Source organism: Tursiops truncatus, chromosome 11 (assembly GCF_011762595.2).
Source record: "Tursiops truncatus isolate mTurTru1 chromosome 11, mTurTru1.mat.Y, whole genome shotgun sequence".
NCBI classification, from domain to species: Eukaryota; Metazoa; Chordata; class Mammalia; order Artiodactyla; family Delphinidae; genus Tursiops; species Tursiops truncatus.
Genome location: NC_047044.1, coordinates 101,322,355 through 101,390,764, shown reverse-complemented (window position 1 = coordinate 101,390,764; position 68,410 = coordinate 101,322,355). Strand labels below are relative to the sequence as shown.

The window sequence follows — 68,410 nt, the reverse complement described above, 5'->3', positions numbered from 1 at the left end:
TTGTTCAGCTGCCTGTTTCAGAAGCCTGACCGCAGTGGCTTGAATGCTTTCGAAGCGTCAGGACGTTGGAGCAGGCGCCTCAAGCCCCCCGCTCGCCCACCGTGCTGGTGTGCGGCCCGCCCGCCTGCAGCATGGCCCCAGCCTCCACGGGGAGAGGAGGAGAGGGCGAAGACAGAGCAGGTGGGGCTGGACTCCCTTAAAGAGCTTTCCCGGAAGGCGCACCTCGCTGGGGACTCCAGTCCTGTCCAGCTGACCAGAGGCGGGGCCCAGAGGCGGGGCCCGGGCACACCATCGTGCCAACAGAATCAGGGCTTGTCCGTGAGGAAGGCGAGTAGAGGGGACGGCAGGCAGGCGGGCAGCAGTTCAGCCCCTGGGACCGCGCTCTGCACTCGCTCTCCGTCTGAGTGCCCAGAGAACGTGTCTGTTGGGCCACTGAGCCACTGGGTCTGGAGGCCTGTGATGCACGTGCTGGCCTTTCCCAGAGCACCTTACACAGGCATCACTGGTCCAAGGTTTGTCAGAGCCTCTCAGAGCCCCTCGCGGAGACACGGTTCTCACCACCCCGGTTTATAAATGAGGGCACGAGGCAGGCCAGCGATCCCTTCCTTTCAGAAACACTGACTGAGGACCCACTTGCTGCCAGGCCCCATGCCAGGCACCACAGCAGCGACCAGCCATTGGCAACCACACCTGCCTTCGTGGGGTTCGCCTGGTAGTGACCACGCGTCTGAGGTCAGTTAGGAAATGGAGGGGCTGGGCTGACAGCTGGGCCTCCTACTCGGCCATGTCCTCCCGGGACCCTGCCCGCCCTCAGCCAGCCCACTGCCCTTCCCGTGAGTCCTGGAGCAGCTGCTGTTGTGGGTACAGCCCTGCGAGCTTGCCCTGGGCCCAGGAGGCTCACAGGGGTGACTGGGGAGGAGTTGGGAAGTCAGCCGGTGTGGCCACGTGCCGAGGAGTCTCGCCGGAGCCCGGGTGGAAGGGACGGGGCGACAGCGTCTGTGTGCCTGCCCCTGGCTCTGCCCCGTGGCTGGCAGCCGCTCTCTGGGGCCCTTTCTCTCCCTTTCTTACTCCTGGTTTCCTGAAGGTGGCAGGAGCCCCTCCAGACAGGGTGCAGGAGCGCAGGCGACTGCAGCAGCATCACGCAGGTGCAGGGCCAAGGGCAGCCCTGGGCACTTGGCTCCGGACGGGTCTCGTTGCTCAGGGGCTTTGTCTGGACCCTGGAACCAAAACCCACAAGCAACCGCTTCACTGCTCAGTCCGACTGGGTGAAAATGTTATCTTTTTGTGTTTTGAAGCGGCCAAGCGATTACAGACAAGACGCTGTGAATCGCTCTGAACGGGAAGTAAGTGCGTGTTCATAGTAAAGTGATCAGCCTAGAGCAGGACTGGACCGTCAGCTGCCCACTTGGGTCCCCAGTCCCGAACCCCGGCACTTTCTCAGTGTCCCCATGGTGGCGGCAGCTTCTGGCCTCCTGAGGACACCTCTGGGCTGAGGCAGGTGGCGAGCCAGCAGGTAGTCAGGGCTCCCAGCAGAGCTATGGTTGCTGTAGCAACCGGATGCTGCCTTGAGGGCGGAGTTTTAAAATATCTTGGCTATAATAGTTCTTTCCCCCCAATCTCTCTGTCACTTCCCCCGTGCCGCGTGGTGTGGCGAGGCTGGGTCGCCCGGGGACGCCTGCCTGCTCTCTGCCTGGGGCTCCTGGCAGCTTCTTGGGGGGCTGGATGTGGGAGGAGTGTCTCTGGGTGTGAACTGCTGCAAAGCTGTCAGGCTTTTGCTTCCAGCCTTCTCCAGCTCTTGGATCCAAAAACCTTCTGTCATTTTCTCTTTTTGGAGAGGCAGAGAAGAGGGGTCTAGCTTGAAACTCCCACCGCCCCCCCAAAAGAAACCTCCTCTCCCTCCTCCCACCCTGGGCCATACCCCTACCAGCACAGCCGCAGCATCCTGGGACCACTCTCTGCAGGGGGAGGGGTGTCCCCTCTTGTCTGCTGTTTCCTTTGGTGTTTCTAACTTCCTCTTTTGGCTTCATTTATTCACTCAACAAATGCCTGTAGCGCACCTACTAAGCCCCTGAAATAAACGAAAAACTGCCTTGTCACGGGGATGTTCATCCCTGTCTTCATCTTGGACTTGGTCCTATCAGATTTCAAACTTTTTTCTAAAGTTACAGTAATTAAGACAGTGTTCTCTTGGCAGAGGGAGGGATACAAACCAATGGGACAAAACAGCCCTCAGAAACACATATATGAAAGTACGGCTTAACAAACCAAATGTGTATTTCTCGCTCATTTCATAGGCCGCCGTGGGCTGTGTGCTGTTCTTGGCCTTTCCCTCCAGGTGGTGACTCGGGCATTCAGCCTCCTTCCATTTGTGATGCTGTCATCTTCAAAGAGGGAGGGAGGGTGGATGAACGTGGAGGGACTTGGGTGAGACGTGGTCTTGGTGGTCAGCACTTCTGTTCATGTCCACTGACCACGCACGTGGTTCCAGTGCCACTCCCAAGAGGACAGGGAATGTGAGGAAAAGGAAATGGGATCAGTCGGCGTCTAGCCTGTCTCTGTTGCCCTATTACTGTTTACTAGGATAAAGAAAATTGGATTTGCTTAGTTTTGTTTAAATTCATGAATATATGTTGCAATTTGTTTCTGTATATTTATTGAGTTGATCATAAATGTTTTTCTCCTTTAAACTGTTCATTTGGTAAATGAGATTCATAAATTTTCTTTTCATCTTTAACTCTGCCTTTCATTCCTGTGATAAAACCTAATTGGTTATGTTATATGTCGCTGTCTACCATTAGCTAGAATTTCGTTTATGCTCATAAATGAGACTGGCCTGTACAGTTTAACTTTTTTCTACTGCCTTTGTCTGGTTTTGATATCAATTTTGTATTAGCCTCATAAAATAAATGGTGACGGGGCTTCCCTGGTGGCACAGTGGTTGAGAATCTGCCTGCCAATGCAGGGGACACGGGTTCGAGCCCTGGTCTGGGAGGATCCCACATGCCGCGGAGCAACTAGGCCCGTGAGCCACAACTACTGAGCCTGCGCGTCTGGAGCCTGTGCTCCGCAACAAGAGAGGCCGCGACTGTGAGAGGCCCGCGCACCGCGATGAAGAGTGGCCCTCGCTCTCTGCAACTAGAGAAAGCCCTCGCACAGAAACTAAGACCCAACACAGCCAAAAATAATAAATAAATAAATAAAAATTAAAAAAAAATAAAAAATGGTGACACATTTCATCTTTTCCTATTTTTGGAACAGTTTGTTTAAAATGGGATTTTCAGTGCCTTGAATATTGGTAGAACACACAAAACCATCTGAACCTGGTAAATTTTGGAGGGGAGACTTAATTACTGATTCAATTTCTCTAATAATTAAATGTATATTCAGACTTTTCTACTTAGTTTAGGAAAGTCATGTTTTTCTAGGGAATTTTCCATTTTTCTCTAAGTTTTCAAATACAGTGGTGTAATATTGTTCATAATATTCTCATCATTAAAAATCTGTTTCTGTAGTTAGACATCTTTTTCATTCCTATTATTGCTTTTATTTATGTTTTCTCCCTTTTTTTCTTAATAAATCATGTCAGATCTTTGTGTATTTAAACATCAGGGTTTGTTTTTTTGTTTTTTTTTTTTTGCGGTACGCGGGCCTCTCACTGCTGTGGCCTCTCCCGTTGCGGAGCACAGGCTCTGGACACGCAGGCTCAGCGGCTATGGCTCACGGGCCAAGCCGCTCCGCGGCATGTGGGATCTTCCTGGACTGGGGCATGAACCCGTGTCCCCTGCATCGGCAGGCAGACTCTCAACCACTGTGCCACCAGGGAAGCCCTAAACATCAGTTTTTATTATTTCTGTTTTTTTAAAAAAAATTTATTTATTTTACTTATATTTATTTTTGGCTGCGTTGGGTCTTTGCTGCTGCACGCGGGCTTGTCATTGCGGTGGCTTCTCTAGGTGTGCGGGCTTCAGTAGTTGTGGCGTGCTGGCTCAGCAGTTGTGGCTCACGGGCTCAGTTGCTCCACGGCATGTGGGATCTTCCCGGACCAGGGCTCGAACCCGTGTCCCCCGCACTGGCAGGCAGATTCCCAACCACTGTGCCACGAGGGAAGCCCTTATTTCTGTTTTTATCTTTAACATTTCCTTCTTTATGTTTTCATTGAATTTACTTGTTCTTTCTTCAGTTTATTAATTTGAATGCTTAGCTTATTAATTTGTAGTCTTTCTGCATTTGTAACAAACATTTTAAGGCTATACATTTTCCTCTAAGTTTTGCTTTGGCTGTATCTCGTTCATTTTGTCAAGTAATATTTTCATGATCATTTAATTCTAAGTATTTTCTAATTTTTGTGTGAGTTATTTGGAAGAATGTTTAAAATTTTCCAACGGTTTGGGGAGTGATTGGTGATATTTCTGTTGCTGTGTTCTAATCTAATTGCTTTGAGGTCAAAGAATATAGTCTGTACATGATCAGGTTTTATAAATGTTGCACATACATTTGTGAACTGTGTGTGTATCTAATTTTTTGTAGAGTTCTACATTCAGCCATTAGATCAACCTTGTGTTTAAACTTGTATATGTATTTACCAATGTTTTATCTGTTTGATCTGTTAATTACTGAGAGGTGTGTTTACATCCCCCACTATAATTAGGTATTTGCCAATTTCTCATTATAATATTATCCATTTTGCTTTATATATATTTTAAGCTATGTTATTATGTACACACAAGTTCAGAATTTTGCTGTCTTTCTGGAACTTGGTTCTTTTATAGCAGCAAATACTTATATAGTACAACATGCCAGCATTTTCTAAGTGCTCTCAATATATTAATTTACTTACCCCTCATAAAAACTCTACGAAGTAGGTGCTATTATCGTCCCCATTTTACAGATGAGAAAATTGAGGACAGAGAAATTAAGTAACTTGACCAAGGTCACCCAGCTTCTGAGTGGTGGAGTCAGGATTTGAACTCAGAGAGTCTGGCTCTAGCGTGTGTGCCCTTAACTACTATGCTATACTGTCTTCTTTATCACTATATGGTGAAATTCTTTATTTCTAATAATTTTCTTGGGTATAAAGTTTATTTTTTTCTTTTCTTTTCTTTTTTGGCCATGCTGTGTGGCATGCAGGATCTTAGTTCCCCGAATAGAAATTGAAACCGTGCCCCCTGCATTGGGAGCACGGAGTCTTAACCACTGGACCACCAGGGAAGTCCCAAAGTTTATTTTTTTCCTAAAGTTAATATAGCCATGCCAGTTTTTTTAGTTAACAGTTGCCTGGTTTATTTATATAAATGCATTAAAAATATATATGTCTACATATTTTCTTCAACATTCACTTTCAATCTGTCTTTTTGTTTTAGAGATATTTCTTATATAAAAGCATATAGCTGGGCATTAAAAAAATCGAATCCAATAATCTCTGTTATTTAATAGGACATTTATTGTGATTACTGATATATTTTGCTTTATTTTTTACCATCCATTGCATTCTGGCTCCTGTTATTTCCAATGTGAAGCCTGCTGTCAATCTAACCGTTGTGTTGTGATTTACTGCCTGGTCTCTCTTAAGATCTCTTCCTTTAGATGCTCTCCAGTTTCACATCTGAGCACATGGGAGCATATTTATTTTTATTGATCCTGTTTAGGATTCATTGAGATTCTTAAATCTATGGGTTGGAGAAGTTTTTCCACCAGCTTTGGAAAATTCTCAGCCAAAACTTCTTTCTTATCTTTCCCCCACTCTTTCAAGCTTCTCCTTCTGGAACTTCTATTAGGCATATTTTGAATCTTCCCAATCCACCCACCTTGTCTTTTGATTTCTTTTTATATGTCACAACCTCTAGCTCTCTCTACTGCATTCTAGAAAATGTCATCAGATATGTTATGACATTTACTAAGTCTCTTTAGTTGCCTCTAATCTGCTGCTTAATCCATCTATTATTTAGTTATTTATGTATTTATGGCTGCGTTGGGTCTTTTTTGCTTTGCGCGGGTATTTTTCTGGTTGTGTTGAGCGGGGGCTACTCTTTGTTGCGGTGCGCGGGCTTCTCATTGTGGTGGCTTCTCTTGTTGCAGAGCACGGGCTCTGGATGCGTGGGCTTCAGTAGTTGCAGCACGTGGGCTCAACAGTTGTGGCTTGTGGGCTCTAGAGCGCAGGCTCAGTAGTTGTGGCACACGGGCTTAGTTGCTCCGCGGCATGTGGGATCTTTCTGGACCAGGGCTCGAACCTGTGTCCCCTGCATTGGTAGGCAGATTCTTAACCACTGCACCACCAGGGAAGATGCTTAACCACTGCACCACCAGGGAAGAAGTCCCCATCTATTATTTTTTTTCAATGACTATATATTTGAAATCTGAAGTTCTTTTTAAAAAAATTGGTAGGCAGATTCTTAACCACTGCACCACCAGGGAAGTCCCCATCTATTAATTTTTTTCAATGACTATATATTTGAAATCTGAAGTTCTTTTTAAAAAAATCTTCATTTTTTTTGTATTAAGAGATTTTTTTTCTAATATAACATTTAATTCCATTAATGATTTTTAAACTGTTTTTTAAACATTTTCTTAGCGGTTGCTCTAGGGCTAATAATATACATCTTAGCTTATGATTTATACCAATTTAGTTTCAGTGAGATATAGAAACTATGTTTCTATATATTTCTGTTGCCCTCTTCCCTTTTTAGTACTATTATTGTTGCACATATTAGATCTATATATGTTACAGAACCCAATAATACAGTCTTACAATGATTACTTTTTTTTTTTTTTTTTTTTTTGTGGTACGCGGGCCTCTCCCGTTGCGGGACGCGCAGGCTCAGCGGCCATGGCTCACGGGCCTAGTCGCTCCGCGGCATGTGGGATCTTCCCGGACCGAGGCACGAACCCGTGTCCCCTGCATCGGCAGGCGGACTCTCAACCACTGCGCCACCAGGGAAGCCCTACAATGATTACTTTTATACAATTTTATGTCTTAAAGAAGCTGAGGTCTACTCTCCTTCTATGGGAGAGAAAGTACATATTTATAAAGTTTGTCATACTAAACTTATTTACCCTTTCTGGTTCACTTCATCTTGAGGATTCAAGTTACCATCTGAGGCCAGATCCTTGCTTTATTACAGTTTCGCTCCCACCCACCTCCTTTGTGCTCTCATGGGCAAATATATTACATTTTTATATATTAAAGTTCCAACAATACAGTTATAATTATATGGTTTTATGCGATTGCTTTTTTTTTTAAAGACAATTTTAAAAATAGCAGTTTTATGTCCACAGCAAAATTGAGAGGAAGGTACAGAGATTTCCCACATACCACCCACTCCCGGCCCATATGCATAGCTCCCCCCAACCCTGCTATCAGCATCCCCCACCAGATGGTACATTTGTTACAATCAAGGAATCTGCATTAACACATCATCATTACCTGAGGTCCATGGTTTACGTTAGGTTCACTCTTAGTGTTGTACCTTGTATGGGTTTGGACAAATTGTACTGATATATATCCATTACAGTGTCATACAGGGTGTTCTCACTGCCCTCAAAGTCCTCTGGGCTTCACCTATTCATCCCTCCCTCCCTCCTGGCTCCTGGCAACCACTGATCTTCTTACTGTCTCCATAGTTCTGCCTTTTCCAGAATGTCATATAGTTGGGATCATACAGTGTGTAACCTTTCTCAGATTGGCTTCTCTCGTTTAGTAATAGGCATTTAAGTTTCCCCATGTCTTTTCACGGCTTGAGAGCTTTCTTTTTAGCGCTCAATAGTATTCCATTGTGTGAACGTTCCCGGTTTATTTATCATGTCACCTGCTGAGCCAGGCACCTTGGTTGCTTCCAAGTTTGGCAATTATGAATAAAGCTGCTATAAATACCCAAGTGCAGGTTTTTGTGTGGACATAAGTTTTCAGCCCCTTTGGGTAAATACCAAGGAGCATGACTGCTGGAAAGCAATATGTTTAGTTTTGTTAAAACTCCAAACTGGCTTCCAAAGTGGCTGTACCATTCTGCATTCCCACTGACAACGAATGAGAGTTCCTGTTCTGCATCCTCACCAGCGTTTGGTGTTGTCAGGGCTCTGGAGTTTGGCCATGCTCATAGGTGTGCCGTGGTATCTCACTGTTGTTTTAATTTTCATTTCCCTGCTGACCAGTGATGTTGAGCATCTTTTCATGTGCTTATTTGCCATCTGTATATCTTCTTCGGTGAGGTGTCTGTTAAGGTTCTTCGGCCCATTTTGAATATTGGGTTGTTTGTTTTCTTACTGTTGAGTTTTAAGAATCCTGTGTACATTTTGGATAACAGCCCTTTATCAGATGTGTCTTCTGCACACATTTTCTCGCAGTCTGTGCTTTGTCTTCTTATTCTTTTGACAGTGTCTTTTGCAGAACAGACATTTTAAATTTTAATAAAGTCTAGTTTACCAATTCTTTCTTTTATAGATCATGTCTTTTTGGTGTTGTATGTAAAAAGTCATCGCCAAACCCCAAGATCTAGGTTATTTCTCTTGTTATCTTTTGGGACTTTTATATTTACTTTTGCATTTTACATTTAGGTATGGAATCCTTTTTGAGTTAATTCTTGTGAAGGGTGTAACGTCTGTGTCTAGATTCACTTTTTTGCTTGTTATTGTCCAGTTGTTCCAGCACCATTTGATGAAAAGACGGTATTGCTTTTTAACTAAGTTAGAAGAAAGGAGAAGAAATACATATTTACATTATTTCCTATAATTACCTATATAATGACCTTTACTGGCAATCTTCGTTTTTGTGTGTGTGTGTGTGTGTGGATTAGTGCTTCCAGCCTGAAGAACTTCCTTCTATATAGTATTTTTTATAAGGCAGGTGTGCCAGCAACATTTCTCATTTCTTGTTTATCAAGAAATGTATTAATTTCACCTTCAGTTTTGAAAGATAGTTTTGCTGGCCGTAAGAATTTTTCCACCTTTGCTTTCAGGACTTCTAATATGTCATCCCTCTGGCTTCTGGGCTCCACTCTTTCTGATGAGAAGTTTACTGTCACTCTTCTTGGAATTCCCTTGTTTGTGATGTGGTTTTTCTCTTGCTCTGTTCAAGATTTTCTCTTTGTCTTTATCTTTTTTTTAAGATTTATTATTTATTTATTTATATTTGCCTGCAACACGTGGGATCTTAGTTCCCTGACCGGGGATCGAACCCGCGTCCCCTGCATTGTAAGGCAGATTCTTTACCACTGGACCACCAGGGAAGTCCCTGTCTTTATCTTTTAACATTTTGATTGTGATGTGTCTGGCTGTGGGTCTGGGCACTTATCCTGCTCAGAGTTTTTGAGTTTCTTGGATGTATAGATTAATGGTTTTCATCAAATTTGGGAAGCTTTCAGACAGTTTTTCCCTGAATATCTTTCTTCTGCTCCCTTTTTTCTCTCCTGTCCTTCAGATGCTCCCACGTATGTATGTTGATGAAGTCAGTTGTATCCCATCTCTCTCTGAGGTTCTGTTCCTTTTTTTCTTAATTCTTTTTTCTTTGTTCTTCCGAGTGTTTAATTTCTATCAATGTGTCTTTAAGTTGGCTGATTCTTCTGCCCGCTCAAATGTACAGTTGAGTCCCTCATTAGTTTTATATTTTAGCTAATGTACTTTTCAACTCCAAAATTTCCATTTGGTTCTTTCTTTTTATTATTATAATTTCTATCTCTTTATAGACATTCTCTATTTGATAAGACATTGTCATCATACTTTCCTTTAATTCTTTAAACGTGGTTTCCTTTAGTTCTCTGAATATATTATAATAGCTGCTTTGGAGTCCTTGTCTGGTAAATCCAATATCTGGGCCCCTCGAAAGCAGCTTCTATTGTTTGTATTTCTTTCCGTGTATGGGTCACACTTCCTATTTCTTTACATCTCATAATTTTTTGTTGAAAACTGGACATTTAAGATAATATATTGTAGCAACTCTGGAAACTGTGATCCCTTACCTCCCCCATCCCCCCGCCAGGATGTTTTGTTATTGATACTTGATTTTTTGTTATTTAGTGATATGGGTAGATGAATTCAGCGAGGTCTGTTTCTCCCGTAGTGTGAAGCCTCTGACGTGTACGCAAATCTCCCTGCCCCCTGGGATGGCCACAGTGTTAGCTGGGTTCTCATTGACTGTCTTTTCCCCAATCTCTCCCTTTTTTTTTTTTGTCATGATCACTCTTTTTCTTTCTTTCTTTCTTTTTTTTAACATCTTTATTGGGGTATAATTGCTTTACAATGGTGTGTTAGTTTCTGCTTTATAACAAAGTGAATCAGTTATACATATACATATGTTCCCATATCTCTTCCCTCTTGCGTCTCCCTCCCTCCCACCCTCCCTATCCCACCCCTCCAGGCGGTCACAAAGCACCAAGCTGATCTCCCTGTGCTATGCGGCTGCTTCCCACTAGCTATCTACCTCCCCAATCTCTTTGTTAACCTTCCGCAGCTTTGCCTCTATTGGTATCACACTGAACCGTTAAGCTCCACTAATTGCTACCTGATTGCTCTGTTATTTTTGACAATGTCCTGGGACATAAACTGCTCCACATCTGATCTGATAAAGTTGGGCCCCTTTGCAGGGGTAGTTCTTAAGACCAGTCTTTGAGGCTTGCTCCGACCCCAGCCGGGTTCTTTTCAGCTGTCTCTCTGTTAAACTCCTGGCTGGTTTGTTTCACTTGTTCCATCAGGGAATGACCAGCCTCCTTTAAGTGACTCACCACCAAGGTCTTCCTTCTTTTCAATAGTGCCCTTAGGCTCGAACTTCCCTGCACTCTGTTCCAAGTGAGCCAGTCCCCTTAGCCTGAGCTACCGAACCCTCTGTTTCTACACCCAAGGCAAAACTCCATGCCAACACTCTGGACCTGGGTACAGCAACCTGCTTCTCTTAGAGTGATACATCTTTTCCATGAGTTGGAAGGGGATGGGAGGAGGGGGTAGTAGCCCCTTGTCTTCTCAGTTTGCCTCTCCCTGCACAGAACCTCTACCCTACAGGTGAGCTGGGACAGGAGATTGGGTTAAGGTAAGCAAGGCCTGCCACCCCTAGATTAGAGCTTCCAGTCTACAGGTGGGGACTGGGTGGAGGTGGGGAGCCACAGGCCTCTCAGCTGTGCTTTTGTGGAACAGTTTCTGCACATGAAGCCGTGGGGCAGAGAGAGGGGAGATGAGAAGTGCAGTGACCAGCCCCTCCGGAGAGGAACTATTGTCCTACACTCGCAGATGGGGAGGAGGGGCCCCTTCTTGGCCACGCTCACCTGGAGGTGAGTTTCTGCCACACTGAGCTGGGGGAGGGGACGGGACAGGTTGTGGCTTCAATGCCACAGACTCTCACTGTTCTTAAAGAGATTTAGCAGATTTCTTGAATAAACGTTTTTCCATTTGCTGTGTGCCCTAAGACAATTTTCAGAAAATTTAAATGGGGGAATTCGCTGGTGGTCCAGTGGTTAGGACTCCACACTTCCAATGCCGGGGGCCCGGGCTCCATCCCTGGTCGGGGAACTAAGATCCTGCATGCAGCGTGGCACAGCCAAATTAAAAAAAAAAGAAATTTTAAATGTTTTTTTTAAATTTATTTTTTATTGAAGTATAGCTGAAGTACAACGTTGTGTAAATGGTTGTTTTTTATAATTTCCGCCAGTTCTGATTATTTCACTGCGGAGAAAATTCACAGAGATCCACACGCTGTGATTCTTGGATGCACTTCTCCCCGCCTTATTCCTTCTTTTTTCTCCACTATTCTTTTTCACAGTATTTTATTCTTTTTTATGTTCTTAATCATTTTAAACCTATTGGTATTATAGCCACCATCATCTGAAGTTCCTGGGGGTCTAATCTTGCTATATGTTTCATACACTGGCTTTCATTCATGATGGGTTATTTCCTTGTGTGTTTTGCAATTTGGTATTGTGAACTGACTTTTACTGGTGCTTTATCCGTGGGAATCCTCTAAGGCTTGGTTTGACGGTATGTACCCCCAGAACTGTTTTGTATTTGCTTTTGCTAGGTATCCATGGTTATTACCAGCCTACAACCAATATTTATGTTACTTTCTCAGCTTGAGATTGTGCAAATCTCAAATCTATGGGTGGTATAGTCCAATGGTTATGAATTTCCAGGAGAGATTTTTTTTTTTGCGGTACGCGGGCTTCTCACTGCTGTGGCCTCTCCCGTTGCGGAGCACAGGCTCCAGACGCGCAGGCCCAGCGGCCATGGCTCACGGGCCCAGCCGCTCCGCAGCATGTGGGATCTTCCCGGACCAGGGCACGAAGCCGTGTCCCCTGAATCAGCAGGCGGACTCTCCACCACTGCGCCACCAGGGAAGCCCCCCAGGAGAGATTTTTATGCCACTTCAAGCCTAGGTCAATGCTTATTCATTTGCCTGTGGCCTTCCCGTTTGGGTGGGAGATCTAGTTTTCTGTTCGTCCTTTCGCTGAGTCCTTGATTTATGCAGGAAGCTCAGCTCTGTGCTCTTGCCTCATTTGGCTTGAACGCCAGGTGTCCACGTGCCCACCAGTGCTGCCCAAGAGGACATGCCACAGTGATGCAATTGCTCTGTATCTGCTGTTCCGGGTAGTAGCCACCAGTCACATGGGGCTTCTGAGAACTGGAAATGTGGCGAGTGAGACTGAGGAACTGAATTTGAAATTTTAACTTATTTCAAATGATATTTATTTATTTATATTATTATTATTATTATTAATTCATTTATTTACCTTTGGCGTCGCCATGCAGCTGCAGGATCTTAGTTCCTTGACCAGGGACTGAACCCGGGCCCCTGCAGTGGAAGCGTGGAGTTCTAACCACTGGATGGCCAGGGAAGTCCCAGCTGATATTTCTTTAAATACATTCAGATTTAGGTAGCTGCTTGTGGCTGGTCCCCGCTGTATCAGACCAACCACACATCTGAAGCATCAGGTACTTCACTCGCCATTCCAGTTTCCTCTTCATGGACGGCCCCCGGGGTTCATCTCACTCTCTTAACTACTCACTTAGACTGTTCAGTTTTACCTGGTGTTTTCGGTAAGCTGGGAGGTCTTATGCATTTTGTTCACAATATGGCCAGAATGGAACACAGTCTCTGCTTCCATTTTCTCTCCCCTCCAGCCCATCGGTTCTGCTGCAAAGTAATTTTTCTATGACGCAAATCTGTCCATGTGACACGTCTGCTTTCAAGAGGTCCCTGTTCTCCTGGAATATAGCCCAAGCTCAGCCTGGCCCCCGAGGTCCTCTGTGACCTGGCCCTGCTTATCCCCTCCGTTTACCCATCATGCCCTTCTCCTTGGACTTCATACTGAAGCCGAGCATCCGGAACTCCTCAGCGTTGCCTGGCGACGTCACGCTGTGCGTCCTCCGTCTGTCCTGCTCCTCCCTGAAATGCCCACCAGTCCCGAGTCCGCGTCCCAGCTGCTAACCAGCCTCTGCTCTCCTTTCCCAACAGTGCTCATGTCCTTTGCTCCTCTAGACCCCATATAGAATTTGGCCGTAACCCTCACAATACTTGACTGTGTTTTCTTGTTTATGTGTCTGTCCCCTGCCCAGCCTGGACTCCTAGGAAAGGACTTGCTGTTTTTAGCCTCTGGAGCCCTGGCTCCAGTGACACTTGCAGGCACTGATGCCGGACCTTCTCCTTTGCCCACGAGGGTAGCGCCTCGCTGTGGGCCGTCCATGGGGTGGCCCAAGCCACAGCCTGGCTCCGGGCCTTAGGGGCGCTCTGCAGTGGGCAGCTGGAGTGCTATTGTCACAGACTCTCCAAGGAGTTCTGAGGCTTCAGTTCCTAGTGAGCCGAAGCTCGCAGCCCCGTTCTGCTCCAGCCACAGCCCCCCGCCCGCTTCCCCTCCACTTCCGGCAGTCGGCACCGTGACTGTGAGATTGGGCACCAGAGGGCCTGCTGGGCCTTTCCACGGGGGGCCCCGGTGAGGCCCCACATGCTCGTCGACAGCGCCCTTCGGCCCTGCCCTTCATTCTCGCTGTGGAGGGAAGAGGGCAGGCTGACAAACAGACGGTGGGTCCGTGAGGACTGGGCCTTGGTTCAGTGCTGGGAGGGCTGGCCCTGCCCGCTGCGCTTCCCCGGGCTGCTGAGATGACGGGGGCATCTCTCCTCCCTCCCGGCCCATCTGCTGCTGCCCCAGGAGGATGAGGGTGTCAGGTCTCCAAACGAGCCTTACCCAGTGACAGGTAAGGTTTAACAGGTGCTCAGGGAAATGACGTTTGGATTGAAACTGCTTAGTTTTTCCCTGACTCCCAGGATGCCATCCTAGGCTTGTGAGAAGGAGCGTGGTAGGTGGGTGAGAGTACTGGGCTGGGAGCCAGAGGCCTGCCCGTGAGGAGCTGTGTGGCTGGGAGCAGGGCGCCCTCCTTCTGTCTCTGTCCCCAGGTATCGCACGTAAGATGTAAGCACAGACCTCGGGGGCTTAGGAGCTGCTCGGTGACTGTGTTTTCCCTTTTCCAGATCCTTGAGGGATGTTTGTACTTACTTTATATACGAGAAAGTCTTAACTTCCTTCTTCTCATCCTAGCCACATCTTTGTCAAGCCCATCACGGGCTGAAGCGAAGGGTCTCTGTGATTGTGTGCGTGCGTGTGTACACAGATTTAGACATAACCCAGGGCAAAGCCGAGGTCCCTCTGGTACCCAGACCACCAGCACACTCTGTCGTGTGCCCTGATTTCTTCCCCTTATTATCTGTGGTCTTTTTATTCAGAGCCTCAGACCTGAAAGAAATCGGGTTAAAGAGTCTCATACAGAAGTTACTCTGAGCAACTGAAGCCCATTTCCCAGAAATGCAAGGATAACTTCAAACGGCTGGTACAGCCCAAGTTCCCAGGGAGGAAACCCGTCCTCAGGAGGTACCCTGGGCGAGGGCTGGCCTGATGGGCAAGGGCAGGAGGGAGCTGGGCGGGTGGCCAGGGCAGCAGGTCTGGGGTGGGGTGGGGACAGATTCGCCAGCGTCCCCTCGGCAGCCCAGTTCTCAGCCTGCATCAGCTGCTCCCGCTTCTCCTACTGCTTCGTTGACGTGAGCAGGAGTTGTGGGCCAGCTTTCAGGTTAGCGGCTGGCTGGTGTCCTCCCTGGGGGAGAGCTGGGAGCCAGGCTGTAATCTGTCCCATTAGCAGTTGGCAGCTCCCAGCCCGCTTTTTCACCTGCCGGCTCCGTGCTGACATCGCCGGACCCGCTGTGACGCTCCTGGATGCGGGCCACGTGCGCTGTTCGCTCCCCCTTGCCCCGTGTGGGTGGCCTTGGCGCCAGCGGGCAGGGCTGAACCTCTCACACCGTGAAGCCTGTGACCCGCTCCAAGAACCGCTGCTCCCGGCGAGAGCCGCTCTGCTCCCTGGCGCGTTGCGAAGCACAGAGCTGTCGGGGAGCTGAGCCCGGCTCCAGCCCAGAAAACAGTCATGAGTAGCCTGTGCTGTGAGTAAATGTTCCCGGGGCTTGAGACACGAGCTAAATGGAATTGCGATGGTCACACCAGCTACCTTTAACACACTCCGGGACAGGCATTGGGCCAAACCCTTCGAACTCGTGCCCTCTCTTAATACAACAGCCTGGGAAGGTAGATGTTGGTCCCTTTTTACAGTTGGATAATCCTAGGGTCAGAGAGGCGAAATAACCGGTGCAAGATCACGCAGGCCACATGGCAGAGCTGAGACCACAGCCCGGAGCTCAGCTGCCCCCCACACCTGCTGGGCTGCACGACGACTGGACACGGAGCCGGCGCGTGCCCGGGGTGGGCTGCGGGTGCTAAGCCCACATCTGCCGTGGATTGTTCGTACAGAGCTCTGCACTTGTGGCTGCAGGGCTGCTGTGCTCCCGTCCACGGCCCGTCTGTAGCACATTCACCATCGCAGCTTCGGGCCTATTTTCCACGGAGGCGCCTCTAGGTGCTTAACTTCCTCTGCCAGCTGCCTCTGCCTACTGTTTCCCATTCCCGCTTTAAGACCGTCAGAGAATACTGAAAACCTTGGCTGGGGCCACACGCGCCGCACCGTCCTTTTACTGCTCCTTTCTTCCCCAGCATTTATATTAGAGAGCTGCTCCTCTCACTGGAAATTGCTCCCTCCCCCCGGGCCGGTCACTGAGCCGAGAGCAGGGCACATGCATATGTAGAAACAGATGTTTGGGGCTCCCGGTCCTGGTCTCTGTAATCAGTGCGGCCTGGTTCCTCCTTCGGTTTTCAAGGGCCTTAGGGAGATGCAGGACGGCCCAGCGGAAAGGGCACCGGACGAAGTAGAGGCTGAAGCTGCCCTGGTGCCTGCAGAGGTCCCAGCCTGGCGCTCAAAGGCATGGTCTACACTGAGACCAAGGCCACCCGGTCCCTAACGCCCCATGGGTTCAGCTGGTGGGACCTCGCCGACCACCTCCCATCCGGCCGCCGGGATCCCATCGCTTCCCCCGGATTCCAACGCTGCGTCCTCCCCGCCCCAACTCCGTGCCCCGGCACCCCTCCCCTTCCTCCCGCCGACACGGCGGCCGGGCTTTCCCGCCTCCCGGCCCCGAATCCAATCCCGGTTTCCCCGCCCCGCCCCCAGCTCTCGGCTGGGCCGCCCCGCGCGCCGTCACCGCCGCCGTCACCGCGCGTCGGCAGCAGCCCGCGCGCGCCCGGCCACGGGGCTCGGCTCCGGTGCGCGGCTCCGGCCGGGTAGGCGGGAGGGAGCCGAGGACAATGCGCCCCGCGCCCGGCGCCCCCCGCGCGGCCCCGCCCCCCGCCCGGCTGCAGCCCCGGTTCCCGCGCGGCCGGAGCGGCTCGGGCAGCAGCAGCGGCGGCAGCGGCGGCGACACCGGCAGCAGCAGCAGCAGCAGCAGCGCGGGCGCCGAGCGGGAGGACGACGACGAGAGCGCCAGCATCAGCAGGCCGCTGGTGCCCGCCGGGCCCCCGGGGAGCGCCGCCGCCTCCTGCGCCTCCACGCCCACCTCCCCGCGTAGCATGACCGCCGCCGACCTGGGCGCGGGCGCCGTCGCCGGGGCCGTCGGGGGCGCGGGCGGCGCCAGCCCCGGCCCCTCCTGCCGTTTGTGTTGCTGCTGCTGCGGTCGCCGGGCTCGGCCGGGCCGCGGCGGTGGGCGCCGCGGCTGCGCCCCCGGCCCGGGCTGTCGCTGGGGCTACCAGGCGCTGTCCGTGGCGCTGCTGCTGGCGCAGGGCGGCCTGCTGGACGTGTACCTCATCGCTGTCACCGACCTGTACTGGTGCTCCTGGGTCGCCACCGACCTGGTGGTCGCGGCGGGCTGGGCCATCTTCTTCGCCAAGAACAGCCGGGGCCGTCGGGGCGCCGCGCACACCCACCACCCGCACCACCCGCACGCCGCGCCCCTGCACCTGCCCGCCGCCCCCGCCGCCGCTGCCGGGGCTGCGGGAGCCAAGGCGCGCGGCGGCCGCGGGGGCGCGGGCGGCCTGGGGCCGGCGGGGGCGGCCGGCGCGGCCGGCGAGTTCGCCTTCGCCTACTTGGCCTGGCTCATCTACTCCATCGCCTTCACGCCCAAGGTGGTGCTCATCCTGGGCACGTCCATCCTGGACCTCATCGAGCTGCGCGCGCCCTTCGGCACCACGGGCTTCCGCCTCACCCTGGCGCTGTCGGCGCCGCTGCTCTACTGCCTGGTGCGGGCCATCGGCGAAGCGGGCGCCACCCCCGGCTCCGCGGGCCCCCTGCTCCTGCAGCCCCAGCGGCACCGCGCCGCCGGCTGCTTCCTGGGCACGTGCCTGGACCTGCTGGACAGCTCCGCCCTGGTGGAGCTGATGCTGGACGGCCGCGCGCCGCTGCCCGCGCACCTGCGCTACCTGCTTCTCGCCGCCTACTTCCTCGCGCTCGCCTCGCCGGTGCTCTGGCTCCACGAGCTCCACGCCGCTGCCGCCTCGCCCCGGGGCCGGGCCTCGCGGCCGGGAGGCTGCAGCCGCCTGCTGCGCCTGCTGGGCGGCTGCCTCGTGGACGTACCCTTGCTGGCGCTGCGCTGCCTGCTGGCCGTGAGCTACCAGCAACCGCTCTCCGTCTTCATGCTCAAGAACCTCTTCTTCCTCGGCTGCCGCGGCCTGGAGGCCCTGGAGGGCTGCTGGGACAGGGAGACCCCGGCGTCCCCGAGTCGGGCTCGGGCAGGCTACGGCGCTCCGCCCTCCGCCCCGTTGGTGCCGGGAGCCCCCCAGCTGGGCCACTGCATCTCGGAGGACGAGGGGGGCGCCCACGGCTACGTCAACACCCTGGCTGTGGCGTCCCAAAACTGAGGGGTCTGGGGGCTTGCTCTGGAGTTGGGAGACCCCGCTCCCTGTCCTGCGACCTTCCCTCACCCAGACTGGATCAGCCTCTGTTTGGGGGAGGTAACTGTAAACAGGGCTGAGAGCCAGCGCGCCCCTCTGAACCCCTTGGGTCAAGACTGCTTGGAAGGAGCCAGCCGCTGAAGAGAGGGAGGAGGGTCCCCGGCTCTCTTCTCCTCTCGACGCCCTTCCCCAATCCTTCTCTCCAGGGGCGGGGCACCTCTGCTTCTCGCTTCTCCCACCTCCTCTGATTCCTCTCCCTTGCAGGGCAGAATGGAGGAAAGGGGGGCCCAGGGCCTTCGGCCACCCACCTTGCTTGGACGTGCCAGCTTCTTTTAGGCTGTGGTTAGTGGTCCTTGACCCACACCTTGAAATGACCCAGAATCCCATGCTCCCCTGATGTGTCCATTGCATTTCTTCCAGATGGTAGATGCAAAGTCTGTGTGTGTGTGTGTGTGTGTGTGTGTGTGTGTGCGTGCGCGTGCGCGCACATGCGTGCGCATTCACGCGTGTGTTGTTTCCTTGTGTCCAACCTGTGCCCCTCATAATCAGTAGGAGATCTGGGGAGGCCCGGTGCTCCCCACCACACACTCCTCATTCCTACCTGAATCTGTGGCCATGAATTCCCAGACAGAGTTGGGCTCCTGGGGGCTGCCCAGTGGCCCTCCTCCGAGGGAGACGCTCGCCCAGGATCTTCCTCGATGCCACTCCTTTCCTCTCAGCTGGGGGAGGGGGGGTCCATACTCCAAGGACCAAACTACACCTTTTCTTGGGTGTTACTACCTCCGCTTTCCACTTGTGTCGCATCACACACTGATGCTGCTTGCAAAAACTAAGGACAAATACTCAGATGTTGCATTCGACGTGGCCACTGGATCCAGCTGGGGTTCGGTGCCAGTGTCATTACAGGGTCTGCGGAGGGTCAGCCATTGGCCGCCCTCCCTCTCTCCCTCCAAATGTGTCCGTAGCTCCTGTCCTCCCTGCAGCTGGTCGCTGGCTGGGTCATCTTGGCTCAGAACGGCTTTGGTGGGGTTTCTGGATAGAAAACCATGTGAGCTGGGCCTCCCATGGGCCCACAGCAGTAGGAAATCCACCTCCCCACCTGTCCTTCCTTTAGGAAGCATGGTATACATGAGAAAGGGCGGTGGTGACCGTTGTCCTCTGCTCTGGTCACGGGAGCCTCTAGGGAAAAGCAGGCTGCGTGGAGTAGGGTGGCTACGCCCCACCCGGCCCAGCCTCCCTCCCTAGTGACAGGTCACGTCCAGGGGCTGCCCACGTACAGGCTCGATGTGGGACCTCTCTCGGCATCTTTGAGGCAGGATGAGTATCTTGGGGGGAGGTCAGAGTGCAGGAAGAGTTGAGAGCCAGGCCAGGGGTACCTACTCCCCTCCACCCTGCGGGAGGAGGGTGCTGGGGGAGGTTGTAGGAATCTGTTTCCCTCCCTCCCTGTGCCTGGGGAGCTCTGTGTGGTGTAATAAACTCTGGCCAGAGGGTCAGAGGTCATGGGTTGTGGCTTTGACTGTCACCCACTAGCTTCAGTGACACGTGACTTCCGCTTTCTGGGCCTCCGTTTGGCACTTGGGGCTCCTCTCTCTCAATTTCTTGGGGGCTGTTGACAGAAGACAGACACACAGACGGGGCTGATGGCCTGAGCCTCCCTGCTCTCACGGGTGAGGGGGCGGGGAGGGAGGAACATGTTTGCACTCGATGTCCCTGCTCCCAGCCCCTTGCCCACCAGGTCCAGGATCAGCTGGTTGGATTTTGCAACTAATTGTTCTTTTCCTGCCTTCTCTCCTCCCCAGGACCCCCCTTCTTGCCCTTTGAATTCCATGTGGTCAAAGTTCTGGGGCCCAGATTCTGGGGGGCCCAGGAACTGCTCCCTCTGTTCCCACACCCTCTCTCCAGCTTTGCTGTTTCTCTGCTACCTAATCTCAGCGACTGAGAAGGACTTTGTGTCCGAGCCATGGCCCCAGGCCGGCCCCCTGCCCCACCCCCTTCTCCTGTTTGGACGGCCGTCTCCTGCTGAGTGACCGCTGCTGCTGCGACACCTCCAGGGTGTTGGGTATTCTGGTGGGAGGCTGTGGTGGGTTCCGGTGGGCTGCGCTTCCCGGCACCCGGCTGGTCTGGCAGAGGCCAGGCCTGTTCCGGTCCGGCTGCCAGGCGCACTCACCGCGGGACAGGCGTCCTCCTCCCGCCACTTGCTGCCAGCACTTGTGCTCAGGGCGTCAGCCCCTTCCTTCTGGTGTGTTTTTCTTGAGTCCTTTTACTTACTTCCCTTGCCTCATTCACAAAAAGAAATGCCCCGAAAGTTTCATTTTTCTTGTTTTCTGGGAACACCTGTAGCGCGGGGTCCAACCAGAGATGCTGTGGTGTGTCTAGCATCCCCGGGCCCGCGCCCGCGCCCACCGTGCCGGTCACGGAGAAGAAGCTGGGCACGGGTCCCGGGCTGCCCGCCTCTAACGTTGGGCAGGTCAGGCCGTCCTCCCCTGAGCCTCGGACTCCTTATCTTTTTGGAAAGGGCTTGGGCCAGACCTTCTCTAAGGACGGCTCCGAGCCCATGAGTTTTCGTGGAAGAGAGCGAGCTGGCAGTCAGAGCCTGGAGGACGGAAGTGGTACCTCGCTGGCATTTATCACGTTCTTTTCTCCTTCTCTTTTTAAAAATAAAACCAGCTTCTGTTCTGAAAATAAAAAACTTGAGACTTGTGACAAGCTTCCTGTGTAGTTTCTTTTCAGATCTTTCCTGTCCTGGTTTCCTTACTAAACTCTTAAATGTCACCGTGGCATCTGTCATCATCTTGCGGGTCTGTGTTAACGTTATGGGTGCACCTTGGCTACTTCCTTCCAGGCGGTTGGCGGGCTCTTGACCCGGCCGGCCTGGTGTGGCCCAGCCAGGCTTCCTCAGCACAGCCAAGTCCCCTGGGCTCTCAGCCCGAGGGTGATTCCTCAGCTCCTGGGCTCTCACTCCTTCTTTCTGAGAATAACTCGTTAGTGGGAGAAGGGCTGAGAAATGACTTTAAATGCTCTGCCCTTCTCTCCCCAGCCAGAAGCACAAATGCCATCACAAAGGAGAACAGGCCGTGCTTGTTTTGTTCTCAACACAGCGGAGTCTGGGGCGTCTAGGAGAACATGGGGTCTGCATAAAAATAAGACTACAGTCGGACTTCCCTGGTGGCGCAGTGGTTAAGAATCCGCCTGCCAGTGCAGGGGACATGGGTTCGAGCCCTGGTCCGGGAAGATCCCGCATGCCATGAGGCAACTGAGCTCGCGTGCCACAACTACTGAGCCTGCGCTCTAGAGCCCGTGCTCCGCAACAAGAGAAGCCCCCGCTCACCGCAACAACGAAGGCCCAACGCAGCCAAAAATAAATTAAAAAAAAAAGACTACGGTCGTTGTTCTTTAGCACAGAAACACCTGGTGCTATTTGGGGCTATTCAGGTGAGGCCAAGGGCCCGCCTCTCTTGCCCGGCCTGCCCCCCGCAGCTGGGCGCTAGCACCACCTGGCCTCCAGGGCCTTCCCTCACTTGTAAGACAGCAGCGACGTCCCCTCCCTCACAGGCTGCGGTAATGGGGCGATATGTGCAAAAACGGTCCTTTCCGTCAAGACATTCACAATCATAACGGGGACAAAACTTACATATACAATAGTTTCAGAACAGCAAAGACCGTGTCTTCATTTCTCCCTAAATGCGGATGGACGGTAAGGTGACCACCTTGACTACGTTTCTCGTGGCTGAGCTGCCCCTCACCTGCTCAAGAGGGGAGGTCGTGTCGGGTGAGTCTGGCCCTGCAGCCGGCCTGGGGTCGGGGGACTCGGGGGCCTGCGCTCCGCTGGCCGGCCCCTCCGGGTCCTCGCAGCCCCTCTGGGGGGGCCTCCCCTCCACCCCCGAGCCCAGAAGGACAGAGCCACTTGCTGGAGGCTGCACTGAGGTCAGGAAGGGAATCCGGGTCTGAACCGCGTCCGTCGGCCGCGGGCAGCCTTCGGATGTGGCCTCCCTTCCGTTGTGCGGCTCTGGCTAAAAAGCAGGGGCTGGACCCACACCCTTTGAGTCCCGCAGGCCCCCAGTCAGGCCGCAGGCAGACGCTCTTCTCAGGAAGGGAAGGAGCCAGGACACTGCGTCACACTTAGGCGTGAACAACCGAAGGTGACTCCCCCCAGGAAAGGGTGCCTGGGTGTGGGGGCATTGGACTAGGCTTCTCCCTTCCTTCCCCGTTCCTCTGACACTTGGGCCCTCACCGGGCAGGTCTTCGCAGGAGGCCCCTCCGTCGTTTACCTGGGAGGGGAGACTGCCCCCCGCGGAGTGCAAAGGCTGTAGGATGGAAACCGCCATCGTCCTGTGAGCATCATACTCCCCCTTCTTTCCGATTCAAAGGTAAGCAGGCAATCAGTAAAACCCATCACAGCTGGCGTTCAGAGGCCCGGCTCAACCTGCCGAGTGGATGTTTAAGGGATGAACAGAACCCCCTCCGAAACCTGAGGACCTTCCTGAGCAGAAAAGAGAAGCTGGTTCAGAAGCAACGAATCCTGCAAGGTCCACAGCCCCACGCAATCACTCCTCGTCTTCCTACAGGAAAAGCCGTGGACATCCACGAGGGTCACGTGGCCGGGGGTCCTCCTGCCTCCTCGAGTCCCTTCTGTCACTCTGTCCAAGAGAGGAGTCCAGGGGTAGTGGTCACAGACCGCAGGACGTGGGCTCTCGGAGGACCTCTCTGGGTGAGGCAGGATTTTATTAGCCGAGGTGCAGAGCAGCACGAGAAGAGAGGCCTGGCCTTATTCACACTTGATGCTCTTGGTGTTGGCAAATGGCTGACACCACATTCAGGCTGACGGAATCTCCAGCACTTGCGGCCAGCAGAGACCAGTGTGAGACTGGGGGCTCTGGGGGAGGGGGAGGGAGAGTGGGCAGAACAAGGCTGAGCACCTGGGGAACTTCACAGCTCCGTTCACACCCGCCACGTCCACACAGGCACACCACGGAAGGGAAATTAGTGCTTGCCTAGCGACGGGAGGTTGGGGGTTGGGGTGATGATTAGGGGCTGGGTTTCTCTGGGGGCATAAGAAAAACGTTCCAAAACTGATTATGCGGAAGGTTGCTGAGCTCTGAGCCCCTAAAGCCTTGAACTGTACAGGGTCCACGGTGAGTTGTATGAGCTGTGAATCCTATCTCAGTAAAGCTGTTAGGAAAAAAGGCAGGAGTCCTGCTGACAAAGGGAACATAGTGGACAATGCCAACTGGGGACATCTGGCCTCAAAGGCCAGCGAAACAAGAATCTGAGGTCTGTGGGGAAGGCGATCCACATGGAGAGCGTGCTCCCGGGACCAGGACCACATGGGCTGGCCATCCTGCCACACGGCAGAGCCCCGGCTCCGGCTGTGGAATCCACACTCTGTATGTTGAACACGCACTGACTGGAAGCAGGGGGAATGTCTCAGAAAGCCTGTGGGAGTCTGGACCCAATGACACCCACCTGCATCATCAGAGGGATGGTGCCTCAGAGGCTGGCGGATGGGAAGGCTCAGCTCCTCTGTCCCCGTCCTTGTCCGCTCGGGCTGCTGTAACGGAACACTGCGGACTGCACAGCTCATCAACGACAGAAACACCCCTCACGGTGCTGGAGACTGGAAGTCCAAGGTCAAGGTGCCGGCAGATTCCTGCTTCACAGACGGCCATCTCGCTGTGTCCTCGCACGGCAGGTCAAGGGGGCCCTGTGGGGTCTCCCAGAAGGGCACTCGTCCATCCACGAGGCCCCACCCACGCCCTCACCTCCTCCCAGAGGTCCTCCCCAACACCATCACACAGGGGATTAGGTGTCAACCTCAGGATCTGGGGGGACACTGACGACAGTCTATAGCACTCCCGCACCTGGTCCTCTGCTACCAGCGGGCTGGCTGTGAGCTAAGCACCGTCCGGGGCCTGGGCCTCGAAGGCCTGCTGCTACCAGCCACAACCTCACCACGAGAAAGGCCTCTGCCACAAGGAACTTGTTGACCTATAGCAACGTGTGACTCGACCGCCAGGAATTCTGAGTTAACAAATTTATTCATTCCTTCATTGATAAGCTCTTTCACACACGCGCGTGCACACACCCTGGTATCTGATTTCCCACCGAACTTCAGAATCCTCTCCTCCGTGCAGGAGCCTGGAGCTCCAGTTCAGGACTCAGGTACAGGCAAAGAGAACCCTGAATCCCAGGGTGGGGACCCCAGCGTGCACAGGGCTGGGGGCTCCCTGTGCTTCCCGAGCTCGGGCGCTGCAGCCCGGGGGCCCAGCCTGCGGCCCCGAAAGAATCCTCGGCCGTAGGTCTCCCGCTGACCGAGGCCACGCTGGGCTCACGCCACGCTGATGCCGTCAGGCGCCATGACCCACTTCTATCTGGTCTCTTTCCGAAAATGACTGGGTGTGTTTGGCCCTCAGCCTCCTGACGGCAGCAGCTCATCCTGGTGAAGGAGCCCCAGCTGCACCCAGCCTGGCCCCGAGGCCTCCCCAGGCTGCGCCCACTGCCCCGCCTTCCGTGGCAGGCTCTGTCACGGCCCTGCCCCGCTCGCCTGCAGCCCTCAGCCCAGGAAACGAGCTGCTCCTTCGGCTCAGACACGTCCTCCTCCAGAAGCTGCCCCCTGGGCCAGGCACCCCTTCTGCGGACTTCACGGCCCCGGGCGAGCTTCTGGCAGCCTCTGCATCTCGCGCCCCACCCCGTGTGCTACCCCGTCCCACTCACTGGAAGGGCAGCTCCCTGATGGTCAGGGCAATGCGGGGCACAAAATAAAGGCTGAAGGAACGAATGACGGACACCCAAGGACACCGCCATTAGCTCCTGGGAACAGGCTGTGGGTTCTCGCGGGGACGGTCACGGGAAGAAAGGTTAAGGGGACAGAGCCAAGATGTTTACTTTTTTTTTTTTTTTTTTGCGGTACGTGGGCCTCTCACTGCTGTGGCCTCTCCCGTTGCGGAGCACAGGCTCCGGATGCACAGGCTCAGCGGCCATGGCTCAGGGGCCCAGCTGCTCCGCAGCATGTGGGGATCCTCCCGGACCGGGGCACGAACCCGTGTCCCCTGCATCGGCAGGCGGACTCTCAACCTCTGCGCCACCAGGGAAGCCCCAAGATGTTTACGTTTTAAAGGTACACATCTCACACATGAGCATACACACGTCCACACGTGCACACCTACGGACACACGTGCTCACCACCCTGGGCAGGGGAGGCCCCACGCGGCGGCCCCTTGGGCTCCAGGCCAGGGTTCTTGTGAAGCTCCTGGAGGAAGAGCAGGAGCTGGAGGCTCCGCAGGCTCTCCAGGCCCTCAGGACACAGCGGCTGCCCGCCCGGCCCCCCGCCCCCGTCCCCGTCGGCGTCGTCCGGGAGCTGCGGGGAGCTCCTGGAGATGTAGCCCTGGTCGGACTGCACAGACCGCCGCTGCTCCCCCCCAGGGGGCGTGCGCACATCCTGGCAGCGCGGGCTCTGCTGCAGGGACGGCAGCATGGAGCCGTCTGGCCGCCCCGTGGGGCTGCTGCGGATGGGCGGGTCCTCGGGGTGCATGGGGAGGAAGAGGATGCTGTTCCGCCCCGGGCCCCAGCCGCCCAGAAGCGGGCAGGCCTCGTCTCCCCCAGCCAGGGCCAGCCGGCTGGCGGCACCGCTCCAGACGGCCCGAAGGATGGGCTCCACCGCCTGTGCCGGAGGGGCCCCGTCCACCGGGACCACCGTGGTCTGGAGCGTCTGGGCCGCCGGCTGCTCCTGGGGCCAAGGCTGGGGCTCCAGCCGCGAAGGGCCCCCTCCTTCCCCCGCAAGGAGCAGCTCCACCAGCAGGCTGCCCTGGGAGGCGGGTTCCAGCACCAGCGGCTCCTGCCGGACGATCCCTCCTCCCGGCGGCGGCTCCTCGAAGGCCTCCTCGTCCAGGGACGGGAGGTCCTGGTCGTCTGCTGGGCAGAGGTTCTCGAGCTTGAACCAGTCGGGGCGCTGGGCCTGCCAGCGGCGGAAGCGCTGCACGGCCTCGCGGAGCTGCTGGCCGCTGGGGCTCTGCAGGTAGTTCTGGGCCGTGAGCGCCCCGACGCGGTGCATGCGGCCCGGCCCGAACATCTCCAGGTCCTGGATGCGGAAGTAGACCTCCTCAAACTTGTCCATGAGCGCGTAGCAGGAGGTGATGTTGAAGAGCTCGGGGATGTCAGCCTCGCAGCTGATGTCGCTGAAGTAGCAGACGATGTAGGTGCCGAAGCAGGCCGGCCTCTTGAAGTCCGGCAGGATCATGTTCATGGCCGCCGTGAACAGGTCCCCCGCGGGCTTCCCGCGGTCACAGCGAAGCTGGACGGCAGCGTCCTCCCAGCCGAGGATGGCCTGCCACTTGGCCCGGGTGCCTCGGGAGCACAGGACGATGATCTTGGAGTTGCCCTCCACCACCTCCTGCTTCCGGCGGCCCACCCAGGTCATGACCCCCGCCTCCGAGATGGCCTGCTCCTCCAGCAGGTCGAGGGCCACTTCGGTGCCGCACACGGTGAGCAGGAACTGGGCGAACTTCAGGACCACGTCCACGTAGAGGGGGTGGTCAGCCGAGTAGACGATCCAGACCTTCCTGGGCTTCAGGGGTGGGGGGCTCAGGCTGGTGGCAGCGGGCAGGACGTCTGAGGGGAACAAGGAAGCCAGGCCGAGGGTTCAGGCATGTCGGCGCTGACCACACACCCAGGCCGGGGACAGCCCTGCCTGGCTGGCCGGGAGACTCCCGAGCCCCCAGAATGCAGCTGAGACCTCAGAATAAGCCCAAGGCGGCCGCCTGGACGTGCTGGCTGCCTGCGAAACAGCCTGTGCCCTCGGGGAGGAGTCTCTCCCTTTTTTATCTGGCCTTTAGCCTCCATGTTAATTAAAATTGCTTTTTTTCTTACAAGACACAAAGGCCCGTTTACACACAGCTGCTTTCGGGAGGACCTCTTTTCACAAAACACGGTGCCCAGCCTCGCTGTTGGAGGTCCCCTCTGTTCGGAGCTAGAGTGGGTCCCCGGCAGGTGTCATCTCCTGAGGGACAGGAGCTGACTGGGTGGCCCCTCCAGGCCGCTGTGAACAGACTCACCCCAAACCCAGGCCGCCCAAGCCGGGAGGCGCCCACCTGTGCATCTGCTGCCGTTTTCACATTTTCCGTGACGGGACCCTGAGAGGAAAAGAAATGCCAGAAGTAATACTCCAGAAGTGTCCTTGCAGGAAGCACAATCTTACAAGATGGCTCAGAACGGCTCTTTTGGAAGAGAAACAGGGACCAGCTCACAGGGGCACCTGCTGGGAGCTCTGCCCCACTCCCGACCAAGGGAGGGGTCGAGGTAGCATTCTTAGACGCTCTGGGCCTCTGCAGGGAGACCGTCCCTCCCATGACCGCTGTGTGACCTGCGGGAGGTATCAATGCCTCTGAAACTCAGTTTCTTCCTCTGTGAAATGGGTGTGTGTGTGAAGTGGCCGGCACACCCCACCAGCTGGGTCACACGGTGCTGGGTCTGCAGCACTGACCTGGCTGGGACCCCCAGAATGGTGCCTGGGAGGTTACACCCCAACAGTGGCCATCCCCAAGCAGAGCTCGCCTTCAGGGAAAGCCCCTTCCCCAGACGTGTCCTTTCAGGAGGCAAAGTCTTCTGAGATGCCTCCAGCAGTAGTGCCACTGGGCCCCTTACATTTTCTCCTGGTATTTTTTCTCTTCTTTGGCCGCGCCTCGTGGCTTGTGGGATCTTAGTCACCCAACCAGAGAGTGAAGCCAGGCCCTTGGCAATGAGAACGAAGAGGCCTAACCACTGAACTGCCAGGGAAGTCCCTCCTGCTGGTGCTCTGGGGTGAGGAGGTAAACCAGCGTGCTGAAGTGACCACTCGTCCTGGAGGCAGCGAAGGGCCCGTGGAGCAGGGCTGACTCACCAGAGCCATGCGGCCAAGGCGGACGTTCGGAACCTTGATTTCAAGCCCCACCCTTTGGGCCTCTGCCTAGAACTCTGAGGTCCTCCCTCGCCCCGAGGAGTGGCCGCTTCGGGAAAAGGTCAGACGTGTAGCACGAGAAGCAGGCGGCCTCCCGACGCCTGCAGAGACCTGGACGCGGGACCCTCCCAGGGAAGGACCCTCTCGACAGGTCTCGCGCCCTGCTGGTCATCTTCCCCAGCGTGAGCTGTGGTCACGGGGAAACGGCCTCCCAGATCGGGGTCGTGGAGGGGCAGGGAGAGGCTAAGTCCCCACCCCAAAGACCCATGTTTCCTCCTGCTTAGAACGTGGCGAGAGAGGGCCGCAGCCGGAGGGAACCGATGCTTATTAACAGGCTGAAGGGCGGGGATGCGTGGGGCTGTGAGCACAGTCCCCCAGCTGGTGCAGGGACGAGGGGCACGGGAAGAGAGGCAGGGCAGAGGGCAAGCCCCAGGTGGGCCCACAGCCCCTGGCCTTACCCGGTAACCGCCAGGCCAGGCAGACGGTCAGCAGGATGACGGAACCCACGAACAGGATGGAGAGGCCGGGGATGCACCTGGACACCCACAGGGGCATGTGGTCTGTGGCAGGAGAACAGCGTGATGGCGTGGCAGGGAGGCCTGTGACACCAGCCCCGGGGGCCCGCCCGCTGCCCTCCCTGAGCTGCCCTCTCTGCTGTGCCAGCCCTGGGGTCCTCAACCAGCCGCCCACCCTGGGGGGTCCTCCCTGACACCAAGATGGGCCATGGTCCCACCACCCAGGGCCGCCTCCTGGTACAGCCTTTCTGCCTGGCTCCACTCCAGGACACAGGGACCTCTGTGTCCCCTGAGGCGGCAGAGACTGGGAGGAGTCGGCCTTACCTTCAATGGCGTCTGCAATAAGAACCAAGGACAGACTCTCAGTTACTAGCAGCAGTCACACACCCAGCACCCGCGTGCCGTGCCGGGGCCTGCTGACGGCCTGGCCCGACGCCCAGCCCTTTGTACAGGTTAGTAAACTTAGCGACACCACCTACAGGGGACACCTGAGCTGGTGGCCTACTGGGAGACGCCTGCCTCCACCTGGAGGCCGGGTTCCGTCCAGGCCAGTGCAATGCCTGCTGCTTTTTTTTTTTTTTCTTTTTTGCGGTACGCGGGCCTCTCACTGCTGTGGCCTCTCCCGTTGTGGAGCACAGGCTCCGGACGCGCAGGCTCAGCGGCCATGGCTCACGGGCCCAGCCGCTCTGCGGCACGTGGGATCTTCCCGGACCGGGGCACGAACCCGCGTCCCCTGCATCGGCAGGCGGACTCCCAACCACTGCGCCACCAGGGAAGCCCCTCCGCTGCTTTTTGATTGGCGTCTGCTTCAGGAGGCTTCTGAACGGGAAGTGGGCAGCGCGCTGGGGGCTCAGATCAGAACCGGGGCTCTGCCACTTCCTCGGTGTGTGACCTTGGACAAGGTGCCTGACATCTCTGTGCCTCAGTTTCCTCACCTATGAGCCTGGGGGAGGGAGTCTCCACTTCATGGTATATATTACATAATACACAGTACTTAGTACACAGCACTCAGTATAAGGTACACAGTACACACTTAGTACAAAGTACATAGTACCCAGAACCCAGTACAGAGCACTTAGCACACAGTAAAATATACTTAGCGCCATAGTCCACAGTACCGCCACTGTGGCGCACAGTACCCAGTACTTAGTACACAGTACGCAGCACACAGCACCACAGTGCACAGCACCTAGTATACAGTACTTAGCAGGTAGTACTATGACTCACAGTTTGTGAGAATTAGAAATGGACACGTTAGAGCACCCTGTTCACTACACGGTCCTTGACTGTAACTAGGACAATAAGAATCCCCATTTTTCAAATCACGGAAGTTTTGAAAGGTTAAGTGCTTTGCCACACAGCTAACGAAAGGCAGTCAGGAGTCCAACCTGGAGTCTCTCTAAGGCCCCACAGCGCAGGCCTGGACGACGTCAGGGCTCGGTCGGCCGGCTGACCTTCGCCCGCCCTCCCCCGGGTGCGCCCCGGCCGCCGTGCGTCTCACCTGGGGTGTGTGGGACCCCTGGGCAGGGCACGGCCACCGAGTGTCGGAGGCAGTCGTTGAGGCAGCTGCTGAAGAAGGGCTGGATCTGCAAGGACAGAGCGCAGGGAGGAGAGGCAGGGGGACGTGGCCCACCTCGGAACCCGCCGGCCCCTCCAGGACGTCCCCGCAGCTGCTGGGCAGGAGGGGGCAAAGGGCCCTGCCCAGGTGAGGCCAGGGGCCGGGCAGGAAATCCCAGGCGGTAGCGGTGCTGGGTCGCTGGGGAGCACGAGCCCCGGGCCGCCCACCCCGTCCCCACCCGTCCCCACCTGCACGTGGTGACGGCAGCACCAGCTGAAGTCTGGCAGGGTGAGTGTGACGTTGCAGCGCTGCCGGGTGGCCTCCTGTGCAGGCTGCAGGGCAGAGGGGCAGTGAGGCCCTGGCCTCTGCTGGGATGCGCCCCCAGGAGGCCCCAGGGAGAGAGGCTGCAGGGCAGAGGGGCAGTGAGGCCCTGGCCTCTGCTGGCATGCGCCCCCAGGAGGCCCCAGGGAGAGAGGCTGCAGGGCAGAGGGGCAGTGAGGCCCTGGCCTCTGCTGGGATGCGCCCCCAGGAGGCCCCAGGGAGAGAGGCTGCAGGGCAGAGGGGCAGTGAGGCCCTGGCCTCTGCTGGGATGCGCCCCCAGGAGGCCCCAGGGAGAGAGGCTGCAGGGCAGAGGGGCAGTGAGGCCCTGGCCTCTGCTGGGATGCGCCCCCAGGAGGCCCCAGGGAGAGAGGCTGCAGGGCAGAGGGGCAGTGAGGCCCTGGCCTCTGCTGGGATGCGCCCCCAGGAGGCCCCAGGGAGAGAGGCTGCAGGGCAGAGGGGCAGTGAGGCCCTGGCCTCTGCTGGGATGCGCCCCCAGGAGGCCCCAGGGAGAGAGGCTGGCAGGTCCCGCTCCAGGAGGAGCGGCCCCTCCCCAGGGCCGTGGCTGTGCGGACTCAGGACTGCATCCAGCACCCAGCTGCCCCGCTTGGCTTTGGCCGCTGGGGATCTTGGGGACGGACACACCTGTCCTGCACTGGCCCTGCCCTGGCTTCATCTTATTTCCTCACCTTTACTCCCCTTTGCCTTCACTTCCACATTTTAAAGTCTTCAAATCCTTTTTGCAATAATGGAATTAACAAGGCTAACAAAAAGAGGACCAGGAAAACGTGGGGGAGGGGAGGACAGAGGGCCGGGCGTGCAGGGCAGAGACAGCCATGTCCCGTCAGCTGTCGGAGCAACTACACACCAGCCACACTCCAGTCACACGTGGGAAGGGAGGACGGCAGCCCAGGTCACGCCCTCCAGCACAGCCTGAGCGCCTGGGCCTTGAGGCTTGGAGAGGCGGCTCTGAGCCAAGCTGGGGGGGTTAGGAGAGCGGCAGAGAGAGCAGTTACCACGTCCAGATCCACGACGCGCCGGAAGCAGCTGCGGTTCTCCGCGGGCAGAAAGCTGTCCAGCAGGATCTGGTATTTGGTGGACTCGTTCCACGGCGTGAAGCTCAGCTGCAGCTGGTGGGCCTCGAGGATCTCCACAGTGATGTTGGGGTCCCACAGGCTGCCTGTCCCCCAGGGGCACAGACGCGGCCGGGAGTGAGGGGCGAGCACGCGTGCAGGTGTGCGTGTGTGCGAGTGCACCCTAGTAAAGCCCCCCACAGGGCTGCCCGCCACTTACCTGAACTCACGCAGGGCGTGGTCATCTTCATCCTGGGGTCCTCGCAGTCTGTGGACCGGGAAAAAGTGCAACCGTCACGCGCCTCCCCTGGAAAGCTGGCTCCTGCGGGGCCTCTGACACCAGAGCTAACAGCCTTCTGCCTCTGGGGAGCCTGCTCAAAGCTGGCCCTTCAGAGAAGCCCCAGGACAGACACTGCCATGGGCCAGAGGCCCCACAGGCCTGGGACCGAGGGGTCCTGGTCCACTCCTGCTTCCTCTCCCCCGGGGCTCCCTCTCCTGAGCCGCCTCTGCCCTTGAGGAGAGAAGGACTGTGTCCCGCTCAGCGAACGGCAGCATTTCCCCAACTTTCCCATGTCCTCACAGTAGTCTTGGGTTCAGCCCCTCTGGGGTGGGCCTGGGAAGCTGCATTTCTGACAAGTTCCCAGGTGATTCCATGGTGCTGCGGACGCAGGGAGCCCGTGGGGACCACTCCTCTGGAGATGTCTTCTTGATCCCTCCATTTCTTTGACTGCAACGTTTGTACTTTGGTTTCAGAAGGCACGAGAGAGGCATGAATCACCGCAAGTGACAGGGGCTGAGCCAGTCCGCTTTAGGGACAGGGGAGGGGGCGGGGGGGTCACTCATTTGACAAATACTGGCTGAGCCCCCGATACGTGCCAGGCCCTGTGTTAGGCCCTGGAGATACGGTGGTGAGTGAGACAAAGTCCCTGCCCTCCAAGGATGACATTCCAGTGGGAGAGACCGTAAAAGCAAATAGCGTAATATCACGTCACGAATATGTCAAGATGATGGAATGTCGGGGAGCAGGGAGTGACACGAGGGGCAAGAAAGCCGGGTGGACAGATCGTGTGTGCACGCGTCTGTGTGCACGTGTGTGCACATTTGCACATACAGGAGTATGCATGTGTGCACGTGTGTGAGCAGGGGGTGCTCTGGAGATGAAGAAGGCTTCAACAAGCACTTCCCGATCACCTCCCACATGCAGGGCCACTTGTGGGCGTCTGGAGGCGCACAGGCGGGTGTGGGGTCCAGGCCCTGTTCTCAAGGGGCCGGCGTCTAGGTGTGCTTGGCTCTTAACAATGAGAAAAGCAGGCAGTGGCAGAGATGCTGGGGAGGACAGAGATGCACCCCAGAGGTGCACACACGTCAAATGATGCTTTGGAAGATGAGCCTGCCAGGCGTCCCAGGAGGAAGGAGTAGTGGCAAGAGGGGAAGGCATGGGATAAATGCAGGTGGGACGTGGGGGAAGAATGAGGAACTGAGAGCTGGGGCGGGGCTGGGAGCAGGGCCACAGCTCTCCTGGGACTGGCTTGTGCTCCTGACACGTTCTGGGCAGGAAACGTGCATCTTCAGCCCCGCGGAGGGACTCCGGGTCCCGTGAAGCTCCTGGGGTCGTGGGCCAACACCCACTGTTTGTGTCGCAAGAACGGGCTCCGCCTTCAGGGAGTGGAGGCTGTGGCCACTCAGCAAAGAACCTGGCCCTGCACCTGTTTGTCCCGTGGGTCCCACAGGCTGACTGCAAAGTGAGGGGTGAAGGCAAGGCTGGGGGGGGCGCTCTTACCGGGCACCAGGAAGTTTCTGGACTGGTGGTTTGGGTCCCCGTCAGGGATGGGCTTAGGCAGGTGGTGGACGGTCACCTCGTACTCCTGGCCGGGTTCCACCACGAAGTGGCTGAAGGCAAAACGCCACTAGGAGATGGGAGAAGGGGAGGGCAAACAGGTCACGGCTCTCACCAACCTGGGCCCAAAGTGCACCCCATCCACCCCCAAAGGATCAGTCAAAAGAGGGAGAAAACAACCACTACAGCAAGCTCCCAAGTCGGAGGCATCTGTTTCTCTGTTTTTCGTTTCTTCTGGTCTTTCTTGCCTATTATTATTATTATTTTATTAATTAATTCATTTTATTTTTGGCTGCATTGGGTCTTCGTTGCTGCGCACGGCCTTTCTCTAGTTGTGGCGAGCGGGGGCTACTCTCCGTTGCGGTGCGCGGGCTTCTCATTGCCGTGGCTTCTCTTGTTGCGGAGCACGGGCTCTAGGCACGTGGGCTTCAGTAGTTGTGGCACATGGGCTCAGTAGTTGTGTCTCGTGGGCTCTAGAGCGCGGGCTCAGTAGTTGTGGTACACGGGCTTAGTTGCTCCGCGGCATGTGGGATCTTCCCGGACCAGGGCTCGAACCTGTGTCCCCTGCACTAGCAGGCGGATTCTTAACCACTACGCCACCAGGGAAGTCCCTTTCTTGCCTATTTTAAAAAACCTAGATCTGGCCTCATCAGGAGACAGCGGGAGCCAAAAGCAAGAGAATTTGGGGAAAGACGAAAGAGCCCCCTCCCTCATCGGCCCTCTCCAACTCCAGAGCACACAAGGGGCAGCTAAAAACTACTTGTTAAGTGACTCTGCCTCCTTAAATGGGAAAGCCAGGGGTCTCTTGAGAACGTCCTGGAGCACAGAAGTGCAGCGAGAGGGCTACGAGGTCCCCCCCGCCCCCCTGCCCAGGCCTGACAGCATCTTCGTTGCGCAAACCTTTTCTGGATGGTGTAGGTGACACACGCTGACTCCAACTTCCCTGGTGGAGTCCGTGGGGGTCCCTGGTCCTCACCACCCTCCAGCAGTAGTTTGGGGGTCCCCACTAAACACGGGACAGGGGATCTGTCTTGCTGCTTGTGTTTGCGGGAGCGCTGCCAGCGGCCACTTTCCAGACGTAAAGCAGCGTGTTCAGATGAGCCTGGGTCAGGACCGCCGGGATCGCTTGTCACCACCAACCACTGCTGTGTGGACACCCGCAGCCTCTGACTCAGGAGGTCTGGGTGGGGCCCTAGAACCCGCATTTCTAACAGCTCCAGGTGATGCTGCTGGTCTTGGGACCACGCGCTGAGCATCAGTGCTCTAACCAAACTCACAGAGAATCCACTTCCGGCTCTGGGCAGCAAAAGGGGCAGCAGCTGCAGCAGAAACCACGGCAGCTCCGGTCTGGGCAGAGCCTCTCCTCCCGGAGGCCCCGGGCTGACCCAGGTACAGGGCAGGCTGGCATGCGTGGGTCACAGAGCCGCAACAGCGAGCGGCGACATAAGGTAGGAAGGAAGAGCGGCGTGTGTGCGCATGTGCGCGCGTGCATGTGCTGTTCCCCAATGGTCACCACCATCCCCGCCCCCGCCCCCCGCCCCGGCTGGAGTCTTACCCGCTTGTGATGATGCTTCAGTGTGGACAGAAACTCAAACTTGACACACAGACGTTCGTTGGTGTTCAGCTGCAAGACAGACAATTCCGCTCCCTCCAGGTAGAGGATGCTGGCTGGAGGGCAGAGGGAGGGGAGGGGCCGCAGCTGCAGATCAAGGATGACTAACCGCCGGGGTGGTGGGGAGCACGTCCCGTCTGGGACGCTTGCCCGTCTTACCCGCCCTCTGCTTCCTGCTCCTTCCAAGCTCCCTTTGGGCTGTATTAGCCACTGTCTCGTGGACAGCTACCCCGCTGGACACGGACAGCGACACTTTACCCAGGGCTCGAAGCGAACGCTCTGCAAATTCATGGCTAGGGCATTGGCGACACGCTGTGGGTGTCAAAGGGGTGTCCCCGAACTTGAAGAGGACGCAGCAGCCAGCGGGGCTGGAGCCTCAGGAAGGGAACTCCCCCAGGCCGTCCACAGGTCTGGGCGCCCTGGTCACCCACCCCTGAGAGGTTGGGGCACTGCTGTCAGGAAGGCCAGCCCCGCAGTCAGACAATTCACGACCTGACGCCTTTTCCGGGGTGACGAAAATTTTAGGCTGAAGAAAGGCCTTCCTTGAAGGATCGTGGGTTAACATCCAAACACTGAAAAGGACTCACTGCCTGAAACGACGGGTCCTCTCACTAAACTGGCCCCTCGCGTCTGAGCACAGGGCTGGGAGCCCAGTTCTGAGTCTGGGGGGAGGGCCGGGCGGTCCAATCTGTGGGCTCACCGGAGGTGGGCAGCACGTCCAGACGCCCACTCACCGTCTGTCTGAAGCGTCCACTCGACATGAGCCACGGGGAGCAGGTGTCCTTGCTGCGTGTGGACAAAGCGCAGCTGGGTCTGCACGTCTTTGGGGGGCGAGGGGGTCAGGCTTCGAGGGTGGATCCAGGTGTCGTCCAGGCAGGTACCTGGGGGCCAGGAAAGGCAGAAATCAGAGGCTGGCAGGCTCTGCAAGAAACCAAAGACGCAGACCAAAGAAGACACCTCTCGGGGGTCCAGGGAGCCAGGCCTTCACGGTCAGGCCGTGCCCGAGACCGCGGCTGTGCTCTCAGCTGCCCAGCCCTGCTTGCTCTCCCGATGCCTGTCTGGGGTCACGGCAAAGCTCTGATGTCTAAAGGGCACCTCAGGAGAGACGACAAAGCATGCCCTTGGCTTTGAGAGGAGGCAGTGGCTGGAAGTGGGGCAGGAGAGTGGGGCAACCAGAAGAGCTGCCCTATTGTCATGTGCGGGGTCCCTAATGAGCACAGACACTTGAACTGTGCGCCTCCTCCTTGAATTAAAACACAAGACAAGGTCCCACCCCAGGTGTCGCCCACTTCAGGGTGACAGCTCTGGCGAAAGAGTCGTATTACACATTCACCAGGGTAGCACCCCAGAGAAAATCCTAATGACAGGCCTGTGCCTCCCATCCTGACTGCTGCACGATGAACGTCCTCGACGGAGGTGCAGATGCGGCCCCAAATCTCAGGGGTCCTCCTGCTGGGGGCTGGGACCCTCGTCAGCTCAGCGCGGGGTCAGCGCTTCATCGCGGCAACATGAGAAAAACAAAAACCGGTGACTTACTGTTCTTGACTGTGCAGTTCAGCCCCTGCGGAAAAGAGAAGCAGGTAATCACAGACAAGAAAGAACTTGAATCCACAAGCCGGGCTCTGGCGTCCCCGGGCTCATTCTCAAGAATGAAACACAGGCACCCTCCCTCTCTCTTTGAGGGACACTCTCGGGGGGAGGGACCACACTTCTCTCCTGTCAACTGAGGAGACACAGGGTGAGAAGTGGGCATAGCACGTGGCAAATGGAACTGGCATTTTCTGAGTGCCTTTAGGAGCTGGGAGGCACCTTAGCCTCTTTCCCTGCCCTGATATCAGAATGCTGGCATGGGGACTTCCCTGGTGGTCCAGTGGTTAAGACTCCACACTTCCAATGCATGGGGGCCTGGGTTCGATCCCTGCTCGGGGAACTAAGAGCCCACATGCTGCAACTAAGCCCGCGTGCCGCTACTGAGCCCGAGTGCCGCAACTAGAGAACCCTGTGCACCACAACTAGAGGTGCCACAACAAAGACCCAGTGCAGCCAAAAAAAAAAAAAAAGAATGCTGGCAGCCAGGCCCAGAGAAAAGACCTCTGGATTTCGACACCTGAGAGTCGCCCAACAGACAGGCCACGTTCACCACCAGCCTGACCCTTACAGTAAGTTCAGTGATCAAAATGCCCGTCTACACAGGGCATCCAGTCAGCCTTTAGGACCTCCGTCTTGAGATATTCTCAGACAGCCAAAGGGTACCAGCTATCTGAGAAGGATTTCCTGTATGAAAAATATGTCAAAACCCCCCAAATTAAAAAAACAAAAAAGCTCTTGGAGGAAATAAGACAATGCTGGGAACAGGATAAAATTAAAACAAACAAAATGTAACAGTTTCACAGAAATAAGAGAGGACACTTCATCCACATGAGAAGGACAGGGTACTGTGGAAAAGTGAGCAAGCAGAGAATCAAAACAAATCTTGAAAATAAAAAATTCCACAGAAGGCCTGGGCTATAAAATTCAGGAAATTTCTCCAAAGGTAGAACAAATACAAACAGAAATAGGAGAAACAATATATGAGTATTTAGAGACTCAATTGAGGAGTGATAAGACATGATTAACTAGATTTCCAGAAGAAGACTACACAGAAAATAGAGGGAAGAAATTAAAAAGAAAAGAAAAAGAAATTCTAGAACTGATTATTTCCAAATTAAAAAGGTCCACTGAATGGCCTTCACAGCAAATGAATAAAAGGCCTAGACCAAGGCCCATCATGAGACTTCCGGAATACCAGGAGTGAAGAGAAAATCATAATGTTTACAGAGAGAAAAAAATAGGCGATACACAGAGAGGAATCAGAGTGGCATCGTCTTTCTTAGCATCTGTGCTGTGGGCTGGAAGGCAGCAAAGCGGTGCCTTAAAAATCCTGAGGGAAAAGTATCTTTAACCTGCGATTTTTATACCCAGCCAAACTATCAAAAAAGTGTGAGGCGAGAATAAAGACATTTTCAGACACATAAAGACTTAAAAAAAAAATCAATTCATCTATCTATACTTCTCACACCCTCATACTTAGGAAACTGCGGGATATGCTCCAGCAAAATGAGGGAGTTAACCTCTGAGAAGGAAGACTGACCCACTGCCACAGGCTTGGGGCGTAATCGGTCCAGGCTGGGGTTGGAGAATACAGAATGAAACTGATGGAATATCTGCCATGTGACAAACACATATGACAAAATCTCATAGAAAAAAACCAACATTAGTTACATGGAAAATTACGGAAGTGAAGAATGAAAGGAATTATCATCTCCAGGAGGAAAGAGAAATTATACCAGAAAAGAAATACAACCAAAGCACACATACTTGCCTCAGCAGTGAAGATTAGCATTTGTTATAGTATAAACACTAACCATTGGGACTACCCTGGTGGCGCAGTGGTTAAGACTCCACGCTCCCAATGCAGGGGGCCCAGGTTCGATCCCTGGTCAGGGAACTAGATCCCACGTGCATGCCGCAACTAAAAGTTTGCATGCCACAACTAAAGAGCCTGCCTGCCGAAACTAAGACCCGTAAGACCCAGTGCAACCAAATAAAACAAACAAACAAACAAACGCTGAGCACTGATAGAACCACAATGGGAAGACTGGGAGGGGAAGCAGTGGGAGGAGGTAATGTAAGAAATTTAAATTTTCATCTATTGTAAATCAGTAGATAATATCTAAAATCGACAAATGAAGAATAACAATATAAGTACATTTAGAAGTATGGAGGCAAATGCCAGAAGAAATAACTGGAAGTAGTATAAGTGATCCTCTTTGGGGAACTGTTTTAGGGATTGTGGGGGGGGGCAGGGACCTGCTGGGTTTTGTTTTAAACATCTTTGTACCATTTTAAAAGGATCACCACATATCACCTTGATAAGAGTTAATTATAAGGTAGAATTTCATCTATGACATTATTCCAAACAAAGAAAAGGATTAAAATGTGAGACAGACAAATGAAAACATGAATTTGTTTAGGGGAAGCCATAGCAGACTTTTTCTTCTTATAATCTAATTTCTATAAGGAATTTACATTAATGTAATGTTTTCAATCGTGTAAAAAAATGCATTCAGGATCTCCTCTGGATACCACCAGGACAGACCCTGCTTTATTCCCCTCCAACAAATCACCCCTCATTTCTTTGTTTCAAATGCCCATTTTAATTTTTTTTTTTTTTTTTTTTTTTGGCGGTACGCAGGCCTCTCACTGTTGTGGCCTCTCCCGTTGCGGAGCAACAGGCTCCGGACGCGCAGGCTCAGCGGCCATGGCTCACGGGCCCAGCCGCTCCGCGGCATGTGGGATCTTCCTGGACCGGGGCACGAACCCGTGTCCCCTGTATCGGCAGGCGGACTCTAAACCACTGCGCCACCAGGGAAGCCCAAATGCCCATTTTAATTTAAAAAGCAGTAGGATCAGAACATTATTTGTGAGCTTGTGAACAGCGCTATGTCAGGGCCTCCTGCAGAAGCCCAGGAGGGGATGCCCACGATGATGATGGCTGTGGCCAGTGTGCACCGAGCTCTCCTCCTGTGCCAGGCATCACGCTAACACTTTGTACGCACGTGTCATTTAATCTTAACAACAGTCCTATGAGGTCGGTACCATCATCCCCTTTTTATTCATGAAAAAACTGAGGCACAGGGAGGTCAGCTAAGTGGCCCAAGGCCCCACAGAGCTGACACTCAAACCCGTGCAGTTTTGCTCCAGAATCCCGCTCTTAACCATGGCCACGTGGCCTCTACATAAAAAGGGGCGCTCGCAGCAGGTGGGCCCACCCTTTCCATCTGCGGTGGTGAAGATTACAAGGAAGGATTCAGACAGTTCCACGGACATCGACGAGAGCCCGGTAGAGAGAAGTGGGCTGGGCGCTCACACACAGTTCTGCTTTGGTCCACCTTGGCCGGCCGCCCAGCGTCTCCGAGACAGGTGCATGGTGCCAGCCCGGCAGCCCATTGAGAGCTCTGAATGAAGGTGTGCCTGTCACCCCCGGCACAGAGGCGGCATGAAGCTGCAGGCCACTGTTCCTGCCCCAGCACACCCAGCGCACAAGCCCCTGGTCCGCCCAGCGTGTTATGTGATCTCCCCACAACCCCGTGAGGCAAGAGTCATCCCTGAATGGCCGGGAACACTGGGTCACGGCGGTGGAGGGACTGGCCGGGGCTGCAGGGCGGCTGAGAGACAAGCTCCACCCGAGGCCCAGGCCTGACTCAGCCGCGTCCCCTGCTGCTGATGCTATGTGCTACCTGTCACATCTCACACAGAGGCTGGCAGCCAGTGGAGGAGCCCATGAACTCTGCGGTGATGCACTGACCGCAGCCCCGACTGCCCGGTGTCCACACCACACAACTTGACACTCGGGGAGGATCACGGTCGAAAGCTGTGGCGACCAGAAGATGGGGTTAAACCCACGGCCGTTCCACCCCCAGTCAGAGCTGCAAGTGCTTGGGAAAAGAAGAATTTGTAAGGAACACATATCCCGTCTAGAAACTTTGGCGTTAACACTCCCGCCGACCACCTCCAAGTTGCGGGCTTTCTTCTGGGCTGGCGGTCATGGTCATGGGAAGCTGAGAAGGCCCAGGTGGGAAGGGTCCCCCAGGGAAACACAGTTTCTCCAGTAAGGATCGGATGGGTGGGGGGGACTCAGAGTCCCCTGGGTTTTGAGGCACTAAATCCAAGCAACCGGAACCAACCTTGCTTGGTCTCCGCCTGTCACTGCCTCGCAGGCAGAGCTGGCTTCGTCACTCAGCTGCTCACCCTCCCCTTCGTCCTTTCGGTCCACAACCATCTGTCAGCCCCCACGTCCCGCGCCTGCAGCACTGGGCTGTAGGCGGTGGAGTCAGGATGCAAACCCAGGTCCTCCGGGGTCAAGAGCGGGCGTCCCCTGACGCTACATGGTGCTCTGTCCACGGAGGCGCCAGCGGAGGGAGGGAAATCTGGAGGGCGTCGCTCCTCTCTCTTCAGGGCGCGGGCCGTGGGGGGCGTGTGTCTGTGGCCAGGTGTACGGCGGGGGTGGGAAGGCAGAGCCCGGGGGGTGCAGACGAATCTGCCAGGGGATCCCGCTCTGCCACCCCACACCCCCATCAGGCCGAGCCCCCCTGCTCCCGCTGAGCAACTGAGGTCAGGCCGTTTCAGCTCAGGGGAGCCCCTCCCTCATGTCCCGATGCTTCTCTCACTTTCCTGCCACTCAGACCCCTCAGTCCTCAGCCTGCCCCCCCACGGGCCTTGGCTCAGCGCTTTCCACCTCCTGGAACGCCCCAGACCTCTGTCCTGGAGGGCCGCCCAAGTGTCTTCTCTGCCGCAAAGAGCACCCTAGGCTGCAGGAGTTTCTCTCTTCCCTGGAATTCTGTACACTCACTGGTTGCACCGAGAGCACTGGCTCCAGGCTCCGGGGTGATTCACCACCCCTCTGGTCATCATCGGGGAGTGTGGCTCTGTCGTTTCAGGACCTTGTATGTTGCAGGCGCCTGGCAAGTGGCCATTGAGAAATGAACCGAGTCCAAGGGAAGGACCTGCTGAGTGGGTCTCACGCTTTGCCCAGGAGTGGGAGTCACAAGGACGGTCCCCAAATCATTCACGTTAAAAGAAAAGTTTCTGCTAAACAGTCGCTGACCCTCCTCCACCCTCTTGTGGTGAATCCTCGACAAAATTAGGTCAGGAGGAATACCGCTTCGGTTGTTTCACATCCTCTGACTCAGATACTGAGGGTTATTTCTTAGCGCCAGTGGTGGAGGGGAGTGGACCGAGGAAAACAAGAGGAGCGCAGGGGAGTCTTTTCCCTGAAGCCGGGCCTCCACCCCAAGGCCACTACCCGTCGGTGGGTGTGTCGCTTCCTGTGGGCACAGCGGCGCAGCTGCCCGGCGGATACAGACCAGCGGGACCCCAGACCCGGTCGGTGGCGGCCGCAGGGGCGGCGTCCTGAGGGTCCACGCGGCCTCCAGGGCTCGCGCCGGAGGGGTCACCGCTCTGCCCTCACAACTCTCCCCGGAAGCTGCCCCCGCAGCCCCGGGGCCCGTGCGCCAGGCGCTGCGGCCGCGGGGTCCCCGAAGCGCGGGCTCCGGCGGAGGAGGGTTCCAGGACCCGGGCTGGAACCGGGCTCGCTCCCGCCTCGCTCTCCGTAGGCCTCTCCCCACCCTTTACTAACCAGCGCGCCCCGCCTCCGGCCGGCCGCGCCTCCTCCGAGGCCCTCCCCAAGTGTGGGACGCCGCTGGGACGCCGGCCCAGGTTGTGCAACCGGCGCTGCGCGATCTTTCCCAGCAAACTCCGTGTTTTCCCGGGTCCGCATAGCAACTCCCGCCGCTCCGGGAGTCCTCCCCACGGCGGCCCGCTCTGTGCCCGAGCCTCGGAACCCCCGACACCCTGCGCGGACCTCCTGTCACTCGGCAGCCCCGCGCCCCCGGCCCCCGCCCCCCGGGATGCGTCGGGGTCTCACCTGCTGGGTGCACACGGGCGCCGGGTGGTCCAAGAGCCTCAGGGAGGCGCGACCCAGGCCCGGGCCGCACAGGAGCAGGAGGAGAAGCAGGAGCGACGGCACCGGCGGGGGCCCCCGGGACGCGCGCGGCCGGCGGCGCGGAGCCCCCATGGCTCCGGCCTTCGCGGAGGGCTCGTGCCCGGGCTGGGGGCACAGCGAGGGCGCGCCCCTGGCTTCACCTCGGCTGAGTCCCGAGTTAGCTCCCACACGGCCGCTTCCGGCTTCCAGACCTGCCCCGGGCGGGAAGCGCAGAGGGGAGAGCTCGGGCCAGGATAGTCCTTCCGCGGGTCCCGCCCCGACGTGCGTCCCAGGTGCGCGCTCCTCCCCGCGCTCCTCCCCGCGCTCCTCCCCGCGCTCCTTCAGCCCCGCCGGCGCCGCGAATCCCGGGCAAGCGTTTCCTGCGCTCCAGCTCAGCTCGCTGCCGTATTTCATCCCTGCTCTTACCGTCAGGCTGTAAAACTCTATTTTAACACCTTCCCTGAGCTCTCGACCCCGGCCTTACTCTCTTCTTTTTCTTCTCCTTTTTCTCAGTCCCTGTCTCTCTGTATCCTCACCCTCTTACCCAGATTTTGCTTTCTTGGCTTTCCGTCCTCCTTCTCGAGGTTGGGACAGCTCCGTGCTCCGACAACGCTGGCCCCCCGAGGAGGTGGGAGCACTGGTCCCCACGCACCTGCGCGGGCTCTGGGCCTCCCTTGCCCTCGGCCGTCTGTGCCCCCAGCGCTGAGCCTGCGCCCCACGTCTGCTGAGGGTCCGCCTGGCTGATCACCCCTTATTAGTCTCCGGTCCAGAGGAGCCTGCCTTTGGAGCCTGCGGACTAAGTCCCTCCTCCCCGGCCTTCCAAGACCCCCAGTTCCCTGGGCAGCCCCCTTCTTGGGTCCCCGTCAACCCCTGTCCCAGACCTTCCACTCCCGTTTTATCCTACACGCTGCTGACGAGTGTGCCTCCCGGAAGTGCACTTTTCATTCTTTTCCTTCCTTCATCCTAAGCCCAGCGTCGTCTGCATTTCCTTCCCTGACAACTGACCGCCTCTTTTGGCCCCCGACACCCGCGGACCCAGATGCGCTCAGCCCTTGTAATGCAGACAGGCTTCCCAGGTCTGGGGAGGTGGACCTTCTCGCTGTCCAAAGGCCCTTTGCCCGCTGTTGGCAGACCCCTGGCGACCGTCTGACCCCCCTCTGCCCAAGGGGGACCCAGCTGCATTAGGACCTGGAGCTCTGCCATCTCCAAACACTTTTACCTGTTTATTGTAAAAGAATTTTGGAAAACTCTGCATCCTTCCATACATTTTTAAGATGACACCCGAAAATGTTCATCCTAAGTGTAAACAGATGTGGAGGCTGTAATTACTAAAATTCGACATTCGGAGTCGGCAGCTTCCGAGATGGCCCCCACCCCATCCCACCTCCCGGTATTCGCTTTCTTCTGTATCTCCCTCCCTTGAGTGTGCGCTGGGCCTTGTGACCTGTTTCCAGCAATAGCATATGAGTAGGATGAGACAAAAGACAATGGGATGTCACTGACAAGATTAGGCTACGAAAGACCCGGACCTGGGGTTGCTCAACGCTTTTCCGGTTGCTGTGTGCTGCCCATGGAAAGGCCCAGGCAGCCAAGAGCTGAGAAAGTTCTGGTCAACAGCCAGGAAGAAGCCACGCCCGTCATTTCACAATGACGATGATCAGGAGTCAGTGATCAAAATTATGCAACTATGGGCTTCCCTGGTGGCACGGTGGTTGAGAGTCCGCCTGCCGATGCAGGGGACACGGGTTCGTGCCCCGTCCGGGAAGATCCCACATGCTGTGGAGCGGCTGCGCCCGTGAGCCATGGCCGCTGAGCCTGCGCGTCCGGAGCCTGTGCTCCGCAACGGGAGAGGCCACAGCGGTGAGAGGCCCGCGTACCGCAAAAAAAAAAAAAAAAATGCAACTATAACGTAAGTTTTGGCAAGTCCTCATTAAACATAATAACAAACTGTTATTTGAACTTCACTCTTTTTTTTAACAATTTGGGGTTTTTTCACATTTATTTTTATTTATTTATTTATGGCTGCGTTGCACCTTCACTGCTGCGCGCGGGCTTTCTCTACCTGTATCAAGCGGGGGCTACTCTTGGTTGCGGTGCGCGGGCTTCTCATTGTGGTGGCTTCTCTTGTTGCGGAGCATGGGCTGTAGGTGTGCGGGTTTCAGTAGTTGTGGCACGTGGGCTTCAGTAGTTGTGGCACGTGGGCTTCAGTAGTTGTGGCTCGCAGGCTCTAGAGCGCAGGCTCAGTAGTTGTGGTGCATGGGCTTAATTGCTCCGCAGCATGTGGAATCTTCCCGGACCAGGGATCGAACCTGTGTCCCCTGCATTGGCAGGCGGATTCTTAACCACTGCGCCACCAGGGAAGCCCTTGAACTTCACTTCTTAATGAGATGCATGGCTTTTCCTCCAACTGAGTTCATATATCTGTGGACAAAAACTGCTTATTCACAGAATGGGACATTCAGCATTTTAAATATTTCAGCTGTAAAACTCAAAAAACCTTGTTTACATAATTATGTCACTAGCTCTGTCATAACCATGTTACTCAGTTCTTTGAACGCCTAGAATCACATGGTCATCTGTCACCAAATATTTTTAATGATTTGGCAGCTGGAAACTTGCTGGAGTCATCTTCAGTCTTGGTAAAGCAATATTTGGAACCCTCCTGACTTGAAAACGTGTCATCGGAATTTTACTAGACTCGGATATTTGGAATTGTTCCTTTGCTTAGGAGGTTTTTATGCCCCGGGGCTGGTGAGAGGCCTCCCTCTCTTTTGAAAGTGAGAGAAGGGCAGGTGGGAAGAAGAGGTGGGAAAGGAGGAGGATCTCCCCGCATCTGACCCTCGACCTCTGGCACCTTCCCAGATGGGTAAGTTCTTGGAAGACAACACAGGGGTGCTGGGCTCTGGAGACCCACTCCCTTCAAGCTGGGGTCAGCAAGCTCTTTCTGCAAAGGGTCGGAGAGTAGATGTTTTAGGCTTTGCAGCCATGTGTTTGACTCTGCCCTCCAGCCCCGAAGCCGCCAGAGGCAGTAGGTAAACGCGGGACTGTGGCTATGTTCCAAGAAAATGTTACTTGTGGAGACTGATGTTTGAATTTCATGTACTTTTCATGTGTCCCAAGGTATTATTCCTCTTTTTTTTTATATTTTCCCCCAACCACTTAGAAGTGTAAAAACCATCTCAGCTCCTCTGGTGGCCAGATTTGGAACAAAGCCCTAGTTTGCCGGCCCTGCTCCCAGGCTCCGAGGGGCCTATGCAGCTGCGCCCCTGGGAAAGGGGGCGTGCCTTTGAAATCCCCCGGGGACATGTTAGGCTCACAGGGTGCTGCCCCACCCACTCCACACTGATTCACTTGGTCTGGGCGGGGTCTGCTCGTAAGGGCTTTTTTGTCTCCCAGGTGGTTCTAAGGTGTCGCCTGTCCTCATTGCGGCCGAGACTACACAGTTCTCAGGGTGCGGTGCTGCTTTGTGCTACAGTTACTGTCTTTCAGCCGGTGGAAAGCATCACCAGTGTAAGCTAAAGTTGGCTTTTTTAATTGAAATATAGTTGATTTACAATATTGTATTAGCTTCAGGTGTACAACGTAGTGAGTCTCCATTTTTATACATTATGGTCACAACGGTAAGAGCAGTTACCGTCCATCACCGCAAAGTTGTTACGATATTGTCGACTACATTTCAATACAATTAATATCAGTAACATGATCATCATGAATATATCCTACATAATCATCTGTTTCATGACTTGAAGTTTCCTTCTAGTACATTTGATGTTTCCCCCTTCTGGAATACCATCACAGGCTCATGAGTTTTCTCAGATTTGTTCCAATGAAATATAATGATTGTTTCCTCTTCAGTGTTCAAATCGTAACATCTCGGCCAGCTGACGATCCTTTGAGCTTGTTCTTGTGTTCTCAGTGCCACCAGGTGGTCTGAAAGCATCTTGCTTTCCAGGAATAAGGTATTTCAGGCAACAAGGTACGGAATTAGCTACTTTTCACCAAGCTTTGGTTCTTTTAGTGGTGTATTAGAGACCCCATCCAGGGTCCTAGGGCTGCATATTGTGAAAATAAGTAAAGGGAAACCTCACTAAAATAGAGTTGGGAGGACAGAAGGGAGAGCTCTCACGCAGGTACCACTTGAGGTCAATTATGGGAAAAAATCATCAGTCACAGCCCCCAACAGGAAAAGACATGCATTGCATCCCCTATAAGAAATCACCCGGCAACTCAGCCAGCGAGCACCGACGCATCATCACCTTGGACTCTCACTTTTCTTCAAAAGGCTTTTGTTCAAAACAACCCGTCCCAACTTCCTCCTTTTTCTTTATAAATGTTTCATTCCTCTCCTTCATTGCATTTGCCTATGGCTTTTGCTATAGCTTGCTTCTTCCAAATTACAATTCCTTTGCTATTCCTGAATAAACCCATTTTAGCAGGAAAAATAACAGTTTTATTGTTAAGGTCAGCATTACCAAATTGTTCCATGAGTCTGAATTGGTGATTTTCCTGTGGATCAGTTTCAGTGATAGAGCTAGAAAAAAGTTATACTTTTGAAAGATTTTACAATGATGTTTTAATAGAATTCCTACTTTACTCAATTTAATTGTTGTTCTGATAGAAAAAGATTTCAAAATGATTTTATTTACAACGTGTCTATTTAAATTCAACACAACAGCCCCAACTAAATTGAGCAAAAGCTGAATTTCCCAATTGCTAAACATTTCATGGGACAGATTGAAAGATGGAGAGAGATCACCTGAGGGGAGGGGTCCGTCAGATTCTACAGGTGATTAGCTTTCACTTCCGGGAGGCAAATGAACAGCTGTACGGGGCTTCTTGCCTAAATCGCTTATCTTCGGAGCACAGGGGTTTTCCAGAATCCTGGCCATCAGCACATGTGGTGAGGGGTGGCAGCACCATTCTTGGGGGTATGTTTTAGCAAGGATGGAAATTGCTACTTTCCTGTTTCCATTTCTAAGAAGACTTAGAACGAGAGAGAGCCACTGGAAAAAAAAAGGCATTTAGCCCCAGGGATCGTTAAGCTGAAGCCTGTGGATAGACTGTAGGAAGTTGGTAAACTCTTGGAAATGATTTGCCAAATGTTTATTGGTGAATGTGCTTTTCCCTGGATAAAGAGTTCATAATCTTCATCAGATTCTTTTTTTTTTTTTTTTTTTTTTTTTGGCGGTACGCGGGCCTCTCACTGCTGTGGCCTCTCCCGTTGTGGAGCACAGGCTCCGGACGCGCAGGCTCAGCGGCCGTGGCTCACGGGCCCAGCTGCTCCGCGGCATGTGGGATCTTCCCAGACCGGGGCACGAACCCGTGTCCCCTGCATCGGCAGGAGGACTCTCAACCACTGCGCCACCAGGGAAGCCCTAATCCCTCCCTTTTGAGCTCAGTCAGGAACCGTGAGTTGCTTTTAATCCACCAGATGTCACGCCTATGAGATAGAAGACTCCCCCTTACTGGCTTTGAAGGGAGGGACCTTGGGGGGAGGAGCACGGCAAGGAAGTGCAGGCGTCCTCTTCGAGGTGAGAGGGGCCCCCAGCTGATGGCCAGCAGCAAAACGGGGACCTCAGTCCTGAAACTGAGAGAGGCCCTACGGTCCCCCATCTCTTATAGGCAAGGTTCTAGCCTCCATGACCTTCCCCGGGTTCCAAAGGGCGGATTCGAACAGTTGCTCATCAAGGAAGGAGCAGCCTGAGGCGAGACTAACGGGACCAGAGCAGCTCGTCAGGATTAGAAGACCGACCGCCTGAGACCCTGCGCACCCCCTCATCTGCCAGCAGCCCAGCCGGGAACCATTGTTATAAAACCCCTCATCAAGTCCTCTGGGGCTGGGACACAGTTTTCGAGGCAGGAGCCCACCGTGTCCCCCTTTGCCCGGCAAAGCAATAAAGCTGCTCTTTTCTGCTTCACCCAAAACTCTGTCTCTGAGATTCGATGTGGCACTCGCGCGGAGAAGATGAGCTTTCGGCATTAGTCCTACAACCGCAAAGGAATCGAATCCTGCTCACGACTTAAATGAACTTGGAAGGGGCTTCTTCCCGTGAAGCCCCCAGATGGGAGCACAGCCCAGTGTGCCGTGGATGGCAGAGGACTCGGCCTGGGCTCCTGACCCACAGAAACTGTGGGATAATACAAGTGTGTTGTTGTAAGCTGTTAAGTTTGTGGAAATCTGTTGCCCAGCATAGAAAACGAGCACACTGACAGCAGGGCCCACCCGGTACAGGAGCCAGCGGAAGCCGGGTGGTCTCAGCTTCAGTGCGTCTGCGCAGGCGTGCTTCTCTGCCGTCCCAGGAGGCAATTCTCCTTTGCTCTCCCCAGCAGCTGGCCCAGCCCCAGCCTAAGCGGCTTGTGCCAGGGACCGAGGCCACTGCTGCTTCTGCCCCTTCTCCCTGGATAAGGGAGCCCCTGCAGAGGCCAGCTCAGCGTCCTGAATGACCCACTGGCCCTGCGCTGGGCCCAGCACCTTCCGTCGCACATACCCTCACAGATACGTGACCTTGCTGGGCTCACACCCCACCCGACCCCCGCCCCCAGGCACAAAGCCTCCAGATGCACCTTGACTCCCACCCCAGGCGGGCGTCTTTGTACAGACTGTGTGCAGGGCCTGTGCAGCCCCCCTTAGAACCTCAGTGGGCTGTGGGGAGACGCTAGCCTGTGGGTGAGGCCTCACCCAGTGCATTCTCGGTGTTGTTAGAAGAAGGGTTACTCCTGGGACGGGTGGGGCATCGTAGGGCAGAACCAGAGCCAAGCTGCTCTCTGCCCAGCGCCCAGAACAGTGTCAGGTACATACTAGGGACTCAAGAAGTACGTTTTTGGACCATGGGGGTATAAGCACGTGGTCTCAGAGAATCTGGGCCTGTTTCTGGGCCTTGTAGGCAGTGGTGACACGGCTCTCAGTCAGGTTCACAGCATTGGAGTCAAGGTCTGGCGTGTATCACAAGCAGGCCCCTCACCCCCACTGTCCTGGGCTCATCTGGTTGCAGGCGATGGCGCCCAGCGGTCAGGTCTGTGCCTCTTGTTTCAGAGAAAAGATGGAGGCTGCTCAGGGCGTCAGCTTAACCACAGGAAGGACCGGATGCCGAGTGGTCAGTGCATAACCACCTCTGAGTACTTACTCATCCAGGTGACGACTATTCCAGGCAGAGGGACGCGCAAGGGCCCCGCGGGTGTTACTGGTATGTTCAGTCAGGGGCAGAAGTCACTCCAGTCATTTGAACAGGGAGAGGCTAACACAAAGACTGGTTAATGAGTCAGAGGTGGTTAACTACCTACAGGGGTTGAGAGAGGACTCTAGGTTTATGGAAGTACCGGAGGGCAGCTTCTGCCGCGAGGGCCGAGGGAGCCTGGATGTGGAGGACGGTGCGGCTGCACAAGGGCGAGCCATCTGCGGGGGACGGAGAGGCCGGCCAGAGCGGGCAGGGAGCCGGCTCACAGGGCCCCCAAGGTGGCCGCTGCTGGCCCCATACCCCCAGCACTGGCTGCTGCACTAAGAAGCAGCCCATTGGGAGGAATTCCCGTCTTTCCCCATGGCCTCCTGGGCCCTTCCAGGACATCTGTCCTGCCTCCTGACAAACCCAACCTCAAGGCATCCAGCAAAGGAGAAATGCCACAGGGTCCAGCCCAGGGTCATAAAGCAGGGGGCAAAGTGTGGCCCTGGGGCTGACAGCTGGCTCGGTCCCCCCCGGGCCACTCAGCGTCTGCGTGAGCTCCTAGCCCATGGGACTTCCAAAGGACAGAGGGCACCTCTGCTCAGGGAAGGGGCCTGCACACCATCCCAGAAGTGGGGACCGTCCCAGCAGCACCCTGGCCGGTGCTGGCTGCGTTCAGTGCTTCCAAATGGAGCCGCAGCTCCAAGGGAATTTTTTCACCTGATGACTGCGTTAGAAAGGAAATTATGTACAAGGAGCTGCAGCCCATGAAAAGCGTAGGTGCCTTTTGTTATTAGCTGGACAGGTGTCTGATGATGTTCACGGTAGGGCTCCGTCAAGGCTGGGCTGAGCCCCTCACTCGGCTCACGGGCAGCTGAGGGTCTTCCAGACCCATTTCCTGCAGCCTGACCGTTGGGCCGATGGGTCCAGATGGGCCTCTGAGAGCAGGGGCTTGAGAGCTTGCTGAGCCCACCTACCTGGCAAACCGCGTGCGGACAGGGAGCAAGACGGGGATACATAGAAAGAAGGCGGGAAAAAGCAAGCACAGGAGAGAGTGTCAGGTGTGTCCACTGACTTTCCACCACACGGCCATCCTGCCCCCTTGTAATGGGCCCAATGCATATCGACTTCTCTGGGCAGTCAGACCAACAATCACACCCCCTCGTGGGGAGAAAGGAGGAAGCGGGCAGAAGCAGACCTGAGGATGGGGAGGGGTTGGCCGGGCTACACGCTGACCCAGAGAGCAGAGTAGCAGGGAGGCCGCCCATGCGTGAGGGCTGCTCGCGTGGTGACCACTCCCAGGGCGAAGCCTGGCTCCTTCCGTCCCGCTTGAGGAAGCATTCAAAACGCAAGCAGAGCAGGTTCATCACAGGGCAAGTCTCCAGTCTGTTCCGGATGATCGAAAGCAACATTCTCAAACTTTGGCACTGCAGTCATTGCTGCTACCTAGTGATACCTCACAGCTGACTGTGACCCGAGGTCCCAGCTCCTGCTCTGGAAGCTGGACAAGCAGCCTCCACGCGTGCTCCTCTCCTTCGAGCCTGGACTCCAGAGCCCAGGGTCCAGGGTTGGGGCCGAGGGCGCTCCAGCAGAGGAGGAGGGAGGGCGGCAATGACTCGTAATTGCCGGAATGGACTCAATCGTCCACAGGGACGATCTCGTAACTGCATCCAACTAAGACGTTATTTCTGGGACAAGTTATTTTTACCCAGGGAATTATTCTGAAAGGTTTGTCTGAGTCTGTTTAATAATCAAAAAAAGAAAAAAGAAAACAACTTGCCTATCTATAGCCTTCAAAGTATTATTATTATTATTTTTTAATATTTTGGCCATGCCATGAGGCTTGCGGGGTCTTAGTTCCCTGACCTCGGACTGAACCTGTGCCTCGGCAGTGAAAGCGCGGGGTTCTAACCACTGGGCCGCCAGGAAAGTCCCCAAAGTACTTTCACATACATGCTCTCATCCCCCGACTTCTCTCCCCTTCCTTCCCCCCTCCCTCTCCTTCATTCAAAACCAATTTTGTGCCTTTCCCGATTTTGGGGTGGGGGCAGCTCTTGTCTTCTGCAGATCAACCATTTAATTTATCCTATTGTCCCTTGTCAACCTTTGACCATTCTTCTGTTAACCTTTTCACTGGAAGGTCAACCTTTGACCATTTTTCTGTTAACCTTTTCACTGGAAGGAAGACCTGGGTGATGAGACGAGTTGCTGAAATGAGGTCAGAGACCATCCCCCGGGTCTGATTCCCCGGGGTCAGGTTCCCCGCGTTCCCCCGGCCGTCCTCCCCTTTGGAGGACGAGAGCGTCGTCTGAGAGTTAAAGGCGTTTCTGTGAGTCTAGGAAACGGGACGAGAAGGCGAGAGGGGTGACCCGACCGAACCAACGTAGACATTGTTAAGAAATTTATTTGCAATTCTTGTTTTTTGTTTTTTTTTGGTTTGTTTTTTAAATAACATCATTCCTTAGATAAAAATGCAATCTTACAGGAATATACATAGCGTCTCACACAGAGATGGCCCTGAAGCTCTTCTCGATTCCCTGGTCTTTCTCAAGGTGAGAAGGGACCCAGGCGAGGCCGCTGACTTGGGGTGATTTGATGATTACAAACTGTACAACAGTATTTACAACATGAGGCTGTGAAGCCGCAGGGCCCGGAGGGAGGTGTACGGGACGCAGGGGGTGGGGAAGGGATGGGTGCAGGGGCGATGGCGGTGGGGGCCCCGACCTCTGAGAACGAGCATGGTTCGGTGGGTCGGAGGATGAAGGGGGTCCGAGCCGGGACGAGAGGCGAGGCGGGTGGAGGGGCTGCGTCCGTACCTCCCGCACGGAGGACCTTGTCTTGGTAGCTCAGGGGCGTCAAAATAAAACAGGGAAATTGTGACAGCGATAGACACTCCGGAGCTTCACCAACCAACGGGGGGCCCGTCACCCTGATTCTTAGTGGACGTGTGTTTTCCACGGTGGTTCTTGCTGCTACATCACAGACTAGTCCAGACCTGCTTGTGCCTTGGACATCCCAGCCTCCAGAGCCAGACCTTATTCCCTCAAGGCTCTGGGAGAACAGTGGAGGGGGGCAGGCAGGGAGGTCGAGGCCCGACTCCGAGGGTGGGTGGGATGCCCTTGACCTGCAGGCAGCACGGGGCCTCGGCGTCGGGGTCCCCAGGGCCGCCTTCTGAAGGAGACCTTGGTGCTGGGCTGTTTCTTTAAAAACCGTCTACCCTTGAGTCCCAAGTTCTGTTCTCCCCTTTCAAGCCTCAGCATGGTGTCTCCACGGTGGGACATCTAGGGGGAGGGGGGCTTGGAACCCAGTGACCCGTCTAGGGACAGGGCCTCCCCTGCCCCCTGCTCTGGACTTTGCGGCCCCGCAGGCCACGCCCTCAGGAGCCAGCGCAGCGGGTGGCGACCGAGGCCGGGCCCCCTTCTCCCTCGTGCCGACCCACAAACCCAGGGGCACCAAGGGTGGCGGAGCGGGAGCCTCCGGGCCGCACCGTGACTAGGAAGCACGGTGCCCCCCTCCGTGTCTCCTACAGACATGGCCCTCCCCTGAAACAGGCAGCCTCTGACCCCAGAGCGGCTCAGATGTGAGCTCGGCGAAACGTGTTCTCACTCACGAGTCCTCCCAGGTGGTGAATTGTTGTAAATGTCTGATTCACGTGGACTGAGTGTCACACTACCTTTCCAGGAGCCGCATCCAAGTCACACTACTTATTCTGAAACCTGGTGCCTGGAGGCCCCACAAAAGGGGAGGCACCTGCAGCACGGCAGCCCCAACCCGCAGGAGGCTGTGGGCTCGGCTGACATGACAGCCAAACCCTTGTTCCGCCCTCTGGTCCCCATCGGGGCGTCCCTGACTAGGGGAGAGAGGGGATGTCCACGGAGGGTCCCACCTCCGACTGCTCTCCGGGCTCAGCGATTTGCCCAGCTCAGCCTAACGGTACATTCCACATATTCCACTGCATCGCCAGTTCCCCTTCAGAGAGCCCACAGGGAGGCTGTTCTAAGACCCCAGGGAGCCTCAGGGCCTTCGCCACCCGCCTGCTGTGGACCAAGCCTCCTAAAATCATGGCAAGAAAAAACCTTGACTTTAAGAGTGGTGGTATTTTCTCCATGAAGAGAAATGATATTTAGTTCATAGAATTCAGTCCGGACGGCACATTTCCACCCGGGGGAGCACCGCTGCTTCTCTCTCCAGTCAGCACGCAGCCTTCTGAGAGGAGGACAGAGCCAGGCGTCTTGGTCCCAGCCCGGGGGCCAGCGCCTGCCCCGTCAGGGCGCGTGCGTGTGCGCGTGTGCATGAGCACGTGTCGGCGTGCGCGCGTGTGGGGTGCGGGTCTCTCCCCAGTGATGCGGAACCCTGGCAGAAACGCATTTACCTGATGGTTTGCTGCCTGGCCTCACAAAGCAGGGTCTCGTTGGAAACAAAAATAAATAAATAAATAAAGTTAAGACCAGAAATGGCTTCACAAAGAAACTATGTTAGAATCTGCTCACAGGCCCGCTCTCACTGAACCGGGGGAAGAGGGAAAACGGGGGGCTGGGGAAAGGGAGGGAGGCCCACCCCGATGCGGGCGCAGCTGCCAGGAGAGCTGGGCGCTGGCTTCCCGTGGTGACCTCGGGGTATCCCCCCAGCCCGCCTGTCGTCCCACTGGAGCCCGTGGCCCACACGCGGGAGGAGTGTCCGCAGAGAGGGGGACAGGGTGGCAGACACCCCTACCGGCCAGAGACAACGGCTTGGCTGGGAAAACAGCACCAGAGCACTTTTATTTTTCTCTTCTTCTACGGTCGATCTTGAGGCCTCTGCCTCTCCGCTGTCCCGGCCACGGCGGGCAGTCACACCGGACACTTCCTTCCACAAAATGGGAGCAGACACAGGGGGTCAAAACATGCCCCCTTTTGCCCCAGTTTCCCTTCGGTTCAGTGCTGGCACTTTCCACAGACCAGAGCCTGGTCTTGAAGAAAACAGACCTGGCCTGGGCTCTGGTTCAACTGACCAGAGGCTTAGAGGGTCGACACCAGGTCGCCTGGCCCTTGGCCTCTTGGACAGCGACACGCCGTCCTTCCAGGTCTCGCTGGGGGCGGAGCTGCCACCCCCGTGCCTAGCAATGCCTGTGACGATGGTCTGACGAGGCTGCAGGCCTCAACCACGCGGCCTCCTCCCTGTGCTGCTCTAAGTTCCGCTCTGTTGCTTGGCCTATGGGGTGGGGGACACATACTCTCAGCTGGCCCCTGGAAAGCAGCCCTCACCCCCTCGATGACCTCCAAGCTCCTCCCTTTCAGGGGCTCTTCTTCCTCAGAAAGACATTACATTGGCCTTGGAGGGTGCCTCAGCTAACTGACGGGGAGACGGTGTGGCGGGAGGACGGCCGGCAGGAAGTGACGGGCAGCTCAGGACGAGGCCCCGCAGCTCGGAAGCCACGGCGTGGAGGAGGATAAAGACGGGTAAGGCAGAGCCTTGGGTCCCAGTCAGACTGAGAAGATGAGGGAAGAGACTGGATGAAGAGCTTCTGAAGCAAAGCAGAGAAAAATTCACGGATCAAGCCAAAATCTGGGGGAAAATGCCTGCATCTTAGCCCAAGACCCAATAGAACCTTCTAGGAGGGGGGTGGAAAGGAAACAGCTGGGGATCAAGTCAAGCACGTGAGTAACTGTAAGATTAAGATGGAAACAAGAGGCTGGCCCCTCAGGGGACAAACACAGACCAGCTCCACCAAACCCTGAGCCTAAACTCCTCAAGTCCTTCAGGTCCTTGGCCATCATGGCTTTTCTCCTGCCGCTCAAGGGCTTCAGAAGACACAACAGCTCTGCTTTCCAGGGTCGTGGGAAGATTCTGTTCTGGGTGCAGAGGCGGAGACCACGCCACAGATGAGGCTTGGGAGGATGGGTGCCGCGTGTCCGTCCCACCCTCGCTGGTCCTGGGCTCTGGCCCGGGAAGACCCCCCGCCCCTGCATGGGTCTTCCCGACAGAGACAGAGCTGACGGCAAAGGAGAAGCACGCCTGCGGTGCGCGCGGTGATGGGGGGGATGTGCTTGGCGGAGCCCTGGGAGTAGCTGTCATAAGCCCAGCACAAGCCGGTTGCTGAGATTCGGTGACACAGACGAAAAGCCCAGAAGGAAAACAGAAGACAGCACAAGAAGGCCGAGTGTGTGCCGGCGTGTGTGAGGTCAGCTAAGAGTCCACGGCTCTATCCAGGGGCCAAACGCACAGCAAGAGCTGGGGATCAACCCCAAAGGGCTCCGCTCTCCATCAGAACTAAGACCCTAGCAGCCGCGGCAGACATTCAGGGAAACGGGACAAGGGACCTGAATGTAACTCCTACAAGACCTCAATGGCACCGAGAAGGAGCCCAGAGACTGGAAGGGCTGGGCTTGGAGGAATAGGGAGCAGCCCTTGTACGTGTTCACCTGGGGGTGTGCGCATCCGTCCACCACAGGAAGGCTCATCTTCACGGAGCAGCGGGCGCTGCCCGGCTTTGACTTCTAAGTTGCTCATGTAAGTCAGCGCCAAGAAGGGCTGAGCGAGCCCGGGGCTGGAAGAGACTCAACGGGGAAGGTCTGGATGGACAGCTGGGTCCTGCTTCCCCCAAATCAGTCACTGTTGGAACCTGTTTGAAGGATGTAGCACCCGGGTGATGTCCAGGTGGGTGCAGGGGCAGAGAGACGCCCCCACAATGCCTCCGGCCCTGCCCTCACCACGAGTTCCCCACGCACCACCCGCCCCCGGTCCTTGTCCCTCTGTGGCTGCCGTACTGCGAGGGGTGGGCTGGAGGACATCCTGTTCCAGAATGAGTGAAAGATGGAGAAGCGAGCAGGACGGACTTGGCTTTGGACGGACGGGATGCACCTGCTGCCTGGCCCCTGCTGTCGGCTGAAGACCCCGTCCCCTCCCCCCTCCCGGTCAGTGGGCACTTCCCTAAGGAACGCTCGTGCCAGGGCGGGGGGTGGTGAAGGGTAAGGTCAGCCACCTTTCCCAGGGGGGACCCGGTGACGAAAGAGGCGGCTTAGGGTGCCTCGCGGCCCCTCACAGTGCAGGGCTCTCCCCGGAGAAATTCCAACTCTGAAAACCAGGGCAGAGCAGACAGAGGGACGCGGGAAAAAGACGGGTCCTGATCTCTCAAAGCAAGACACAGATGCACCTATTACCCCGTCTGGGGAAAACTGAGGGAAATGGAAGAGAACACAAGATATGCAAAACAGTGTGCCCAAGCTTGCATCGGGACCCACACGGGTAGTGCCGGCACTTGTCACACAAATGACAAGAAAAGCTGTCCCCCTTTTCCCCAGCCACACGTAGAAAAGCACTTAAGAGCTCAAAGGTGAAGCTTGTCACACTCCAAATACAAAATGATTTACTTACATGCAGCAAATATACAAGAAGTGAATCCAAAAACAAACTTAATTCATTATATTCGCCTGGCACAACTGCAATTCAGTTTTAAAAAAATATTTGTAAAATACTGAGACTGACCTGAATTCAAGTATAACGGTCTCTTCAGCAGAAACACCCTCAATGCAGTGAAACGTTCGACGGAACAAATCGAAGCAAAACGCCTTCTGTGTTTCCCCCGTAAATTTCTGTGTGGTTTTTCAAACACGGTTTTAATGCCAACACAACTCACAACTGTGTTTTTAAAATGAATATTATTGCATTGTTTTTGCATATCTTGTGGGACAGAAAATGCAGTTACTGATTCCCGTTTCAGAAGCAGAGACAGTGGTTTGCTTTTGCTTTCAAACGGCCCCAGATTGACAGCTCCCCACCCTTACGCCCCAAGGGGAACTGCGGGCGGACTGGCGGCCCGGGCGTGGCGTGGCTGCAGACTCAGCCCGCGCCCGCACACACACACCCCACCGTACACACGGCACACACACTCGCAGAGACCCGTGCTGCTTCCTCTCTCGGGCACGTGCTACTGCACACATTTGTGCAAGACCCTACCAAGTGCATTGCTGACCACCTTTCAGTTATGAAACCAAACCGAAGAAATCTTGTCACTACCTAAGGAAATGATAACGAACTATCGGGCGTACACCACGGCCGGTAAAACTCTCCCACGGCGGCTCTGTTGAGTCCTCCGTAGAAAAGGAAACCACGACCGTTAAATAATACAACAAAACTGAACCCGATTTACATTTGCAAAAGTGAAAACGGTAAGGTGGGTGGCTGCAAAACTTTGTAAACACTCTTCTCCCTCCCTCCCCCTGGGAAAACAAAAGTATAAAAAAACAAAACCCCCCAAATGAAAACTGCAACATGCTGTGAAGAAAAATGTCAAATCCCCAAACAAAAGAGCGCTGGACAGACGCTCAGCACCACCGGTCCTGTCCCGGCGGGCGTGCGCGCTCCCCCGGCGCCGCCGACGGTGCGGCGTGGCTGTGACCGTGGCCGGGTGGGAAGGGGGTCCAGACGCGGGTGGCGCAGGGGGCGTGGCCAGCCTGGAGCTGCAGCGCCCTCCCCTCCCCAGGGCCTGGCCGGGGCCTCCTTCCTGCCGTGAAGGCACAGGGCCCTGGCTCTATGGGGACAGTGAGGCGCGTACAGAATATGTGCAAACGAGTTCTTGACAAGCAGAGTTGAAAGACACCCGTTTGGCGTAGGGTCCTTTGGGTGAGGGCTGAGGGAGCCGAGGCGGCCGCGGGGGGTGGGGGGCCCTCCCTGGTGCCCGCGCCCTCCCCCCACCGCTCCCCGCCGGACACGGACCGCGGCTGCTTCTCTCCTGGCCGCCGACTCGGTCTTGTCCCTACGAAATGAATGAAGACGCTGTTCCGGTTAACTCCAGGTCACGAGAACAGTGAGGCACTTCTGAAACGGACCCATTAGGAACATGGAGACAAATAAAAACCCGGCATCTCCGGCCCGGCTGCTACAGGCTGCTGGCGAAGGCCCTGCTGTCCCGGGGCTCCTCTCCGCCCTGGCGGGGCTCGGGGCTGGGCGCCCAGGCCGCGTCCTCCGCGCCCCCCTCTTGGTCTGGCCCCGGGTCCCTGCAGTGTGCACACGGGAGCAGGGTACCGTTGGGGCTCTGCCGGGCGCCCCTGCTGAGGATGTTGTCGGCCGCGCTCTCCATCTCCTCGATGGTCATGTCGCAGGCGTCGGCCAGCTCCTGGGTGGTGGCCTTGAGGAACCTGGGATCCTGAGCAAACTGCCCCAGTCCTTCTGAGATCAAGACCTGGGGGAGAGGGGGCCGGGACGGCGTTACTCCTGAGCCCGGCTCTTCCCTTCGGGGCCGGCGCAGGGGCTTCCGACTGGTCACTTCGGGAGGAGAGTGTGTGTACACGCGTGCGTGTACTCGTGTGTGTGCGCATCATGTGAGTGCACGTGTGTGTGCTTGCGCACCGGGCAGGAGTGGGACGGAGCACCCCTGCGGGCATTAGGGGCGTGCGGGCCAGAGGAGAGACGGCGGGGCAGGGGCACTGTCCTCAAACCCAGGCAACCTGGGCGCACGGAGGCCACAGGGGCCCTGGTCCTTTCCTCCCACCCACCCGGCGCCCCAGGACGCCCACGTGACTCCTTCCAGGAGTCTTCACTCTCCTCTGGTGACACTTGGCCCAGTGCCACTGGCTGCGTTTCTGGGGGTGAGGATCCCGGGGACGATGCGTGTGTGTGTGTGTGTGTGTGTGCACGCGTGTATGTGCAGGACACACCCAGCCCCTGCCCGCTCTGTCCCGAAGCGTCTGCCCCCTTCCTGGAGGCCTCGGGGAGCAGCAGGTGAGCCTGGAATACACCCCAGCCCCCGCCCGCGGCTCCCACCCCACGTGCCCTCACAGCCCCCCGCATGGCTCCCCTGCTCCCCGGCCAGTGTGACCTCCCTTCCTCGGCCGGGCTGGGCGCTCACGTGGACTTGAGACCTGACTGAGGGTCTTCCTGGCCAGGACACTTGACACCCCACAGGGCCCCTCCATTCTGCCCGTGGGGCCCCTGCCCGGCCCGCGTAGCTCGGCCTACTCACCGCCTCCACCAGGCTGCTGGCGCTGCCGTGGAAGGGCCGGCCCTGGGGCCCTGCCGGGCTGGGCACAGTGAGGGACACGGGCCGGGCCCTCCGGATGCCGCCGCTGGCCCCGCAGGGCGTGGGCTCCCCGGCCCAGGGGCCGCAGTGGACGGATGGGAAGCTGCTGGTGAGCTTGTCGCTGGACTCGGCCCCCTCCAGCCGCAGGGTGGGCACAGGCCGCAGGGGCCAGGCCGGGCCAGGCGTGGCAGGGGGCGTTGCATGCGGCGGGGGGAGGGCGCCAGGGGGATGGCTTCTCTGCAGGAGGGGGCTCAGGCCCGCCACCGCCAGCGCCTGTGGACATGACACGAGAGTGCGGGTCAGGGGGCCTCAGCCGTGTCCCACTGCCCGATGCTCGCACCCTCTCGGTCAGGCACCCGGACCTGGAGCCGGTCTCAACCGCCCTAAATAGACTCTGTGACCGTCAGTCTGCAGGGACCTTTCTCCTCTAAGCTCAGAAAGCCACGGGCCAGTGGGATCCAGGTCACCTGCTCTCTAGCCCTGGCCCCGTCCCCCGTGAGCCACGGATCCTCTCCACCTGCTCTGACGTGATGGGTCCGAGGAAGCAACACTGCCCGGTGGGGAGGCTCAGCCCGAGGGGCAGAGGGGGGGGGACGTGGCCGCAAGGGTCAGAGGGCAGCTCAGAAGCATAGGGGGAGGCTGTAAATCGAGGGAGGTTTTCCTTCACGATAAGCAGAGACGGGTGAAATCAGCTTCTAGAAATCCCTCAGAGAAGCACACGCGGTGTCCCCCAGGCTGCTGGCCTCCCTGCCCACTGCTCTCAAGGGCCCCCAGTCTGGGGTCCCGGGTCCCTGGGCAACTGAGGGAAGCGTAAGGCTCTGCTCGACGTTCCAGAAAGCCCTGTGGAGACCACGCGCATGCGTGCGCTGGCACACAGGCCGAGCAAAATCGTGTACTTCCTTGAGCAGAAATACCATCGCCCTGGCAGAGCCATGCTGGCTGCCTTAGGCCGACTGTAAGCTGTGATTGGCACTGAATGCCTCTGGGGATAAAAAAGTCATTTAAAGCAGAGGCCCGTGGTAAGGGAGTGTGTAATCACAGAGGGAAGAAGGTGGGAGGATCTAGTTCAGCCCCCAATTGTTTAGCTGTTGGAAATCTCCATCAGTTCTAGGGTCCTAAGGGCAGCTTGGTGCTGGGGACTTGGATCTCGCCATCTTTTGGCATCACCCAGGCCAAGAGCCGGTTCAACTGCTGAATCTGCCCGGACCCGCCTTCCTGACATCATCCCTGTCCCTGGCCACCTGCTGGAACACTCTCTGGTCATCTCCATATTCCAGTGGGTGGATTTTTGCATAGCTAAATGTCCAGGTGTCTTATGGCTCCAGGTGTGACCGCACCTGCCTGTCGTGTAGCCATGTCTGGGGAGGGAACATCTGGCCACTGGGAGGAGAATGCTCAGGCCGACCCGGAGCAGCTGGTCCTTCCAGCCTCCAGAGGGGCTCCTGCTGTCCAGGAGGACCTCCCGGGTCTCCCGCCCGGGAGAGCACGGTCCTCGTGTGGGAAGAGCCCCCTCCCCGGGGGCTGTTAGGGCCAGGGGTGGGGACACAGCCGTGGTCTGGACAGGAAGGCTGATGGGCGTCTGGGGGGTTTGGTGCACGACCATCACGGGGTTGTCTAGCCTGCTAGGTGGTGGCCTGTGGCCTGTCCCAAAGTGGGGGCTACCTGATGGTGAACGAGATGCAGAGGCAGAACTGTCTTCTGAGAGATGTCTCCCCCTGGATTCTTCTGTCGCTTCAGACACTCAAGGTGGAAGGAGGCCCTTCGACCTGTGGAGCAAGTGATGGGTCAGCACAGAAGATGACACGGGGGACTTCCCTGGTGGCGCAGTGGATAAGACTCTGTGGTCCCAATACAAGGGGCCCGGGTTCGATCCCTGGTCAGGGAACTAGATCCCACATGCATGCCACAACTAAGGAGCCTGCATGCTGCAATTAAGGAGCCGGTGAGCCACAATTAAGACCCGGCACAACCAAATAAATAAATATTTAAAAAAAGAAAAAAAAAGAGAGAGAAGAAGATGACACGGCCCCGACGGCTCACACCAAGGGAGGGGCAAGGATGCCCCCTCCCCCCACCCTGGGCCCCTCACTGAGGTGCTGCATTAGCACACGTCCAGCCCGGGTCCAGCCCAACCGTGGGCCACTTGAGCCCCACGAGATGACGTTCCTCAGTCACCCCTGTGTGCCTGGCCACCGTCACGGGGCGGGGGGCACCGTCAGAGAGAGGGTCTGAGGTTACCTAGGGAGGCAGAGCGCAGGAAGCCCCTCTTCGGAGAGAGATGGATGTCTCTCCTGTCCTCCTCGGGGGGCGCCAGCTGCCGATTCTCATCGTCCTGGTAGGAGAGCCTGGAGCAGAGGACACTGGGCACTGTAACCTCCGGGCAGCCTGCTTTTTCCCTAGTGAGGGGACCCCCACTCTGTGCTCTCTAAAGGCCGCGCTCTCTGCTGTCACAGATGTTCCCGCGGCTCCTTCCGCCTGTGCCCCGTGTGTCCTCCTGCACTTGTGATTCGAGGCAGGGGGACCACCGCTGCTGAGAAAGCTGGAAACAAATTCTGGGCCTGCAGCTCCTCTCTGCAATGCGTGCTCACAGGCGGATGCTGTCTACCACGGCCACTCCCAGCGCGAGACCACGCTTGTGCCCCTCACTCTCCGGGCCCGCCCACCCTTGGTCAGCAAGAGCGCGAGCGTGCGGTCATCGGTGAGGGGCAGCTGTGGGCCCTTGGGGGTGTCCAGTGAGTCAACAGCTCCTGGGCCTTCTAACGGGGACTCAGTGAGAAACGGCTCCTCCTGGCCCAGGGCACACGACAGACGTGCCCAAGGGCCGGACTCGGGTCCACGATTACCTTCCCTGAATCCGCTGCACCCGAGAGCCTCTGTTCTACCTTGGCCTGGGCTGTTTCACTGAAAACAGACATTGTAGTCCCTAAGTTGATTTTGCAACCCCTAGTGGAGCCGTCTGCACCCCAGACGCCCGCTTGTGTTCTAAGCCCTTCGTGTCACAGACGAGGCCACCGCCTGTGCCTGGTGTGACTCCACGTGCTTTGAGGACAGAGCCTGTGCTCCTGGTGTGTTGTCTGCAAGCGTTTGCAGACATGCAGGGAGGGTTCTGGACGAAAGCCACCGTGCTTGCCTGTCACGTTCAGCTTGGTCACCCTCCCTGTTACATTTTCTTCGTATCCAGACCGTAACCACTCTTGAAGCCCCAGCTTCTGTGTGACCTCGTGCCTGGTGCCTCTCTCCGACCTTGACCTTCTCTGAGCGTCTGTACTCTCGCTGTTTGCACCACTCTGTGAGCAGCTACTGAGGAAATCTTTATTTTCCTCTTCTGAGATCCTCTTAGCTCCTGAACCAGCCTGTGGCCTCCCTTGGGTGCCGAGGCCGGTTCGTCCACCATCTTAGCAGAGGGCCTGCAAGTACCAAGCACACACCAAGAGCCTAGACGGTGGGAACAGATGCTCTTCTTGCCTTCTCGGGTATGTGGCCGTGTGTTAATCTGCATCCTCTGAACAGCGGAAGCTGAAGGGCCTGGTCCTTCCTTGTGATAAAGTGTTCCTCTCAGGAAATCTTCTAACACAGGGTCAACTTTGTGAATGCAACTCACAGTCACAAATACATTTTATGGGACTTGGCGACAAATGCTTCACAAAGTAGTACTACCTTTGAGACTTCGAATATGCTATTTCCTATTGTCCTTTTCTAGCCTATTCTATGCTATTCTGTGCTATGATTTCTTTTAATAGTGTTGATTGTAACCGACTAAGCAAATGTCACAGCTTCCTAATGGGTCTGGAGCTGCAGTTTAAAAACCCTTCTCTTAAAAAATTCCCGCTGCGATGGAAATCTCAGCTACGGCTGACAACAGCGCCCTCTGCTGGCAGCTTTATTATAGGCAGTTTCACGAATATTTAATTGTCAATATGTACACGTGTCAAGAAAGCCTAGGAAACAACGTTTAGCAGTTTTCCTGAAAACATCGTGTCATGAGGAAGCGCCAAGCCAACGAGGGGACCGTGTGTATGAGGGTGGGGGGCTTCCTCTGCTTTGCTGCTGCCAGAGGAGGATTCCAGGGACCCGCCCGTCACCCCCTCCCCTCCCCTTCTCGGGCAGCCGGAGAGGGCAAAGCTCACATCTCCGTGCAGATCAGGCTGGGCTCGCTGCCGTACTCGGCGTCCTCATCCATCCTCAGGCCACAGGTCTCATCCCGAGGGGCCTCGTCCTGACACACCATGGCTATCAGGCTGTCCCGGGAGGGGCACCTAAAGTGTCCGGGGTAGAGACGAAAGTCAGCAACCGCCACCCCTCCCCTCCCCCAGTCAGGGGACGCATCACACACACTCACACAGACACAGACACACAGACACACACACACAGACACACACACACACAGATACACACACAGACACACATACACACACATACACATACACACATACACAGAGACACACACAGAGACACACACAGACACACACACAGACACACATACACAGACACACACACACACAGACACACACACAGACACACAGACACACACACACACAAATACACACACACAGACACACACACACATCCACACACACACAGACACACACACACAGACACAGACACACAGACACACACAGACACAGACACACAGACACACACACACAGAGACACACACACACATACACACATACACAGACACAGACACACAGACACACACACAAATACACACACACACATACACACACACAGACACACACACATACACACACAGACACACACACAGACACACACAGACACACATACACATACACACATACACACACACACATACACACACACACACACAGACACACACACACACGCGCGCGGCCACCGATGGAGCCGAGAAGTGTTACCATAAGGGTTCCATGGGGGGGAGGGGCCTCCGGGTTAGCATCCTAGGGGATCTGATTCTGGCCCGGTTCAGTTACTCTCTGGGGTAAGTCATGTAGCCCACCCATGACTAGTGTCCCCACCAGTAACACCGTCTGCCTGCCCGGCTCAGGGCCGGCCGCACTATTCGGGAGGGGCGGGGGACCAGCGAGGGGCTGGTCCCCTCCCTGTACTGCAGACAGCCGGGCCTGTGGGCACTTGCTGGGCAGAGCTGAGGACTCCCCGGTGTCGTACGTGACACGCTTTTGATTTGGCGTTGACTCCTTAGAGCAAAGCACAGAGGAGAGGCCTCACAAAGGGGTTCGTTCCTCTGAGCAGTGGGGAGTGAGCCTGAGCCCCCGAGCCTGAGTGCCCCTGAGCTGCAGACCTTCTACACCAGAACGTGCCTCAGACTGAGCTGCTCGCTCTCCAGGCCCTGGTCTGCTGCTCACTTGGTCACGTGGCCTTTCGCTCTGGCCTCTGGCCTCCCTTCCTGTCTGTGTCCTGCTCGGTGTCTCCCTCCACCTTTCTTCCTGTAGGTCCTGGGTGCTGGCGCCCACTGTATGCTCAGGCTCCCAGGGCCTCTGGGAGATATTCCAGCTTATCCTCTCAGATCTGAGTGTGGGGTCAGTGGCCAGCTTTGACCCTGTGCCTGTGAGCCACTCGGGGAGGGTCTGGGCGGATCTCTGGAGGAGGCCCTGACCGATGGTGCCCTGCCCCCGGTGACTGACACAGGAGACGCTGCGTGCTCTTGCTGGCGTGGGAGGGGTGCGACGTGGGCTGGGGACGCCCCCCGTGGGCCGCCGTGTGCAGGACCTGAGTCCAGAGCTGGTGCCACCGCACTCAGCCGTGAGCTGCGATGGGCGGGACACGGCCCGGGCTGGACCCTCGGCTAACGCGGGCGTGGCGAAGGGACGTGAACACCGGGAGGCCGGGAGCTGGCCTCTGGGATGAACGCAGCTCAGGACACTTGTCCAGGGATTTAGAAAAGATCACTTCTGGATCTGAGCTGGAGGGGAGGAAAGGAGGTCTGCCCCAGAAACGGGGCTGCTGGGGGCTGCTGTCCCGCTCGGAGGGGCAGCTCAGCTAAGGGTGAAGTGTTCAGATCCTCCCGGGCCTGGGAGCCTGGAGCTGCTGATATAAGTGAGGCACTTGCTGAGGCCCAGGGCATGGAAGTAGGCGCTGACCGCCCCAGCACGTCATGGCAGTGGGTCCTGGGGCACCAGGGAGCAGCGGGTGGGAGAAAAGAAAGGGACAGGAGCCGGGAGACGTCAGGACTGCCAGGAATGATCCCACGTGGGGTCAGAGCAGGCAAGCACCCAGCGAAGGGCCTCCTGCCTCCAGAATGCCTCCTCCCGGGGACGAGAAGGGCACTAAGAAGACAGGGTGGGCCTGCCCCATCCCCTGGGGGCCCAAGGCCAGGTTTGGGCAGAGACTTGAGAAAGGCCCAGGGGACGGAGACGGTGGTGTCTCCAGGATGCAAACATCTCGGGCATCGGGGCCAGGGCCTCTCTGCTTCGGGGGAGAAAGCAGAGAAGGCCCCGTCCAGAGGCGCGCACCTCGGGACACCTGCCGGCCAGGTGTCACGGGGCCTCCCGAGCACGGCTGCAGGACCCGGGAGGCTGCGTTGGCCGCCCTCTGGCCGGGGTCTGGGCAGCCGCCTCCACCCCAGCTGGAGGGCTGAGGGGTCAAATGCTCCTCCCCAAGCCCCTCCCGTGCAACCCCTTGCTCACCTCTGGGAGCTGAGCCTCCACGACGCCCCCTGCACCTGGACAGCAGGAGACAAGGGGGGCTCACGGCCCTCCACGGTGCTGATGCTGACAGCACCGGGCTGGCCGGCAGGGCAGGGGCAGCGGCCCAGGGCGGTGTTGTTGGCGTTGTTGATGTTGGCGTTGGAACCCATGGACGAGTAGCTGCTGGGGGTGAAGGTGGAATCCACCAGTTTCTCGTGGGAGGGCGACTCCGCGTCCCCCTGGCTGGTGCCCGCCTTGCTGATGTGCAGAGGGCGCTGGGTGGTGAAGGTCTGGGGGAAGGTGCTCCGGCTGTCGCTGGGGTAGTAGCCCACGTGGTTGCCGAACAGGCCACCGGCCCTCTGCAGGTGAGACGGAGGGGTATGTGGGGGGTGGCCCGCCCACGGCCGCCTCTCCTTCTCCACCAGGAGCTCAGCCCCGCCGGGCAACACGCGGCCGAGTCTCAGGCGGAGACCTTTCGCTGCAGCAGGGGGGGCATGTGGGGGCCGAGGGTGAAAACAGGGCCCGAAGGCTCTAATGGGGTTTAAATAAAGAATCCAACTGGCTCCCTGAGCTAGGAGCTACGCTGGCCAAACGGTTCTGAGAATAAGAAGGGCTTAGTTACTACACCAATTACACTCTGGCCTCCTTTCCCCTGGGAGAGTCTTAGATTTCAAATCAGGAACCAGTGTTTTCCCCCGACGTCCCCCCTTGTCCCGGGCAAGTGGGCAAGTAGCTACCTGCAAGGCTGGGGGTGTCTCTTGGGGTCACACTGACGTGCTAGTGTGTCCCCGAGGCCATTCATTGACGGACATTTCACAGTGACAAGGAGGAGGGTGGTGAGGACAAGACAGCCTCAGGGTGATGGGCTCCTCTCACCCCCATGCTTCCACCGCCTGGGAGCCTGCTGGGGCCGGGAGGCGGGGTGAGAGGCCCTAGCGCAGTTCTGGGTGGTGGTGTCTCACTTGCTATAGGATTTTTAGCCAAATACCTTGGGGATTCATGAAGAGAGCTGGGTGCAAGGGCCCCAGAATTCCAGTGGGCACTAGTTTTCACTGTTAAAACTGATGGCAGGGGCTCACCTGGTGGCGCAGTAGTTAGGAATCTGCCTGCCAGTGCAGGGGACACGGGTTCAAGCCCTGGTCCGGGAAGATCCCACATGTCGTGGAGCAACTAAGCCCATGCGCCCCAACTACTGAGCCTGCGCTCTAGAGCCCATGAGACACAACTACTGAGACTACGTGCCACAACTACTGAAGCCTGTGCGCCTAGAGCCCGTGCTCCGCAACGAGAGAAGCCACAGCAATGAAAAGCCTGTGCACTGCAATGAAGAGCAGCTCCCACTCGCTGCAACTAGAGAAAGTCCGCGCGCAGCAACGAAGACCCAACGCAGCCAAAATAAATAAATTTATAAAATAGATAAAAAAATAAATTAAATAAATTTAAAAAAAATATATAAAACTGACGGCAGCCTCGGTACCCAGGAGGGGAGAGAGGAGGCCGGAGGGGGCTTTGGGGCCTGGAGACCTCATGGTCTAAGTCAAGATTGCCACTGGCTTCCAGACCTCTGCTGCCTGATACCGCACATCTTCTGGTGTTTTCAAGAGAGGATAGAAGTCTAGATTTTTATTTGAATGTGCCAGATTTTCAAATGTTGGCGAACAAAATAGGTCTGTGGATTCGACGTGGCACAAAGGCCAGCACTTTTGCAACGTGTAACGTAGAAACGTCTCCTAAAAAACATTTCCTTAGCAAAACAGCTCCCTCGCACCTTCTCCGAGGGCCAGTGATGCTCTGTGAGCTGCCGGCTCTGGGGAGCCCCGGCTTGGGAAGGACTACTAGGCTTGGATGAGGTGAAGGGCTGGGGGAGGGCTGGGGGAAGGGCTGGGGGAGGGCTGGGGGAGGGCTGGGGGGAGGGCTTGGGGGAAGGCTGGGGGAGGGCTGGGGGAGGGCTGGGGGAGGGCTTGGGGGAGGGCTTGGGGGAAGGCTGGGGGAGGGCTGGGGGGAGGGCTGGGGGAGGGCTTGGGGGAGGGCTTGGGGGAGGGC

At 56.3% G+C, this 68,410-nt stretch overlaps 3 protein-coding genes across 23 annotated transcripts in view; 1 reads left to right on the top strand and 2 right to left on the bottom strand.

Annotated features, from left to right (window-relative positions):
• Positions 1 to 16,556: 16,556 nt before the first annotated feature.
• TMEM121B (transmembrane protein 121B) lies at positions 16,557 to 20,951 on the top strand. Its single transcript, XM_019925865.3, has one exon. The coding sequence runs from the start codon at positions 16,647 to 16,649 to the stop codon at positions 18,189 to 18,191; it is 1,545 nt and encodes a 514-aa protein (XP_019781424.1). The 5' UTR covers positions 16,557 to 16,646; the 3' UTR covers positions 18,192 to 20,951.
• Positions 20,952 to 24,240: 3,289 nt separating this feature from the next.
• IL17RA (interleukin 17 receptor A) lies at positions 24,241 to 42,855 on the bottom strand. Of its 12 annotated transcripts, none has more exons than XM_073789188.1 (13): positions 42,531 to 42,854; positions 36,602 to 36,626; positions 35,800 to 35,946; positions 35,009 to 35,121; positions 33,397 to 33,523; positions 31,837 to 31,884; positions 31,560 to 31,723; positions 30,474 to 30,701; positions 30,169 to 30,253; positions 28,992 to 29,003; positions 28,611 to 28,712; positions 27,272 to 27,349; positions 24,241 to 26,828 (listed from the first exon to the last, which is right to left on the bottom strand). In XM_073789188.1, exons 1-13 carry the CDS (start codon positions 42,678 to 42,680, stop codon positions 25,384 to 25,386), a joined length of 2,724 nt encoding a protein of 907 aa, XP_073645289.1. In that variant the 5' UTR covers positions 42,681 to 42,854; the 3' UTR covers positions 24,241 to 25,383. The 12 variants fall into 12 exon arrangements, with proteins under 12 accessions (XP_073645289.1, XP_033723161.1, XP_073645286.1 ...); XM_033867270.2 differs by having other exon boundaries at positions 27,308 to 27,349; positions 30,474 to 30,557; positions 42,531 to 42,850; XM_073789185.1 differs by having other exon boundaries at positions 28,611 to 29,003; positions 42,531 to 42,855.
• A 9,275-nt stretch (positions 42,856 to 52,130) lies between these two features.
• The window catches only part of CACNA1C (calcium voltage-gated channel subunit alpha1 C), a 485,400-nt gene continuing 469,120 nt past the window's right edge, over positions 52,131 to 68,410 (bottom strand). For all 10 annotated transcript variants that reach the window (XM_073789178.1, XM_073789179.1, XM_073789180.1 and 7 more), the window contains 6 exons: positions 66,368 to 66,726; positions 63,869 to 63,997; positions 61,980 to 62,086; positions 61,404 to 61,507; positions 59,685 to 60,014; positions 52,131 to 58,904 (listed from right to left, as the gene is read on the bottom strand). In XM_073789178.1, coding sequence (XP_073645279.1) covers positions 58,602 to 58,904; positions 59,685 to 60,014; positions 61,404 to 61,507; positions 61,980 to 62,086; positions 63,869 to 63,997; positions 66,368 to 66,726 — 1,332 coding nt within the window. In that variant the 3' untranslated portion in view covers positions 52,131 to 58,601. The remainder of the gene's footprint in view (positions 58,905 to 59,684; positions 60,015 to 61,403; positions 61,508 to 61,979; positions 62,087 to 63,868; positions 63,998 to 66,367; positions 66,727 to 68,410) is intronic.

What these genes read in the sequence shown, in the direction of transcription:
- TMEM121B (XM_019925865.3), top strand. Translation starts at nt 16,647, where the DNA reads ATGCGCCCCGCGCCCGGCGCCCCCCGCGCGGCCCCGCCCCCCGCCCGG.
- IL17RA (XM_073789185.1), bottom strand. Translation starts at nt 42,680, where the DNA reads ATGGGGGCTCCGCGCCGCCGGCCGCGCGCGTCCCGGGGGCCCCCGCCG. An exon ending in GTGGACGCTTCAGACAGACG is followed by an intron (nt 35,122 to 35,799) that starts GTGAGTGGGCGT and finishes TCTGCCCTCCAG; the next exon opens with CCAGCATCCTCTACCTGGAG. An exon ending in GCGTCGTGGATCTGGACGTG is followed by an intron (nt 30,702 to 31,559) that starts GTAACTGCTCTC and finishes TCTGCCCTGCAG; the next exon opens with CCTCTCTCCCTGGGGCCTCC.